General features: G+C 39.4%; 2 protein-coding genes and 1 long non-coding RNA gene across 3 annotated transcripts; 2 read left to right on the top strand and 1 right to left on the bottom strand.

The window, feature by feature from the left end:
• Window positions 1-45,867: 45,867 nt before the first annotated feature.
• Window positions 45,868-46,206, bottom strand: LOC132624164 (uncharacterized). Its single transcript, XM_060338985.1, has one exon. The coding sequence runs from the start codon at window positions 46,204-46,206 to the stop codon at window positions 45,868-45,870; it is 339 nt and encodes a 112-aa protein (XP_060194968.1).
• A 6,568-nt stretch (window positions 46,207-52,774) lies between these two features.
• On the top strand, window positions 52,775-65,047 carry LOC132624044 (protein root UVB sensitive 6). The gene is made up of 13 exons (XM_060338866.1): window positions 52,775-53,254; window positions 54,732-54,830; window positions 54,935-55,048; window positions 56,132-56,203; window positions 56,393-56,503; window positions 56,594-56,713; window positions 61,079-61,180; window positions 61,297-61,369; window positions 61,860-61,943; window positions 62,033-62,097; window positions 62,249-62,350; window positions 62,453-62,635; window positions 64,421-65,047. Exons 1-13 carry the CDS (start codon window positions 52,922-52,924, stop codon window positions 64,484-64,486), a joined length of 1,524 nt encoding a protein of 507 aa, XP_060194849.1. The 5' UTR covers window positions 52,775-52,921; the 3' UTR covers window positions 64,487-65,047.
• Window positions 56,720-60,645, top strand: LOC132624045 (uncharacterized). Its single transcript, XR_009576515.1, has 2 exons — window positions 56,720-59,690; window positions 59,780-60,645. It is a non-coding gene; the product is annotated as an uncharacterized LOC132624045 (long non-coding RNA).
• Window positions 65,048-72,089: the final 7,042 nt, after the last annotated feature.

Genomic DNA, 72,089 nt, shown 5'->3' with positions numbered 1-72,089 from the left:
ACGCGGGCGGAGAGATGATGATGATGACGATAGGCGTGACAGCCTGAGGGTTCGAGAGTTCCTATCATGTGGCCCTCCAGAGTTTTTCGGGTCTAAGCCCGATGAGGACCCCCATGACTTTATTCGGGGGATGCGGCGCTCACTAGACTTGGTCAGGGCTTCAAAGACTGAGTCTGTTGAGCTGGCTTCGCATAGACTACGGGATGTTGCTGCCCACTGGTATGAGTCCTGGTAGCTATCCAGGGGTGAGGGTGCTCCCCCAGCTACTTGGGACGAGTTCGTGACTGCTTTCACTCGCCACTTGTTGCCCCAGAGTTACGGCGGGCGCGAGTTGACCGATTTTTGCATCTACAGCAGAGGGGTCGGAGCGTCCGTGAGTATAATATGGAGTTTGATTCTTTGGCCCGGTATGCACCTGCCATAGTAGCAGATATGGCCGATCGGATGCACAGATACGTGATGGGGTTAGACCGCTATTTGATTGATGGCTGTATGGCGGTGGCATTGCAGACAGATATGGATATTGCCCGACTACAGGCTTATGCCCTGGGTATGGAGGACCGACATAGAGCTGATTATTCTAGCAGAGATCGGGACAGGAGGCCGCCCAAGAGGGCCAGATCCGCAGGTTATTCTGGAGATTCTCGAGGCGGACAGCCTCAGCAGCAGCAGTCAGGCAGACATCCTCCTCCGTCAGGCCGGGGTACATAACCGGCCGGTAGGAGATTTGACAGTGCAGGATCGTCTGGGGCCGGTCAGAGTTCCAGAGCGTCAGGTTCACAGGTATCCAGAGGTCCCAGTCAGCCCAGACCACCCAGGCCCCGTTGTTCCCATTGCGGGAAGTCGCACCTGGGAGAGTGTTATCGACTTACTGGAGCCTGTTTTTCATGCGGCGGTCAGGGCTATATTATGTGAGATTGTCCGTTGGCGAGCGGTTCTGGTAGTGTAGCTCAGCCGACGGGATCAGCCGCTGGTTCATCATCTACTCCATCAGTTGCACGCCCTGCGGGGCGAGGTATGCCTGCACCGGCGGGACGCGGTCGAGGTCGTGGCAGTGCTTCAGGTTCTAGCGGTCCCTCGAACCGCATATACGCATTGGCCAGCCGCCAGGATCAGGAGGCTTCGCCGAATGTCGTCACAGGTACATTATTGGTTTTCTCCAGATCTGTATATGCACTGATTGATCCTGGTTCTACTTTGTCATATATTTCCCCGCTCGTTGCTAGTAAAATTGGGATAGTGTCTGAGCCTATAGAGCCATTTGAGGTAGCTACACCGTTCGGGGACTGTATTATAGCCAGGCAGGTATATAGGGATTGTTCTGTGACTATATGTGATCGTTGCACTAAGGCTGATTTGATAGAATTAGATATGCTGGAATTCGATGTTATTAAGGGTATGGACTGGTTAGCTTCCTGTTATGCCAATGTTGACTGCCAGAAAAAGGTAGTCCGTTTTCAGTTTCCAGGGGAACCATTTATAGAGTGGTTCGGGTCTACAGCATCGCCGAGGGGTAGGTTTATTTCGTACCTCAAGGCTAAGAAGATGATTCAGAAAGGCTATATCTATCACTTGGTTCGTGTGCATGACACTACCGCTGAGACACCTACTATTCAGTCTGTTCCGGTCGTAAATCAATTCCCAGATGTATTTCCTGATGAGCTTCCGGGTCTCCCGCCCGAGCGGGAGATAGATTTTACTATAGACTTGTTGCCGGATACGCAGCCTATATCTATTCCTCCGTACAGAATGGCACCGGCTGAATTGAAGGAATTGAAAGAGCAGCTGAAAGATCTGTTAGATAAAGGCTTTATCAGACCCAGCGCATCACCCTGGGGAGCGCCGATATTATTTGTAAGAAAGAAAGACGGGTCGCTGCGCATGTGTATTGATTATCGACAATTAAATAAGGTGACTATAAAGAATAAATATCCCCTCCCCCGGATTGATGATTTGTTTGATCAGTTGCAGGGTGCTAAATATTTTTCAAAGGTGGATCTGCGCTCAGGTTATCATCAGGTGCGAGTGCGAGAATCTGATATCCCAAAGACTGCTTTCAGGACCCGGTACGGGCATTATGAATTCAGAGTTATGTCTTTCGGGTTGACTAATGCTCCAGCAGTATTTATGGATCTGATGAATCGGGTATTTAGGCCTTTCCTGGACATGTTCGTGATTGTGTTTATCGATGATATTTTGATTTATTCACGATCAGCAGAAGAGCATTCGGATCATTTGAGGACAGTACTGGGCACTCTCCGTCAACAAAAATTATATGCTAAATTTTCCAAATGTGAATTCTGGTTAACTTCTGTGGCATTCTTGGGGCATATTGTCGGAGCAGACGGTATTCGGGTCGATACACAGAAAATTGAAGTTGTACAGAATTGGCCCAGGCCTACTACACCGACAGAGGTGCGCAGTTTTCTGGGGTTAGCTGGATATTATCGGAGGTTCGTGGAGAATTTTTCTTCTATTGCAGCACCACTGACGAAGCTTACTCAGAAAACCGTGAGATTTCAGTGGACCGATGCCTGCGAGCGCAGCTTTCAGATGTTGAAAGAAAAATTAATTTCAGCTCCAGTTTTAGCTCTTCCAGAAGGATCAGATGGGTATGTTGTCTACTGTGATGCCTCTGGTATTGGGCTAGGTTGTGTGTTGATGCAGCACGGTCGAGTCATAGCCTATGCTTCTCGGCAGCTCAGACCGCACGAGAAGAATTATCCCACTCATGATCTTGAGTTAGCCGCGGTGATTCATGCTTTGAAGATTTGGCGGCATTATTTATATGGGGTCCATGTTGATATTTATACGGACCATAAGAGTCTCCAGTATATTTTTAAGCAGAAGGAACTGAATTTGCGGCAGAGGAGATGGCTTGAGTTACTGAAAGATTATGACGTTGATATTCTGTACCATCCTGGGAAAGCCAATGTGGTAGCGGATGCACTTAGCCGCAAGTCCATGGGCAGCTTGGCTGATGTACCACCTGGTAAGAAAGACTTGGTTCGTGAAATTCATCAGTTAGCCAGCCTTGGAGTTCGTTTGGCAGATTCTGGAAATACTGGGATTTCTGTTCGTGCAGTTGCTGAATCATCTATTATAGAAGAGGTAAAGCAGCGTCAGTTTGAAGATCCTATTCTGGTTCAGTACAGGGATGTGGCTCTTAATAAAGAAAAGACTCCGTTTGAAATTTCACCTGAAGGGGTATTGTTATATGAAGGCAGATTCTGTGTACCGGACGTTGCAGGCCTACGGCGACAGATTATGGGCGAGGCGCATCATGCACGGTATTCTGTTCATCTTGGTTCCACTAAAATGTATCATGATCTCAGATGTTTATATTGGTGGGACGGTATGAAGAAAGATATTGCGAAATTCGTTGGTCAGTGCCCAAATTGCCAGCAAGTTAAAATTGAACATCAGAAGCCCGGTGGATTATTGCAGGAGATGGAAATACCCGCCTGGAAATGGGAGATGATTAATATGGACTTCGTTGTTGGGTTACCGCGCATCCACGCAGGTATGATTCTATTTGGGTTATTGTTGACAGATTGACGAAATCAGCCCATTTTCTTCCGGTCCGGACCACTTATTCGGCTGAGGATTATGCTAGATTATATATCAGAGAGATAGTCAGACTTCACGGAGTCCCGGTATCTATTATTACTGACCGAGGTGCCCAGTTTACGGCAAATTTCTGGAGGTCATTTCAGGAGGGATTAGGGACCCAGGTGAGCCTCAGTACAGCTTTTCATCCTCAGTCCGACGGGCAGGCCGAGCGCACTATTCAGACGCTGGAAGATATGTTGCGGGCCTGCGTCATTGATTTCAGAGGCAGCTGGGATGATCACTTGCCGCTTATTGAATTTGCTTACAATAACAGTTATCACTCCAGCATTCAGGTGGCACCGTATGAAGCCCTTTATGGCAGGAAATGCAGATCTCCTATTGGTTGGTTCGACGTGGGCGAGACTAAGTTAATTGGGCCAGATGTGATCCAGGAAGCGGTGGATAAAGTAAAACTTATTCGGGAACGATTATTAGCTGCTCAGAGTCGGCAGAAAGCTTATGCAGATAGACGACGTCGGCCGTTAGAGTTCCAGATTGGCGACTGGGTATTCCTGAAGGTGTCGCCTATGAAGGGTGTTATGAGATTCGGTAAAAAGGGTAAGTTGAGCCCGCGGTATATCGGGCCATATCAGGTCATTCGGAAGATAGGCGAGGTCGCCTATGAGCTAGACTTACCATCCGATTTGGAGGCAATACACCCGGTATTTCATGTGTCCATGCTGCGAAAATGTATTGGTGATCCTTCCAGAATATTCCCAGTAAATGATATTCAGGTAACGGAGCATTTGTCTTATGAAGAGCAGCCTATAACTATTCTGGATCGACAGGTAAGGAGACTGCGCACTAAAGAAGTGTCTTCTGTTAAAGTCCTGTGGCGCAACAACAACCGGGAAGAAATGACCTGGGAGTCGGAGGATGAGATGAAGAAGAAATACCCCCACTTGTTCCCTGCGGCCACAGGTAATTTAAACCTTCAAACTTGTTATATTGATTGACGAATGAACTAGGTGTGCTAATTATAAAAGAGGCTTCCCCGTTATGTTATAAGACTAATTTAACATTCGGGGACGAATGTTCTTAAGGGGGGGAGAATGTTATATCCCGTGTTTTCGCATAATCGGAAATCGTGAAAATAATTAAGACTTGCATGTTATGAGGAAATAATTGATTTTTGTTAAAATGTCTATGTTGTTTATGATAATATTGGTGTGGGAATGTGAATGAAGTTCAAGGGCAAAATTGGAATTTCAGAAATTAGTTTCGGGAATTACAAAACGAAATTTCAACGAGTTGGGCTCAATAAAATTTGGAGAAATTTGAGGCCCAAACCTCATAGGTGGCCGGCCAACTATGCTTGGCCCAAGCCCATGTCACATGACTAACATGTGACCATTTATTTAATTAAGAGAGCATATATATATATTTGCTCATCCTTAGAAACTTCAAGAAAGACCAAGAAATCAAGAGCAAAAATTAAAAGGCCCTTCGGCCGAAACCTAGTGAAAAAGGAAAAAATAATTTTCCTAGCCTTTGATTGTGATCATAAAATCTTGTTCTTCTTGTATTTATAGAGTATGCAAGACGCTCTCCGACGTGATACAATTAGTTAAGCGAGAGAGAGCGACGTTTGCGGCGAGTCGGAATTTCAAGAATAAGGTATGATTTCTATGTTTTTATGTTATGAAATGGGTTTATATGTTATAGTGATTGATGTTGCATGAAGATTATGGAATGGTGTTGTGTTTGTGCATGGCGTGTGTGTGTGAGAAGGGTGTGTTTGGCCGTGAGCCATAATGTGGTGGAGGGGAGGTGAATTGATTTTGTTTAGTTTGTTAGTTGTGTCGTTGTGGCATTTATGATGTAAATGAATGTTAAACGAGTTGAATTGGCATTGAAGTTGGTCTTATGTCGATATGGGAGATTATGTAATTTTCATGTGATTTTTATATAAGTATAGAAGTAAGGTTTCAAATGTGAATTATGGTCGTTGTTAATGAATTTGGATGAAAACAATGCGAGTTGATAGTTTGTCGCATTTGTTGAAGTTCTGGATAGAATATGGAAAGTGGCGGCATACTTGAATTCATGTATATCGCTTGGAATATTATTGGAATGTGTTTGAATAACTTTGAATGAGTAAAGGAATATGATAATGTGGATGTTAGTTTGATGTTGTGAAGTTTGGATGAAAGTTGTTGAATTATGTAGAAAGAAAGAATATTGACGTTAGACTTATTTTGTTGCGACATATGATGTTTGTGATATTGTGGGCTGTTGTGTTGTTGTATATGGAGCCGAGCTAAGTCTCGGGGTGTTATATATATAGGGGAAATGCTGCCGAAATTTCGGTAGGCAAATATGGGATTAAGTGCATTCTTAAGTATTGAAATTCCTAATTAGGTAACTCTGACCATTTGCAGATTCTGAGCGAAACGGGACTTGAGTTTTGGGCGAGCATAAGTCGTATATAAGGTATGTAAGGCTACCCACTCCTTCTTTTGGTATGTCTTAGGTATGTTAGGTTGATATCGGAACCCCGGGAGCAATCCCGCTCCTCGAAATCCGAATTATAAAATGTCTACTATTCATTCAGTTGAATTGAAGCTTAAAGACCTTATTTTGGCTAGAAAGGAACCAAATGTCTGAAACTTATGCAAACGTCGTCGGATCCCTTCGAAACCTTTATGTATGATCCCATAGACCCCAAATGTCCGTGATTCTCGTCCGCCACCTCGACTTGACCCGAGGTGGGCCCGCTAGTCCCGAGATGCCTTGTTTGTTCTATCAGGCTCTCTCTTTGTAAAGGTTTGACAAGGGACCTTTAACTGTGAAATCGTCTATTATAAAATAATGTCTTGATTAACGTAATATGCTAAACTATGTTTTGGGTTATAAATACCATTTCGGGAGCACTTTTGTAAAATGAACTCCGTACTAACTAATTGTTCGACTATTTTTACTAAAGACTTGACTTATGATTTTATCAAGTTTTGAAAGGCTATTTTGATATACAAATTGCATTGTTTGCTCACGACTCCGCTCGTGCCCTTATTATGATTCGTTCACCGGTTCCCGGGCCGGTTATGACTCGTGCGCATTATGATAAATTCGGCCGTATGTTGTGTTACGGTTCCCGAGACCTCGCCATAGGGCCGGGTTCCGTTTGGTGTTATGCTGTGATATGGCTGGTGATATGATATGCTGATATGTGTGTGCTCGGGGATGTACGGAGATTTGAACCTTCTGGTGTTATGCTGTGTGTGGCACCAGCGTCGGAGTGGTGACCACGTTCCTGAGCTTTGCATGATTTCGTTTGCATTATGTATATATTATTTTGATACACATTTTGATATACTGTTCGGCATTTCTCTCTTTTGTATCCTGTTCGCTTTTAGTTGTGGCCTATATTTCTGTACTCCATGCTTTACATACTCAGTACATCTTTCGTACTGACCCCCTTTCTTCGGGGGCTGCGTTTCATGCCCGCAGGTACAGACGCCGGTGATCCACCTTTGTAGGCTCCACTTCTGCTTTTTCGGAGTACTCCCTTTGATTCGGAGTCCACTTTTGGTATATATATCTTTTGCCATGTATATATTTCTGTACATCTGACTATTTCGGTACGGCGAGGCCCTGTCCCGTCATATGGTTCTGTCGGTCAGTTTAGAGGTCTGTGGACATGTCTGTGGGTTAGGGTCTTTCTGTATGGTTATGTGTATTTGTTGTTTGGGCGATCCCATACGCCGAGGCGGCCGGTCCGCATATGTTTATACGTTGCTTTGTTAGCCCTATGTGGCCTTTGTTGGTTTTTGCTGTGTACAGGATTATTTTGGATAGTCTGTAAAACAAAGGAAACTTTGTCGAAATTTTTTCTGGAAATTATCTAAATTTGGAATACAGCCTTGTCGGCTTCCGCTATTTACTGGAATGTATTTGATAGATGGGTTCGGGTGTCCAGATAGGGTGCCAGTCGCGGCCCACGGGGTTGGGTCATGACAGATACCAAGTTCCTTCATTGTGCGAATAGGAATAATGTTAACTCCAGATCCATCATCTATCAATATTCTGTTTATCCTGCTCTTGAGGGCATAACCCACTATGTACAAAGAACGATTGTGTAGTGTTTCACCAAGTAGAAGATCTCCATCCGTGAATGTGATTCTTGTATCACATGCGTGTACCTCTTGAAAAGAAGATTCAACAGGCTTTTCAGATGACAATAGAGACAACATTGATAGGCTTTCATCCTTTGCTTGTTCTTTATCAGTATTAAAGCATGATGCCTCAATTCTGTCTCGAGCAATCTCAATGTGGAACCAACTTGGTAAGAATTCCTCCAAAGTCACGGAACGTTGTGGTTCTTGGTGGTAGTTCACCTCCACTTTTGCTTTCTTCGGATGCTCAACTGATGTTTGCTTCCTTAGTCTTCTAACCATCCTCTTCCTAGTTGGCTGTTTAGATGATTCTTTTTGTGGACTTGTTGTACAGCATCTTCGCCTAGTTACTAAAATCCAACCTTCATCACCGGCTTCATCAACTTGGGTTTTATCTTCCTGCAATGGTTTTTCCTCATGTTCTTCAAAGCTGCGTATCTAGACCGGATCGAGAGAACAGAAGGTGATAGAGACATGATTTGAACTTGCCTTCTCATTATCAAGCAGAATCTTGTTTTCATTAGCCAATTGCATAACTTTATCCTTGAAGACAAAACACTTCTCAAGAGGGTGACCCACAAGCCGATGATACTTGCAATAGTTCGGGTCGTTTGTTCTTCCTGCTTCATTGGGCCGCTTCATCTCTAGTAACTCAATGAGCTTCAGCTCAAGTAACTCAATGAGCTTCAGCTCAAGTAGTTCGTCAAAAATTTCAGGGACATCAGAATCTAGAAAGGGGTATTCTCTTTCTTGCATCTCTTTCAAGGACGACTTTCGGCTTGTGTTGTCTTGAAAAGAAGTTGCTTTCATACTATGCTTCTTGCTCACCTTCGTAGTAAAATTTACAGGCGAGATATACATTCATGGATTCTTTTTTGTCACTCTTAGGAGCGAACTTGCTCCATCTCTTGGGTTCCTTCTTGTACTTTCCTTTGTGAGAGTCATAGACAGGCATTACTTCATTTTCAGTGGAAGATATGCTCAACTCCATGTCATGAGCAGGAGTAGCTAGTTCTTCAAAGGACTTTGGCTTAATTCCCTGCAAGATATAGTGAAGCCCCCAGTGCATTCCTTGGATACACATCTCTATCACAGAAGCTTTGCTGAGCCAATCTTTGCAGTTTAGTCTTGCATTTCTCCATCGATTGATGAAATTGATAACTGGTTCGTCCTTCCTCTGGTGAGTGCTTGTAAGTTCCACCATGCCCACGGTATGCCTTGTGCTATAAAAACAATTAAGGAACTCCTGCTCTAGTTGCTCCCAACTATCGACATAATTAGGCTCAAGATCAGTGTACCAGTCAAAGGCATTCTCCTTGAGGAAGCTGACGAACAGCTTGACAAGATAGTCTCCATAAGTCCCAACGTTGTTACATGTTTCAACAAAATGTGCAACATGTTGCTTTGGATTTCCCTTGCCTTCAAATTGTTGAAACTTGGGAGGTTGTAACACGCGGGCATCTAGAAGCTATCAATTCTTGTAGTGTACAGCTTTCTGTAAGTAAAAGAAGACTTGGCAGCAACTTCATACTTATCCTTGATAGTCCCTTCAAGGAACTCCTTTAGTCAGTCAAGGAATCACCCCTTCAGAAGAAACTGGAATTTCCTTGGTAGGCAGTGCTTTTTTTGCACGAGGTCCAGTCTCTTGTGCTTCTGGACTCTTCCCAGGTGCGTGGCTAGGTTCTCCTTCCATTAGTCCATCCATTTTGTCCATCAACTTCTCAATCGAGCGTCTTGATTTTGCACATGCTTGGCCAAGCCATCAATCACCTTTTTCAAGTTTTCTAGTGTCTCCTCCATTGATGAAGCGTTAGTTACCATTGCTTGCATGATTGTTGGGGATGTTGGAGACTAGCATGGATTGTCGCATAAATTGATCTTTGATTCGCTTACTTCATGTGGTGTGAGTGGACAGGATCCATCGCTTGAAGTATCATCATCTTCCTTCATGGCAGAGTTCTTGGATCCAGAGAGATCAAGTAGAGCTAGAGGCTTCTTAATCTTTTCAGCAATGCTGCCTCCTTCCTCCGATGCATTGTTAGAGTATCGTGCTCCTTTTGGGGATGAATATCCGAAAACAAGAGTTGATGCGGACGACACTTAGAGTGCTTGTTGTCCCAACATGCTTGCTTTGTTCCTCGTGACTGGTCCAATGCTACCGAAGGTAGTGTAGAGGATGCTTTCCACAACAACAGAGAACTTGGAGTCAGCAACCTTGGAGGAAATTGATTTGGAGTTGATCTTCTTTGAGTCCATTTCGATGTTATTAAACTTTGATAATCAAAAAGTTGAGATGAGAGGTAGAGATTGTCCCACTAGGTGTGCCAGAATTTGTAGACAATAAAATTCGCATCGAGTAAATAATAGTCAAGACAAGAAAATATCGCAACAATTGTTATATTTGATTTCTAATATGAGTGTTACAATCTCTATGATTCCTCTGATTTGTCTTTTCAACAATAAATTCAAGGGCTTTTAAGCTTGATTTTGAACTAGATGGATTTGATCTTGACTTGTACTTGAATTCAAGGGCTTTTGAGCTTGATCTTGAATTTATGCTGGATTTGATTTTGATTTAAAGTGTTCGGCCACCAAGAACAAGTGAATTTGATCTTGAACGCCTTGATATTTGATTTTCCTTCGTTCTTGATCTTCGGATAGTTGAAACTTGTTGAGAAATGCTTGCAGCTTGTAGAAAACTTATAGTGTTTAATTATGAGGCCCCTATTTATAGTTGTAGGATGGAGGAGTTGTGATAAGGACGGACTCCTTTCGGCCAATCAGATTTTAGTTGACATGGCGATATTTGATTGGTCGGAACATGTCACTTGTACACGTGGCGCATCCTCATTGGCCTTTGACTTGACTAGGCATGCTGAAACATTTTGACATGTGGTGTAATCCTATTGGCTCCTTCGCTTGACTTGGCATGCCACGTCATTTGACATGTGGCACTGATTTGGCCTCCAGGATAAAATGACATATTGGGCTTAGAAAAGTGGGCTCACCATTTGTAGCCCAATTAATTGGGCTAGCCCAGTGGATTGAATTTTGGACTAAGATAACCAATTCTTGTAAATTTAAATTTAAAAAATATCATTGTCCACACACTCATTTTGCAATTTTGAAATTTTCATCTTTGCAGGATTCTTGAGATTTCGTTAATATCTAGAGACTTTCCACGAATTCTAATATTAGGAATAGCGTATAAGGATTATAATCAACCAAAATATGTCATACAACTTATTTGGAACTAAAAATCATCACTTCTGGCCGAGCCATTACTCCTTTCTTTCGTTTTGCCAAGTTTGTCCTGACACTATGTATCTTTAGAAACAGGCAGGCCACAATGACGGTGCGACACAATCAGGATTGCGCCAAATCAGCCCTCAGTGACTGGCGCGCTGGCAAGCGCAACACGCTGTCATTGTGCCCATTCTTTTCCTCTGCAACCAATTCCTCGATGGTGTTGCGTGCCTCTTGTGGTGCTAGTGCTGTGTTCTCCTCAGTTATTGGTTTGTATTTTTTTCTTCGACGCTTTCCACGTGAACCTTTTCAAATTGGTTTGTTGGGTACGTTCACATATACCAAACTTCAAATCTAACTCAATTACTTCTCTTAAGTTCGTTTATAGCCCGAATTAATTAAGAAGATTCACAGGTGTTTACAAGAACACATAGAAAATTAATGACGGAATACATAAACCCCCTAAGTTAGTCACATTTTGTAACTTTTATATTTAAATTGTGGGGTGTTGCTTTTATTCCTAAACTATAACATTCCGTATTTAAAACCCTCTTGAAGTGTCAAGTGGCATTCAGAGTTGCTTCACTCTCGTTGTGTTCTGTGAGAGCTAAAAATTAGTAGCCATATAACTTTTTTCTTTGTTGTATTAATTAATTTATCTTATTTCTCATTAGTTCTTTTTTATTATTTATTTCTACCATTCTTATTCACGTTTCTTTATTTTCTTTTCTTCTTCAAAACTCTACAACTTTTACTATAACAATAAAACTAGTTGACATCATAATATTAAATAACAACATTAAAAAGAAATTATTCAAACAAATAAATTTAGTTGTAGATCCTGACATAATCTATACTATATTAAAAGCACGAAGGGCCTTAAAAATGTTGATTGAACTTTTTGTCCTTCATTAAAAGACTCTATAATAGACAAAATTGTCATTTACTATTTTCCACAAATTATTATTAATTATCTTTACAATATTTCACCTATTTTATTTTATTTTAAAAATATACTCTCCGTTATTTTGGAGTCCTTTTTTAGTTTGGCAAATATTTTAATAGTCATTCAATAAAACTCCTAATATTCAGATTTTGAAATCAATTAAAAATTAGGTTATTACATCTTTCCGGATTTGAATTATTTAATATAGTATATTTGTGAAAAAGAAGAAATAACAAAGGAAATTACATTAAAGGGAGTATTTTTTGTGTGGAAAAAACAATAAACTGTCGTGTGTAGATATGCTTTACGTTTAGGATTCTTTCAATTTTTCTTTGTTTGGGATTCTTGCTACCAATTGGGTTTCATTATAGGTTTAGAGTTCTATTGACAATTTTTTTTTTTTTTGGTAACTAATGATTTATATTACCAAGGTAAATATTTACACAGTTCATGATCAGGACCCTCGAGAGTTGGACAGTGAGCCCCAACTTCTAGTGCATCAAACCACATAAACAAGTAATAAACTCAAACCATTACATGCTCCAATCAACTACTGTTTATGGATAGAAATTCAGTTCTCTTAATCTTTTTGCAAGTCTTTGCTTCTTCTCTCCTTTGGAGTGTATGTCTTGTATAATTTGCTTAATCATTGCTGCTTCAGTCCTTTTTGTCTGCTGGAACACTCTCATATTTCTTTCCTGCCATGTGTAACAGATGCATCCTGATAGAGCCATCCTGTATACTTCAGCCTTTTCATTGCTCCCATATGCATGTTGGTTTGCCCAGCTTTTCTCTTGTTCCCAACTATATTGCCTGTGGATTCCCTTCCATGTAAGTAGTTTTTTCCACACCACATGTGCCACAGGGCACTGAAAGAATAGATGATTATTGCTTCTAGGCTATTCTCACACAGTGGGCAGATTGGATTGCAGTTAATGGACAATTTGATAGTCTATCTTTAGTTGCTAGCCTGCCATATATAGCTAAGTAGTGAATAAAGATCCACCTTGGACAGCCTTGGTTGTTGCATAACATTTTCCTCTATTGCACCTTTGGATAGTCACCTCTCAGCTGGTTATATATTTTCCTGATGGAGAATGTTGACTCTTGAAGAAACTCAGTTTGATTGATGCCAGCACCCTCTAAATACTTGTGTGCTTTCATGATTTTCCTTATGACCCAAGACGCATGTTTTGCTTCTGTGCTCTAGATGTCTCCAACTTTAATATAGTGATCATGTATCCATTGTATCCATAGCTTATCTTTCTTCTTGCACAAGTTCCAGAGATGTTTAAGAATTGCATCTTTGTTCCATATAAGTATGTCAGTGATATTTAATCCTCGTGATGTCTTTTCTCTTGATATCTTTGTCAAGAGAAACTTTCTACAGATAAGTTTGGTAAAGAAACTTTAAAACTCGAATGAAGGACTAGAAAAGCGTAGAAGAACGAGAACAAGACAACTGAATGATTTGGGCCCAAGGCCGTAAGAAGCTAAACTTTTCTTCCCCTTCTTGTAGTATAGTTTTACATTATTTTTTGTGTGAACATGCAAAATACATTTGTATAGATATCATATTGAAACCCCTACAGGTTAGAACCTCGGATTTGGGTAGACGATGTTTCAAAACTGTATCCAAATGGTAAAAGAGTTATATTCCACTTGATTAAAATAAATAAAAGTGAAAGTATATTTTTCTTGCAAAAAGTTGACTATTTCTGAATACCTCTTCAAAAGTATTTTGATTTGAGAAATCTGAGAAAAGAAAGTAAAAGAAACATTTGGGCTAGACCCAACTTAATGAATTCATATAAGTGGAATTTCCTTCAAAACCTGAGTTTGGGAAAATAGTTCTGAGGATATGGTTGACTGAAGAGATAAAATGTGGATAATGTATGAATTAAATAAAGGTTGTACATATACATATACATATATATTATTTCTTACATACAAACACATGGCATTAGTTTTAGATGGGATATACCCAGCATACTATCCTTATAAGTAAAAGGACAAACTATTTTTATTCGGATATTTTAAATCTGAACTCGAAGTAACATTACTTAAAGGGAATTTGTTTAACTCTTTTAAAACCAAAATGACATGCCATGACAGTATTTTTATACGGGAAACTAAACAAAACATAAGCAATTTATACATAATCACACCTTGAAGCTTGAAGGTCAACCGTATTCTACGGATCCTTAATACTGGGGTGCCTAACACTTTTCCTAGGGGATCACCAGAACTCTTACTTAGAACTCTGGATTACGAAGGATTTTTCACTGTATTTGAATAAACCCTTCACCACCGGTTTTCCTAATTTCCTAAAACTTAGGTGGAGACTCTTTTAAAACAAAGTTTGAAAGGGCAACAACAAATTCGTAGTAGCTCTCCGAGCGCTAACCCCGCCCGCGAAATGCGAACCGTAACACCTCCCAACAGGGAGATGGACTTTGGAACTGATCTACTTCCCGGTACTGTGTCGATATCTATTCCGCCATACAGAATGGATCCAGCAGAGTTGAAGGAGTTAAAAGCTGAGTTGAAAGATCTTCTTGACAAGGGATTTATTAGCCCAAGAATCTCACCTTGGGGCGCACCACTCTTGTTTGTCCGAAAGAAAGATGGATCTTTACGCATGTGTATTGACTACTGTCAGTTGAACAAAGTCACCATTAAGAACAAGCATCCTCTCCCCAGAATAGATGATTTATTTGACCAACTTTAAGGTGCCCAGTGTTATTCCAAGATTGATCTCAGATCAAGATACCATCAGTTAAAGGTTAAGGAAGCTGATATTCCAAAGACCGCTTTCAGGACCCGTTATAGTCACTTCGAATTTATTGTCATGCCATTTGGGTTGGAAAATGCACCAGCTGCTTTCATGGACCTTATGAACAGGGTCTTCAAGCCTTATCTTTATTATCCATCATTGTGTTTATTGATAATATTTTGGTGTATGTAGTGAGACTGAATATACAGAACATCTCAGAATATTGTTGTAGACACTTCAGGATCGGGAGTTATATGCAAAAAAATTTAATTGTGAATTTTGGCTGTGGCGTTTCTCGGCCATGTGATTTCAGGGGATGGTGTGAAAGTTGACTCTCGAAAAATTGATGCAGTGAAGAATTGGCTCAGACCTACCTCAGTATCGGATATAAGGAGTTTCTTGGGTCTGGCAGGCTATTATTGATGTTTTGTAGAGGGAATTTCCTGTATCTCAGCTCCATTGACTAAGTTGACTCAGGAAAAGGTCAAATTTCAATGGTCAGATGCGTGTGAGCAAAGTTTTTAAGAATTGAAGAAGAGGTTGACTTCTGCCCCAACTTTGATGCTACCTGAAGGAACTGAAGGGTTCATAGTATGTTGTGATGCTTCAGGAATTGGTCTCAAATTTGTTCTTGTTACACCTCGGAAGTTTTCCCGTACTGGTATGATGAGTGTATGGTGTTTCACTAAGTCGGGAATGGCTAATTATGAAATCTCGGAAAAATAATAAAGTTGCAGAGAAATTCACTGCCAGTGGTTGGATATGGCACTATACGGACCGTATAGTGGTTTACGGACCGTATAGTGCATTCGTCCTTCAACCTGCCAAAAATCTCAACTTTCTGGAAATTGTTGAATAGGGTTAAATACGACCCAGTTTACGGCCCGTAAACCAGGTCGTAAACTGCCCTGTCCACCAGCCAAACTCTCTGCTTTTGAGAGAATGCTTAAATACGTTCACTGGGACGGACCGTAAATCAAAATACGGTCCGTAAACTGCACTTTACGGTCACTGTTCATCCCGACAGAAATTCATTAAACATATCTTTTGAGTTATTAAAAGGAACGTTTGGCCTTATTTCATTTCATTCTTCATTCATACAACTCAGGAAACCTCTAGAACTTTCCAAACACTCCATCCACAAGAACCCAAGAGAATCAAAGGGGATATCAAGTCCAACAACACAAAATCTATGAAACCAAGTGCAAGAACACATCAAGGCATCATCTAAGTCAAGAAATTCCCAAGAAGGTGGAACTAGGGTTTTGGCTAAGTGAAGAATTTCAAATCAAGGGTTGTTCAACCACTATCCAAGGTAAGTTTCATGATTATTCCGTGTTGTTTGAGGTATTGGAAAGCATAGACACTTGAAATGTAGAAGGACATAGAAATGGACCATTACTGAGTGAATAGTGCCATAAATGAATGATAGTGGGATTGAATTATGAATGTTGAAGTGTTGTGAATACAAATACATTATGAATGATGTTTACATCATGAAACAAGCGTTAAACGCATGAAAACGCAATGACGAGTCATAAGGCTAAAAATGGGGAAATTGGAGGAAAATGGTGGATTTGCTAAATGTACGTAAATGACGATGGTCGATTGTGATATTATGAGTAATGTTAGGAATGTTAAGAGTGGAGATAAAACATGAGAAAAATAGTATAAACAAGTGAAGCGCTGTCCGACTTCTCCTAGAATTAGCGACGCATTCTTGTAGTTAGTATGCTAATGTTGATATGAATTCTTATGAAGGTAACGACGCGATATTGAAGGAGAACGAGTGAGCGATATCTTAGCTAAACGACCAAGGTATGTGAGGCTAATCTTTATTTCTAATGGCATGAATCGTTTGATGTAATTTCCTATTCCCTTCATGAGTTCTCACTTCCTAAGAAGTTAAAATCCTATACCTATGAATGTCCATATGAGATAAGCTATATGATACGATGACACTAGAATGATGATGATGTTATTTCTTGCCTGCACTCACCTCATGTACTAGTCCTTTCAAGGTGAGTCATAATGTCTATGATGACTTCATAATGTAATCAGGGGATCACGACCTCACGTCACCCCGATAGAGTAAAGTTGATCAGGAGTCATGTACACGCATTATGATAAGATAAGTATGTTATGATAAGCATATTACTAGGAGCATTACATTGAGCATGTCATGAGCATTTCACACCATGCCTAGTTGGCCGGGCAGTCACCGCCAAGGCGGGCAGCTATACGCATACACCATGACCTTCGGGCATGGGCAGACACCACTAGTGGGCGGCATGAGATGGTACCCCGGACGCGGGAGGCCTAGACGCGGGCTAATGATATTGATGATTACACCGTTCCGACACGGACGGGCAGCTTGCATATGATGCATACAGGTTATGGTGATGAGTATGAGTACGATAGCATGCAATACTGCATTTATGATTAACAGTCAGATCCATATGTTTTATGTTGATGTTTTCCTTCTTTATGTATGCCTCTCATACTCGGTACAATATTCGTACTGACGTCCTTTCTTCGGACGCTGTGTTCATGCCCACAGGTAGACAGGAAGGAGAGCTTGGCCCAGGTCATCAGTAGCTGTCAGCTAGAAGATAGCACTCCTTTGTTCGGAGGTGCTTGTGATTACTCTCTTTTGATGTACACTCCTATATGTATATTCTGGGCATGACGGAGTCTTGTTCCGTCTATGTATTCCTTATGTTAGTAGTGGCTCGTAGATACTCAGTGTGGGTTAGATGGTCCCATAAAACGATTTCCTATGTATGTATATTATTTTGACGGCCAATAGGCCAATGTATATGAAGTATGTATGTTTTAAATAAAATATGATTTTCTCACAATTAGTGTGCAAAATGTATAAGAGAGTATTAAGTGAGCAGAATAAGCAGTAGAAAGAGCGGTGCCCGGTAAATTCTCCGGGTACCCGTCGCGGCCCCTAGTCGGGTCGTGACAGTTCTGATGCAGCATGGTAAGTTTGTAGCTTATGCATCCCGACAGCTTAAGGCTCATGAAAAGAATTATCCGACTTATGACTTGGAATTGGCAGCTGTGATTTTTGCACTTAAGATATGACGTCATTATTTGTATGGAGTGCATGTTGATATTTTCACAAATCACAAGAGCCTTCAGTATATTTTCAAGGAAGGAGACATATGAGGTGACTCGAATTACTTAAAGATTATGATGTGGATATTCCCTATCATCCAGGGAAAGCGAACGTAGTAGCCGATACTATTAGTTGGCGATCCATGGGAAGTTTAGTTCACGTTAAGGCAGATAAGAGAATTATGACCAAGGAAGTTCACCGCTTAGCTAACCTAGGGTTTCGAATCTTGGACTCTGAAGATGGTGGAGTTGTTGTTTAGAATAAGGCGTATTCCTACCTAGTGGCTGAAGTGAGGGAGAAGCAGTTTAGTGATCCCTTTTTATTACAGCTGAAAGAGGGGATTCACAAACATAAGACAACAACTTTCGAACAATGGGGAGATGATGGTACCTTGAGGTACCGAGACAGATTATGCGTTCTAGATGTAGATGGGCTTAGAGAGCGAATTATGTTAGAAGCTCACAATTCCAGGTATGCCATGCATCCAGGTACCACGAAGATGTACCATGACCTCAAGGAAATTTATTGGTGGAATGATATGAAAAAGAATGTAGCAGATTTTGTGGCCAAGTGTCCAAATTGTCAGCAAGAGAAAGCCGAGCACCAAAGGCCTGGTGGGTTTGCTTAAAATATTGATATTTCTGTTTGGAAATAGGAGATGATAAACATGGAATTTATAACAGGTCTACCTCTCTCATCCCGAAGACATGACTCGCTTTGGGTGATTGTGGACCGACTTAATAAGTCAGCGCACTTTTTGCTAGTTAAGACCACAGATTCAGTAGAAGACTATGTCAAGTTGTACATTCATGAGATTGTCAGATTGCATGGGACCCCAGTGTACATTATTTCAGATCGTAATGCTCAGTTCATGGCGAACTTTTTGGAAATCCTTTCAGAAGGGATTGGGTACCAAGGTAAACCTCAGCGCAACTTTTCATCTGCAGATAGATGGCCAGGCGGAGCGTACTATTAAGACCCTTGAGGTGGCCAGGCGGAGCGTACTATTAAGACCCTTGAGGACATATTGAGAGCATGTGTCTTAGAGTTTAAAGGTAATTGGGATGATCATTTGCCTCTCATTGAATTTTCATATAATAATAGCTATCATGCTTGCATCAAGATGGCCCCGTTTGAAGCTCTGTATGGGAAAAGGTGTAGATCACCCATTAGTTGGTTTGAAGTTGGTAAAGCAGAGTTGTTGGGACCAGATTTGGTCTATCAGGCTATGGAGAAAATCAAGTTGATTCAAGAGCATTTGAGAACGGCTCAGAGTCTCCAAAAGTCCTACAAAGACGTGCGGCGTAGAGACCTAGAATTTCAAGTTGATGATTGGGTGATATTAAAGATTTCACCTATGAAATGTGTGATTAGATTTGGCAAGAAAGAGAAACTTATTCCCAGATATATTGGACCTTACAAAATCCCGCGAAGGGTTGGTCAAGTAGCTTATGAGCTTGAGTTGGCATGAGAGTTGGCTGTTGTACACCTAGTGTTTCATGTATCCATGTTGAGGAAGTGTGTGGGAGACCCGTCGTTGGTTGTTCCTGCTGACACTATAACGATTGAGGATGGCCTAACCTATAAGGAGATCCTTGTGGTTATTCTTGATCATCAGGTTCGCAAGTTGAGAACTAAGGAAGTAGCCTCAGTAAAAGTGCTATGGAGGAGTCAGAAAGTTGAAGAGGCTACATGGGAAGCCAAAGAGGACATGAAATCCATATACCCTCACTTGTTTGAAAACAAGCAGAGAGCGTTCAAGGTAAATACCTTCAGCATCCATGTCATGTCCCTTACTTATTCATGCATCACGTCTCACGTTCATGTATTCTCTACTCATGTCATATGTCCCAGCGTTCATGTTTCCATGAAAACCATGTCATGTTATTTTAGTCTCCATGTTCCGTGTCATGTTTCCTCATATTCACATACTCAAGCCATGTCCAGTCGCATTCTTAAGCATGACCCATCACTCGAGGACGAATGATCCTAAGGGGAAGATATTGTAACACTTCGTACCTTTAAACTGAACCTTGTGCATGAGTCAAGGACTTAGAAACCAAGACGGGAAGTGTTAGAGACTAAAAATTCGCTTCAGTTCAGCGAGCTAAGTTTTACACCGGGTTTTACGGACTGTAAATTATTTTACAGCCCGTAAAACAGACCGTAGATGAACCCCAGAAGACCCAGCTCACTGTAACAGATTTACGGTGGGTTTTATGGGCCGTATAATTTTTACGGACTGTACTTTGTACCGTAAATGTGGAGGAGAAATATTGAACCACTGTAACCGATTTACTGTCACTTTTATGGACTATAAATCATTTTACAGATCGTAAAAGGGAGCATAGAATGGCTCGACGGCTGAACACTATATAAACTGTTATGTCCCGTATTTTCATATGTCGGGACGTTTTAAAAATAAGCGCGACAAGTTAAAGGCAAGACTATCTTAAGATATGAAGTAGAGATTTTAACTTCCGGTTTCGTGTCGAGTCACAATTTATCCACAATTTTCGTGTGGCATTAAACTATTAATGGAAAATTGGGATTAAACTAACCATAATTGGATTAATAAGTGGGATTGGAAAGACCAAAAATCAGTCCACTTTTGGACCATGTTTGGCCGTGCCTTTCAAGGTTGTGGTCAAGGAATCTTGACTCAATTTAGTGTGATCCACATGTCCAAGTCAAGGAGGGGGGACATATAGACACAAAATTCTGATTCACTCCACTTTAGCAATTCATTTCAACACCCAAAGTTAGAGAAAGAAGAGTGTAGAGAGAGGTGCTCTCGGCTAAGAGCTAGCCGAGAGAGTGAGGTGAAATTGTGCCCAAAAATTCCAGTTTTTCTCCATCAAATTTACTCCTCATCTAGTGTATAAGAAGGTGTGTTAGTTGTTGAAGAGAAACAAGAAAGTGAAGCACCCAAATAGATTGAAGTTTCGGCCAAGTGAAGCACAAGATTGAAAGGTAAGAATGTTTGTTGTTTCTTGTGTTGCATGATGATTTGAATGTATAGTTCATGCAAGTTGTTGTTGGATTGTGGTTGTAGTTGAAGTAGGGAGTGAGCCGTGTGTGAGGTGAGTTCATGACTGATTTCATTGTGCATGTATTGTTGGTGAATTGAATATGTATCAACATATGTAAATGAACAAAGATTGTAGGAGTTTGGTTGTGATGTTGCATGTTGGATATTGGACTGTTTTTGCTCGAATTTAAAATGAATCGTGTGTTGAAGATTCTAATGAAGTCATGCTTAATCTTGTTGCACATGTATTGGAAATGGATTGAATGCATTGTAGTTGGATAAACGGATGAAAATCATGAAATGGTGGAAGGGTGTTGTAGCCGTGTAGTAGGGACTGTTTTAGGGAGAATTAGGGACTGTTTTGGGTCACATTTCGATTGTTGTTGTTATGGACATTGTGGTGTATGGTATGCATGTTGAATATGTGAATTGAGGTGTTAAAGAAATGAATTATGTTGAGGGGTAAAGGAAGTCCAAAACCGTGGACAGTTTTTGAGGTTAGAAGTAAATTTGTGTGTGTTGAACGTTGATTCTTGTTGCAAACGTTTAGTGAATGTAAAGTGCCATGACTCAAGTTAAAACTGAAATGATTGTGGGCTGTTGTAAGAGTGAAAATGATGCTAAAACAGTTCCAAGAATCATGAAAGTAATGTCATTAAACGTGTTGTGTTGTTGCAAGTTAAAACTGGAAATTTGCTAAGTAAGAATGGAAATGCTATGTGTGTTGATTAGCCGTGTGTATGAAACAGTTTTGGATGGTGTATGGACTGCCCAAGTTCCCTAAGTCATGTTTAAACAAGTCTTGATTAATATATGAAACAACGATTAGCAATGTTAGCTTGTAACGCTAGTTGGTTTGAATGCGAACGAAACGTCGTTAAATTGTTAGAAAGGAATTGTGAGTGTCACAATACGTATTGAATGCCCTTGTAGACTAATTGTAGTTCTTCACATCTTGATATAGGATAAGTGTTTTTGGGCAGCAAGTACAAGTTAGAATACAACTAAACGCAAAAGGTATGTAAAGCCTATTCCTTCTTTCTTTTGGCATGTCCTAGACGTAAGTGTGAAACGATATGAACCTTGGGGTAAATTCTATTCTCTAGTTCATGTATGACTTATGATTCTATATTTCCTTAAGGTTATTGTCATGTGCCTACAATATGATTGACTAATGAATAATGCATGAAAGTTCCTATACTTAAAGAGTTGCACAACTAGAGACATACTTGACTTTCAAAAGCTATACCATGTTGAAGCGATATACGTACATGAAATCTGAAACGTTTCTTGTGATAGGTTGTTATGAGACTTGAAATGAACTGAAAATGAATATTATTTTAACACTTTAGAGCTGGTCATTTGCTTATCCATTGAGTCTCAAAAGATGAATTGCATATATGTGGTTGCTTATTATTCTGCTCGTGCTTATCGCTATACCCTTCACTGAGTCCCGGGCCAGGATACGTTTTCGTGCGCATGTTTACTATATTATTACCGAGTCCCTCATTAAAGGGCCGGGACACGTTATATATATATATATGATGATGATGTGATGATATGATGATATGATGATGTGATGATATGATGATATGGAGATGATGGTGGCCAGGAGGACATATTCCTTATTACCGAGTCCCTCAGGAAAGGGCCGGGACACGTCTATGTTTATGTTATGATGCTATGATTTTAGATTACCGAGTCCCTCATTAAAGGGCCGGGACACGTTATATACGTTATATACAGAATGATTATGCAGCTTTGATTACAAAACTCTATAATGATAATGATATGAGAATGATACAGATGAATTATGCTCATAGGCAAGTTTTAAGAAATTCTGGTTGTTGCACTGAGTCCTACATACTTTGTCTCCTTATGAGTCTATTACTACATTTCATGCTTTACATGCTCAGTACATATTCCGTACTGACCCCCTTTCTTCGGGGGGCTGCGTTCATGCCCGCAGGTACAGACGCTCGTTTCGGAGATCCGCCAGCTTAGGATACCTATTCAGCTATTTTAGACTGCTCCCTTGTTCCGGAGCCTAGCTTGTGGTATAACTCCCTTATGTTGTATTCATGTGTGTTAGTTTGGGTACGGCGGGGCCCTGTCCAGCCATATGATACGGTCATTACTCTTAGAGGTCTGTGGACATCGGTGTGGGTCTGGTTGTAGTTGTTGATGCGTTTTATGTCTATGACTTATGTTTGGGGCGTACCCATTCGTAATGGCAGCCTTGTCGGCTTGCATATATATGTATGTTTGGTATTTTGTGTATCGTGGCAGCCTTGTCGGCTTGCGTAGTAATATATATATCCATGTGGTTATTTAAAAGTGCAACTCCTTAGAAGACAGGTGCCTAAGACACACAAAACTTTGACAGATTTAAAATACTCCCTATCTTTTTATATACAAACGAGATCATGACGTGCTAATTGTAAATGACTATAGTTAACAGACAATATGAGTGTCCAACTCGGGCACTAGTCACGGCCTACGGGGTTGGGTCGTGACAAAAGTTGTATCAGAGCGGTTAAATCCTCGGAGTGTCCACAGACCGTGTCGAGTAGAGTCTTGTTTATCGATGTGTTGTGCACCACATTTATAAACAGGAAGCTACAGGACATTTAGGATGTCATCTTTCCTTCTCATTCTAGATCGTGCGATAGAGCCCGAACCTAGGAAAGATTGTTCTGACCTCTTTTCCTATATGTAGGTGCAGAATTGCGAGAGATGAAGAGGCCAGCTGCAGATAGTGGGGGTGCTAAGAAGGCCCCTAGGGTAAATTCGGGACCCCAGCCTTCAGGACCGAGTAGGAGGAGCCTCAGTTATTCTATCGATACTGACCCCTCGGAGGACCCAGCGACAATTCCTCCAGAGTTTTTGATATCTAGGGAGGCGGTCCCTGAACCCATACTAGTTGTCCCTATGGCAGGGCACCACGTCAGACCGGCTACCCCGGTAAGTGTTACAGCTTATTCTAGCCCCCTGTCCTGGTCATCGGTAAACCAGGAGTTGCCCGGTTATCTACATTCGCCGGATTTAGATGGAGAAGATGATGAAGGTCAGACGAGTAAACGGCGGGCAGACGATGACGAGGAGCACACTTCACCTTCTAGATCACCGGATCAGACTAGAGACTGATCGACTACAGGTATATGAGACCTTATTGAAATTTCCTATGTATGTGCATTGGTTATAGATTGTTACCTAATCGCGGCAAGCGGAAATCGAAGGAGTCAACAACCAAGTATTTACGATTAACAGTGACCAAGGCGTTCCCACCCGTGGGAATTTCGGAATCTAGAATGGAAAATAGTTGCACGTACAGGTGAAAGTTGGATAGCAAGGGTACGTAATGAGAATTTATATATACGGAATGGCAAATTGGCCATCATTATGGTGAATTATGGTAAGTATAGTAAGGAAACGGGTTGAATGGATACATTGCAGATAAGTCCAGTTAGAAAGTGTGCGCAGAAGAAGCTAAAGGAACCAGTAACTGTAAACATAATATATATTAGACATACTACGAATGCTGCAGGTACGTTTGAAACCTGCAGTTAAATATGGAAAAGGAAAATAAACAAGAAAGGGTGACAGATACAGTTTGTGTTGGGTATACGAGGCAAATTCGTCATTTTTATCTTGCGATTGATATAGGAAGCCCTGTGCGGCTACAATACGATATATATATGTATGTGTTGGCCCTGTGAGGCATTGATGATATTTCTTGTGTGCAGGTTTTGAGGTAGTAAGAAATACAGGGGAAGCCCTGCCAAAAAAAAAAAATTTAAAAAAAGAGAATGACATATAAGTTCGTAATATTTTTGAAAGGTTGTGCCAACAGTAACGATAAGATTTGGCTAAGTCGCAAGTACGTCGGACTTCGAGAAATAAAGTTAATGGTTGAATTGGTAATAATAGTAAATACGAGGTCGACATTGATGTGGTAATTTATCATGTTGGAGTAAGGCTTTAAGGGATACCCTCCATGTCAACCGTAAGGGGCATCATTCTTATTTGGGAAATTTGATTTCGAAGGAGCAAATATGAGCAGCAAAGTTTGGAATTCATTTGAACGGACCAGATACTTTTCAGCCGTATTTTACCTTAGAAAAAGCTCGTATTGAAGAACCAAAACGTCTAGCGGTTAAGTTTCACTCTTATCCGAAGAGTATGAGGCATACAGTAAGTAGTTTATGGACAAAAATGTTCGCTCACGACCTAAGTACAAATCAAGAGGCGAATTATGTAAATCAAGCATTAGGAGCCCCGTGATGCTGGTCGGACTCTAGTTCCCCTCCTGATCATTGTTTGGAGGATATTTATAGGAATGAGTAAAGTCCGGCAAGGAATTGACTAAAAGATAAGACGTGATCTACGCGACTAAGGTATAAACGAAATTATGAAATGGAAAGGTGGGGTACAGAACAAAGAAGAAAGACCTACAAGTCCTACAGGGAAAGTTCGGAATAGAGATCAAGTGGTAACGAAACTGAAAGCGAGCACAGGAAGAGAAGGAATTAATAGAAGAAAGAAGGATGGGTCGCTGCGGATGTGTATTGATTATAGGCAGCTGAGCAAGGTAACAATAAGGGACAGATATCCCCTCCCCAGGATTGATGATTTATTTGACCAGTTGCAGGGTGCGAAGTGTTTTTCAAAGATAGACTTGTGGTCAGGTTATCACCAGGTGCGGGTAAAGGAAGCAGACATTCCAAAGACTGCATTCAGGACCCGATACGGGCATTACGAGTTTAAAGTGATGTCTTTTGGGCTGACCAATGCTCCAGCCGTGTTTATGGACTTGATGAACAGAGTGTTCAAGCCATTTCTTGATCTGTTTGTGATTGTATTTATTGATGATATCCTGGTCTATTCACGATCGAGAGAAGAGCATGCAGATCACTTGAGGACAGTACTTAAGGTCCTCCAGCATCAGAAACTATATGCTAAATTCTCTAAATGTGAATTCTGGTTGACTTCAGTAGCATTTCTGGGGCATATTGTTGGAGCAGATGGTATTCGGATAGACTCGTAGAAATTGAGGCCGTCAAGACTTGGCCTAGACCTACGACGCCTACTGAGGTACGTAGCTTTCTGGGGCTGGCAGGGTATTACAGGAGATTTGTAGAAAAGTTCGCTTCTATTTCAGCGCCTTTAACAAGGCTAACACAGAAGGCGGCTAAATTTCAGTGGACCAATGCTTGTGAACGGAGTTTCCAATTATTGAAAGATAAGTTGACTACAGCTCCAGTTCTAACTCTTCCTGAAGGGCCAGATGGTTATGTTGTTTATTGTGATGCCTCCGGTGTTGGGTTGGGTTGGGTTGCGTGTTGATGCAGCACGGCAGAGTGATAGCCTATGCCTCCCGACAGCTCAGGAAGCATGAAAGAAATTATCCTACACATGACCTGGAGTTGGCAGCGGTGATACATGCTTTTAAGATATGGAGACATTATCTATATGGCGTGCATGTTGATATTTATACAGATCATAAAAGTCTTCAGTATATCTTTAAGCAGAATGAGCTGAATTTGCGGCAAAGGAGATGGCTAGAGTTGCTGAAAGATTATGATGTCGATATTCTATATCACCCAGGGAAGGCTAATGTTGTAGCAGATGCACTCAGCCGTAAATCTATGGCTAGTTTAGCAAGCGTACAGCCAGGAAAGAAAGGGGTAGTCCGTGAGGTTCATCAGCTAGCTAGTCTTGGAGTTCGTTTGGCTGATTCTGATAATGGTAGCGTTTTGGTGCGAGGTGTTGCTGAGCCCTCTATTGTAGAAGAGCTAAATAAGCTTCAATATGAGGACCCTGTTCTGGTACATTATAGAGATACAGCACTTCAGAAGGAGGAGACCCCATTTAAGATGTCAGCCGATGGAGTACTACGATACAGAGACAGATTATGTGTACCTGAGGTTGCAGGGTTACGGCAGCAGGTAATGAGGGAAGCACACTGTGCTCGTTATTCTATTCACCCGGGATCGACAAAAATGTATCATGATCTTAGGTGTTTGTACTGGTGGGATGGTATGAAAAAGGACATAGCAAAATTCGTGGCTCAGTGTCCGAATTTCCAACAGGTCAAGATAGAGCACCAGAAACCTGGAGGGCTATTGCAGGAGATGGAAATTCCAACCTGGAAATGGGAGGTAATTAGTATGGATTTCATCACAGGTTTCCCTCGCACCCCGCGGAAGTATGACTCTATCTGGGTTATTGTTGATAGATTGACAAAATCAGCCCACTTTCTTCCAGTCAGGACTACGTACTCAGCTGAGGATTATGCCCGATTGTATCTTAAGGAGATAGTGAGACTTCATGGAGTTCCCACAGCTATTATCTCGGATAGAGGGGCCCAGTTTACAGCTAACTTCTGGAGATCCTTCCAGGAGGGATTGGGGACGCAGGTGAGTCTCAGCACCGCATTTCATCCTCAGACTGACGGGCAGGCTGAGCGTACGATCCAGACGCTACAAGATATGTTGAGAGCCTGTGTTATTGATTTCAAAAGGCAGCTGGGAGGATCACCTGCCGCTTATCGAGTTTGCTTACAATAACAGTTACCACTCTAGCATTCAGATGGCACTGTACGAAGCCCTGTATGGCAGGAAATGCAGATCCCCTATAGGCTGGTTTGATGTTGGCGAGACCAAGCTGATAGGACCAGATATGGTTCAGCAGGCTGTCGATAAGGTGAAACTTATTCAGGAAAGATTACTGGCAGCTCAGAGTCGACAGAAGGCGTATGCGGATAATCGACGTCGACACTTGGAATTTCAGGTTGGCGATTGGGTGTTCTTGAGAGTGTCACCCATGAAGGGTGTTATGAGATTCGGCAAGAAAGGGAAGTTGAGCCCAAGGTACATTGGTCCTTATCAGGTTATTCGTAAAGTAGGAAAAGTTGCCTATGAGTTGGATCTACCAGCGGATTTAGAAGCAGTACATCCGGTCTTCCATGTGTCAATGCTTCGGAAGTATATAGGCGATCCTTCCAGGGTGTTCCCTACAGATGATATTAAAGTAACAGGGGAGCTATCATACGAAAAGCAGCCTATTGCCATACTTGATTGACAAATCAGGAGGTTACGAACAAAAGATGTGGCGTCGGTTAAAGTGTTGTGGCAGGACAATAATAGGGAGGAGATGACTTGGGAGGCTGAAGAGGAGATGAAAAAGAAATATCCTCACTTGTTTTCCACATCTACAGGTAATTTAAACTCCTTTACTTGATTGTGTTAATTGTCTGCTCAATTTATATGTTAGCAATAAGGAAAACCCTTATAGAACCTAACGGGGAAAAACAAAACATCGACATTCGAGGACGAATGTTCTAAAGGGGGGGGGGGGGGGGGGGGAGGATGTTATGTCCCGTATTTTCATACGTCGGGACGTTTTAAAAATAAGCGCGACAAGTTAAAGGCAAGACTATCTTAAGATATGAAGTAGAGATTTTAACTTCCGGTTTCGTGTCGAGTCACAATTTATCCACAATTTTCATGTGGCATTAAACTATTAATGGAAAATTGGGATTAAACTAACCATAATTGGATTAATAAGTGGGATTGGAAAGACCAAAAATCAGTCCACTTTTGGACCATGTTTGGCCGTGCCTTTCAAGGTTGTGGTCAAGGAATCTTGACTCAATTTAGTGTGATCCACATGTCCAAGTCAAGGAGGGGGGACATATAGACACAAAATTCTGATTCACTCCACTTTAGCAATTCATTTCAACACCCAAAGTTAGAGAAAGAAGAGTGTAGAGAGAGGTGCTCTCGGCTAAGAGCTAGCCGAGAGAGTGAGGTGAAATTGTGCCCAAAAATTCCAGTTTTTCTCCATCAAATTTACTCCTCATCTAGTGTATAAGAAGGTGTGTTAGTTGTTGAAGAGAAACAAGAAAGTGAAGCACCCAAATAGATTGAAGTTTCGGCCAAGTGAAGCACAAGATTGAAAGGTAAGAATGTTTGTTGTTTCTTGTGTTGCATGATGATTTGAATGTATAGTTCATGCAAGTTGTTGTTGGATTGTGGTTGTAGTTGAAGTAGGGAGTGAGCCGTGTGTGAGGTGAGTTCATGACTGATTTCATTGTGCATGTATTGTTGGTGAATTGAATATGTATCAACATATGTAAATGAACAAAGATTGTAGGAGTTTGGTTGTGATGTTGCATGTTGGATATTGGACTGTTTTTGCTCGAATTTAAAATGAATCGTGTGTTGAAGATTCTAATGAAGTCATGCTTAATCTTGTTGAACATGTATTGGAAATGGATTGAATGCATTGTAGTTGGATAAACGGATGAAAATCATGAAATGGTGGAAGGGTGTTGTAGCCGTGTAGTAGGGACTGTTTTAGGGAGAATTAGGGACTGTTTTGGGTCACATTTCGATTGTTGTTGTTATGGACATTGTGGTGTATGGTATGCATGTTGAATATGTGAATTGAGGTGTTAAAGAAATGAATTATGTTGAGGGGTAAAGGAAGTCCAAAACCGTGGACAGTTTTTGAGGTTAGAAGTAAATTTGTGTGTGTTGAACGTTGATTCTTGTTGCAAACGTTTAGTGAATGTAAAGTGCCATGACTCAAGTTAAAACTGAAATGATTGTGGGCTGTTGTAAGAGTGAAAATGATGCTAAAACAGTTCCAAGAATCATGAAAGTAATGTCATTAAACGTGTTGTGTTGTTGCAAGTTAAAACTGGAAATTTGCTAAGTAAGAATGGAAATGCTATGTGTGTTGATTAGCCGTGTGTATGAAACAGTTTTGGATGGTGTATGGACTGCCCAAGTTCCCTAAGTCATGTTTAAACAAGTCTTGATTAATATATGAAAGAACGATTAGCAATGTTAGCTTGTAACGCTAGTTGGTTTGAATGCGAACGAAACGTCGTTAAATTGTTAGAAAGGAATTGTGAGTGTCACAATACGTATTGAATGCCCTTGTAGACTAATTGTAGTTCTTCACATCTTGATATAGGATAAGTGTTTTTGGGCAGCAAGTACAAGTTAGAATACAACTAAACGCAAAAGGTATGTAAAGCCTATTCCTTCTTTCTTTTGGCATGTCCTAGACGTAAGTGTGAAACGATATGAACCTTGGGGTAAATTCTATTCTCTAGTTCATGTATGACTTATGATTCTATATTTCCTTAAGGTTATTGTCATGTGCCTACAATATGATTGACTAATGAATAATGCATGAAAGTTCCTATACTTAAAGAGTTGCACAACTAGAGACATACTTGACTTTCAAAAGCTATACCATGTTGAAGCGATATACGTACATGAAATCTGAAACGTTTCTTGTGATAGGTTGTTATGAGACTTGAAATGAACTGAAAATGAATATTATTTTAACACTTTAGAGCTGGTCAGTTGCTTATCCATTGAGTCTCAAAAGATGAATTGCATATATGTGGTTGCTTATTATTCTGCTCGTGCTTATCGCTAAACCCTTCACTGAGTCCCGGGCCAGGATACGTTTTCGTGCGCATGTTTACTATATTATTACCGAGTCCCTCATTAAAGGGCCGGGACACGTTATATATATATATGATGATGATATGATGATATGATGATATGATGATGTGATGATATGATGATATGATGATATGGAGATGATGGTGGCCAGGAGGGCATATTCCTTATTACCGAGTCCCTCAGGAAAGGGCCGGGACACGTCTATGTTTATGTTATGATGCTATGATTTTAGATTACCGAGTCCCTCATTAAAAGGCCGGGACACGTTATATACGTTATATACAGAATGATTATGCAGCTTTGATTACAAAACTCTATAATGATAATGATATGAGAATGATACAGATGAATTATGCTCATAGGCAAGTTTTAAGAAATTCTGGTTGTTGCACTGAGTCCTACATACTTTGTCTCCTTATGAGTCTATTACTACATTTCATGCTTTACATGCTCAGTACATATTCCGTACTGACCCCCTTTCTTCGGGGGGCTGCGTTCATGCCCGCAGGTACAGACGCTCGTTTCGGAGATCCGCCAGCTTAGGATACCTATTCAGCTATTTTAGACTGCTCCCTTGTTCCGGAGCCTAGCTTGTGGTATAACTCCCTTATGTTGTATTCATGTGTGTTAGTTTGGGTACGGCGGAGCCCTGTCCCGCCATATGATACGGTCATTACTCTTAGAGGTCTGTGGACATCGGTGTGGGTCTGGTTGTAGTTGTTGATGCGTTTTATGTCTATGACTTATGTTTGGGGCGTACCCATTCGTAATGGCAGCCTTGTCGGCTTGCATATATATGTATGTTTGGTATTTTGTGTATCGTGGCAGCCTTGTCGGCTTGCGTAGTAATATATATATCCATGTGGTTATTTAAAAGTGCAACTCCTTAGAAGACAGGTGCCTAAGACACACAAAACTTTGACAGATTTAAAATACTCCCTATCTTTTTATATACAAACGAGATCATGACATGCTAATTGTAAATGACTATAGTTAACAGACAATATGAGTGTCCAACTCGGGCACTAGTCACGGCCTACGGGGTTGGGTCGTGACATAAACGCGTTTCAACTCTTTTTCCATATTTTTCATACTCTCCAAGCCCTAAATGAAGTTTTTCTCCTCTCCTCATCCTACTACGTCATGGTAAGCCCATTCTATGTAATTTCAAGTATTTCTTACATACATGAATTCTAAGCCAAATCCATTGTTTCTAACCTAGGGTTTTCAAGAAAACCCATCTCAAGGTTCAAGCTTTTGGATTTCTTCTTCAAGATACAAACTTTGTTACAAGTCTTGGAGAATTGAAGGAGATGACAAAGAAAAATAAATTTCTTTACCCAGAATGATTAAACAAAGGCTGTGAAGACTAAAACGCGTGAAATTTAATCCGAATTTGGTATATTACCAGTTGGGTTTACGTTGGGTACGTTAGGGTTCGTTTGGTTCGCTGTTAGAGAGGAAAATGGAGAAAAACATGATATTGAGGGATTTAGGTGTTAAAAGCTCAGGTGCGCCGGGTCATTTAGTGAATTTGGGCTGGATCAAATTTTTAGAACTTGGGCTATTAATCCGAAAATCAAAATAGAAACTATGGGCAAATTTGGGAGTTAAAAGAATGGCCACAATTGGTCTTAAAGAATAACCTGTCATTTCAATTGTAACTACATTTTTGTAGACATATTGAAATCAATTCTTTTAAATCAAAGCCTATCTGTTAACCATCCAACCAAATTGAAATAAGATTGAGATAAAATAATCATCCAATTAATTAATTAAGCTTCTTGATTTAACAAAGTAAAATATTTAATTGCAAAAGAGATTGATTATAATAATTGAGTCATGAATGACTTAAAACTAACAATCAAGATGCATACTTAATTAAAATACCTATTTTTCTTTATTTTTTTTTATATATAAACTGATTTTAAATTGATAAAATAGACATGATAAACACCAAAAATTATACGTAAAAACATAATAATGTATATTACGATATTTTGCCAAATGAAATGGTAAAATAGCACCAAAAACTGTTTCGGAAGTATTTTTTGATTCTCTGAGTAAATATTCTACTCTGTTTGATATTCAAGAAGCTTGATTAATTAATTTGAATTTTTGGAGGTCAAAAATTGGGTGTCAACAGGAGGAACTGTGGGAAGATCTTATGGGAAGACTTTCGGAAACTCATTAACGACTGGTACGGACTGGAGAGTCGGGGTCTGGGTATTTGTATTCCTAACTCGGACTAAGTGATATATATATCCATTGGAAATCATATTTCTAGCTGTTACATCCGGCATTTTTGCATATTCGAAAAATTCGAAATAATTTGACTTGTAATGAATAAGGCCATAATTGGACCTTACTTGGTATGAGTGTGTTGGCTATGAATACATTGGCGTGGAATTACGCAAGGAGGCCAAGGGCAAAATTAGAATTTTGGAAACTTTCTTCATGAATTATAAAATGTAGCCATCAATTTGGGGCACAAAATAATAAGAAAGTGAGGCCCAAATTCAATAGGCCCAACCGGCCATGTTAAGCCCAAAACCATGGTTTAAAATTGTCATGTGCCAATTAATTATAAAAGGATCATTAGCCTAGAAACTTCAAGAAAAATTTAGAGAAACCAAGAACAAAAAAAAAAAAAAGGCAATTCGGCCTAGGAGAAAAAGAGAAAGGAAAAAGAAGAAAAATTTCTTGGAGCTTGATTCTTGGTTCAAAAATCCATCCCTTTTGGAATTTCTACTTAGCTCAAGATTCTCTTCAAGGTGATACAATTATTTTGGCAAGAAACTACCAATTGTGGCAAGTGGAAGAGTTGAGAAAAGGTAAGAATTTTATCATTTTCAAGCCATGGAATATATGTATATATGTTGTAGTGTGTGGGAATGAATGAAAAGCATGAAAATTTTATGTGTTGTGAATGTGTGTGTATGGCCGTGTGTGTGTGAATGATGGTGTAGTTGAGATGTGTTGAATTTTGTATTGTATCCTAGTTGTGGTTATGGTGGAATTTATATTAGAAATGAAAGTTGAATGAATTAATGGAAGTTGGAGAATATAGTATGTGGCCGTGTGGTGTGTGTTGATGTTGGAAGGAGAACTAAATTTTGTTAGTATGTTAATTGTGTTAGTTGTGAAGTGAATGAAAGAGTAATGGTTTTTGTTGTCATGGAAAAATGGTTATCAAGTTGTTGTAGGAAAACATGCAACTTTGTTATGATTTATGTAAAAATGGAAATGCAAGTATCAAGAGGCAAATCATGATTATTGTTGATGAATTTGGAAGATGGAAATATATAATGAACTTGTAGGTTGAAGGTTAGGAAAAATTGGAAAAGTAGTGGCTTAATGGAAAGTTTGAATGTTTACATATCTTATGAATATTGTGTGAAAATGGTATGGATGCCTCCGATGTATGTTGTAATGATTTTGATGGATGATGAATATGAAAATAACAAGTTTGGTTTGGAAATGTAAGTTGGAAACGAAAGATGTTTCGTTATGTCGAAAGATGGCTAGTGATGCCATAGTGTATGTTTTAATGTCTGTTATTGTTTTGATGTTGTCTCTGGGTTGATGTGTTGATGAATTGAGCCGAGCTAAGTCTCGGGGATGTCCTATATACAGAGGAAATGCTGCCGAAATTTCGGTAGGCAAGTATGTGTTAAGTTGAATTATTGAAAAGTTTGAAACTAACAAATGGTAAACTTGACCATTTCTAGATTTTGGACGAAATTGAAGTCGACGCCAAGCGAGCGTAAGGCGCTATCGAGGTATGTGAAGCATTTCCCTTTGTTCCTAGGCATGTTCTGGATGTGATAGGCTCAGCCGCGAGCCTTAAGTGCGACTCCGTTCCCTGGAACTCGAGACGGAAAACCGCTCCAATTCCTTCAATCCAATTGAAGCTATTTTCTTACAATTGCCTTTAAAATGAATTTTTGTATGAAACTTCCCTAAACGGAGTCGGAACACTTCCAAACGATTACGGATGACCTCATAAGGTCTATTGTCGGTAAATTACATATGTTGCCTCGAGTTGGTCCGAGGCGGGCCCACAAGGCCCGATATCTTCTGTAATACTTTAAATACTTCCATTTTGTCCGATTTTCTCAGAAAGCAATTGAACTATTATTTTGATTATGATACAGCTATTTTTATGAAATTCTTACAAAATGACTTCTGAACATCTGAGGATTCGATTCTGATAATGATCTGTCGTGCCTTCCCAAGTAGGATGTAGGCGCGTACTATGCATACTATCTGGATACTCTGATTTTGGCTCGCCATTTGGCACCCTTCAGTTTGATTGAGTCGGTATGTGAGTCTGTATGTATGTGGTTTCTCATGGATTCTGTTCGTGGCTGTCTCAATGCATTCCTTCACTGCGTCCCGGGCCAGGTTCTGTTATCGTGCATATTCCTCTGCATTGTTCACCGCGTCCCTCGGTGTGCGGGTCGGGATCTGTTATATCTGTATGATTATGATATATTGATCTGTGTATGGGGATGGCGGCCAGGATGGCATCTGATATGATCTGATCTGATCTGATTCTGTCTGTCCACCGCGTCCCGTACTAAGAGGGCCGGGTTCTGTTACCGCGCCCCCAGACAGGGCCGGAATTTGTATGTCTGTATGCATGTGCCATCAGTATTTATATAAGCACATGCCTCTGTATGATTCTGTACGATTCTGTATGGTTCAGTATGACTCCGCACTACTCTGCATGCATAATTCTGTCTATCCGTCTGAATTACGACTATGTCTGTATGTCCGTATGGCTTCTGATTTTGTATGTCCGTATGGATTCTGATTTTGCTCGTCTGTCCGGATTATGATTCTGTCGGTCTGTCCGAACCATGATTCTGTTTATCTGTATGGACCACGATTCTGTATGTCTTTCTGGATCATGACTCTGCCCGTCTGTCTGATGTATGGTTCTGTCCGTTATATTTCTGTGACTCCGGTTCGGACTATGATTGTATCTGTTATGTTTCTGCTTTACATACTCGGTACATTTTTCGTACTGACCCCCGTTCTTCGGGGGCTGCGCTACATGCCCGCAGGTACAGACGCACCAGGGGATACGCCGCCAGCGTAGGTTTCTGACTCTGCTGTTCGAAGAGCTCCTTTGATCCGGAGTGTACACTTTTGGTATATATCTTCTGTTTTCCGTATGTTCTGTATGTGTGGAAATTCTGGGTACGGCGGGGCCCTGTCCCGTCATCTGATTCTGTATGTCTGTAGAGGCCTGTAGATAGATGTGTGGGTTACGGGTTTCGTCTATATGTTAGCCTTATCGGCTTATCTGTAAATGTCTGCATGTTCAGGTATATACATATATATGTTTGCGCGCGTGCCGTATCTGTATCGGCTTACTTCTGTAACATCTGTTTTAAAAAAAAATATATATGTATGATACGAAATTCGGTCAGGTAGGTATGTACGGGTACCCAGTTAGGGTACCAGTCGCGGCCCACGGGGTTGGGTCGTGACAGAAGTGGTATCAGAGCGGTTAGTCCTCGGTATGTCTACAGGCCGTGTCTAGTAGAGTCTTGTTTATCGGTGTGTTGTGCACCACATCTATAAACAGGAGGCTACCGGGCATCTAGGATGTTACCCTTCTTTGAATCTTAGGTCGTGCGATAGAACTGTATTAGTAGGATGATCCCCTCCTGACTATTTGTTATGTTTTCAGCGATGCCTCCGAAGAAGGCAACAGCTGCCCAGAAGGGCAAAGCGGGGGTCGAGGTAGGAGAAACCAGTCGGGCCCAGAGAGTTACCAGGGCCAGTGCGCGGTTAGCGCTTGAGGATGAGCCCCTGTCAGCCGGCTCTGTTACACCGCCCTTATCAGAGGAGATTGGAGCAGCAGCAGCTGCTGATCAGAGGGCGGCTCCACCGCGAGCTCCCGGAGTTCCAGTGCCCGAGCCTCCAGCTCCACAGCCAGGGGCGGAGGACAGGGCCATGCGAGATGCGGTTCAGTTATTGACCACACTAATGACAGAGCAGGTTCGCAGGCATGGATTTGGGAGTGGTCGTGCGGACAGATATGAAAGCTCCAGGGCTCGTGAGTTTTTGACATGTAATCCTCCAGAATTCTCCGGGACAAAACCCGAAGAGGACCCCCAGGAGTTCATTAGAAAGATGGAGAGTACGATACGGTTGATTAAGGCTTCGCCGACTGAGTCCGTCGAGTTGGATTATCGGTTATATGAGGTAGCGTCGAACTGGTATGAGTCCTGGCAGCTATCCAGGGGTGACGATGCTCCCCCAGCAGTATGGGCCGAGTTTACTAAGGCCTTTCTTGATCATTTTCTACCTCCAGAGCTGCGGAGAGCTAGGGTTGATCGATTCTTGAACTTGAGACAGAACGGTAGAAGTGTTCGAGAGTATAGCCTAGAGTTTGACTCACTGGCTAGGTATGCACCCGCTATAGTAGCTGAGATGGCCGACAGGGTGCACCGGTACGTGATGGGGCTGGACCCTTATTTGATTGATAGTTGTTTGGCGGTGGCTTCTCAGCCAGGGATGCATATTGCCCGGGTACAGGCGCACGCCCAGGGTGTGGAGGACCGACGTAGGGAACGTCGGCCTGATAGGGGTCACGACAGGAGCCGGCCTAAGAGAGCCAGATCGGCCGGGTATTCAGGGGGATTTCAGAGCGAGTTCTCTCAGCGGCAGGGTAACAGGTATTCGTCCCAGCCAGCACGCAGTATGCCCCCACAGTTCTCAGGACAGAGCTCCAGAGTTCCAGGCTCACAGGTGAGCAGAGGTCCCGGTCAATCGAGGCCACCCATACCCCCATGTTCCTACTGTGGGAGACCCCACCCGGGGGAGTGTTATCGCGCTACGGGCGCTTGTTATTTTTGTGGTAGCCCAGATCATCGTGTCAGAGAGTGCCCGCATAAGGGTGGTTCAGGTTCAGTCCAGCCTACTGGGTCAGTTGCTGGCTCATCTTCTCCTTCGGCAGCCATACGCCCCACGGGGCGAGGAGCACCAGCACCAGCGCCAGCGAGTCGTGGCAGAGGTCGTGGTGCATCTTCTGGTTACAGCGGTCCTTCGAACCGCGTATTTGCATTGACCGGCCGGCAGGACCCAGGAGCGTCTTCAAGCGCACACCCAGGTATGTTAGTGATCTTTTCTTGAGGGATATGTGTATGAATGGGCCTATACTTTATCATATTATGTGATTTCCTTCTTCTGGGTATTAATAAGAGCAAGGTAATTGTTAACCTGATAGACATTGAGAATTCGGAAGGGCGATATGGAAATTGTATGGTTTAGCCCGGGGTGGGACCCACTATGAGAATTTCCCGAAAATTTATTAAGACCCCGATCTGCCCTAAAATTACGTGACAAAGGTCGTGCGGGGCAATCGACGAAATTATATTAGCCCTAACGCGTCAAAATGCATGAAAGTTTCGGAGTTAAGCGTGCTCAAGCCAGAGCAATTCTGGGATGGGTGACCCCCTGGGAAGTAATGCAAAGTTTTGCACAAGTGTAAGTATGATAGATATAAATGGAAATTTGGGGTAACCAAAAGGAAAATAGAATGTGTGGAGTAATTAGTGCCCTTACAGGGGTCGTGCAGAACGAGGCGGACTAAATGGGCAAAAAGAAAAAGGTACAACACCGCTCGGGAAATTGAGTGAATTCGAATAACAGTCAGAGACGCTAGCCAGTAAGATATTAGTAAATATATATGTATGTGTGTATGTGTATGTGTATGATTTCGTTTGGTGCCCATATGGGTCAAGAGCCGAGTTCCGGCAACTAACGTTATGATAGACGAAAGGTTTTACTAAACCGAATACATGAAACGAAGTGGGGGTGAGGACACAAATGCTGTCAAGGACTAGAAAAACCCCTATTCCATTATAACTCAGTCTGGTATGACGATGTCTGAAAAAGAAAATGAGTATGGATGGTAGGAAAGATGAAGGATAAGAAGCGTGAATAAGCGGAATCTCTGAAAGAGTCGATAAGCGACACGCGAAATGATTTGTATGACAACTTGGCTAACAAGTTTACCAATAAGGGAATTTTTTCATAAATCACTGGAGCCTTACTAAGAGTGATCTGATTCGGATTCAGATTCTATCTGTTATACTTCTGCACTCCCGATTCTGATAAGGCTCTGCCTATTACGCCTCTGTATTTCTGAACTCGACTATGTTTTCGTCTGATAAATCTTTGTATGTCCGATTCTGAATACGTTTCTGGTTGGCATACCTCTGTACGATTGACTCTGATTACGAATCTGTCTGACACACCTCTGTATGTCTGACTCTGGATATGAATCCGTCTGATATGCCTCTGTACGTCTGATTTTGATCACGCGTCTGTCTGATACATCTCCGTATGACTGATTCTAATTACGACTCTGTCTGACACATTTCTGTCTGTCTGACTTTGATCACGACTCTGTATGATACATTTCTGTACGTCTGCTTCTGATTTCGAACCTGTCTGATACCTCTCTGTATGTCTGACTCCGATCTCAGATTTGTCTGACATACTTCCGTACCTCTGATTGGTGATCCAATAAAGAAACCTTTTAAATTTTTGAAATTTTGGGTGAAAAATGAAAGTTTCTTAGACACTATTAGGGAGAAATGGCATGCAGATTTCATGGCAATCCTTTCATATTGTTTCATCATATGCTCAAGAAAGTCAAGGCTACCTTGGTAAAGTGGAGCAAAACCACTTTTGGCAATATTTTTCCAGAAATTAAGAATTTGGAGGATGTTATAAAAGTGCAGGAAGTGCAATTTGAATTGCAACCTACCCCTCACAATAGGGAAAAGTTGCATAAAGTACAAGCTGTTTTGAATAGATATTTTCTTTTAGAGGAGCAATTTTGGAAGCAAAAGGCTTCTATGCAGTGGTTCCAAGATGGGGATAGGAACACAAAATATTTTCATGCTTATGTGCAAGGCAGAAGAAAGAGGCTGTAGTTGAGAAGAATTCAGAATCAAGAAGGGGATTGAATAGAGGAGAGTGAAGGAATAGCAGCAGAAGCAATACGATTTTTTCAAGCACAATTCACTAAAGACTCAGATCCTACTAGTTTTGAAATTCAAGATCCCGTGCCAAAGATGATCTCAGAAGAACAAAATAGTAGTTTCACAGAGATTCCTACCCAAGAAGAGGTAAGGAAGATTGTCTTCAGTTTAAATAGGGAGAGTGCTGCAGGTCCTGATGGATTCACTGGTTTGATTTCCAATATTGTTGGGATATCATTGGGACTGATGTTACAGATATGGTAAGAAGTTTTTTCTGTGGTGGAGAGTTACCTAAGTTTATAACTCATACAAATTTAGTCTTATTACCAAAAAAGGAATTTATTAATACCTTTTCTGATATGAGACCAATAATTTAAGTAAGTTTGTGAATAAGATCTTTTCAAGGTTGATTCATGAGAGACTAGTAGGGCTTTATCTGAAATCATCTCTCTTAATCAGGCTGGTTTTTTAAGGGATGAAGTATTGTAGAGAATGTGTTGCTTACATATGAAATTGTGTCAAATATAAGGTTGAGGACCAAGACTGCCAATGTGGTCATGAAATTGGACATGGTTAAGACTTATGATAGGGTCTCTTGGATCTTTTTGACTAAGGTTCTGAGGAAAATAGGCTTTGCAGAATTGGTGATAGACCTAATCTTCAAAATTATAAGCAATAACTGGTATTCTGTTCTCATCAATGGACAACAGCAGGGTTGTTTCCAATCATCTAGGGTGTGAAGCAAGGGGATCCTCTATCTCCTACTTTATTATCCTTACTGCAGAAGTTTTAACTAGAAATCTGAATCATCTACATCAAGTTCCACAATTTAGGGTATTTGGGATGCCTAAGTGGAGTCCAAAGGTGAATCATTTGGCATATGCAGATGATATGATTATCTTTTCATTTGCTGAGATAATGTCATTACAATCGATCATAGAAGTGCTTAGGAAATATGAGGAAGCTTCAGGTCAAAAAGTTAACAAAGAGAAGAGTGCAATTTGTTTACATCACAGTGTTCCAGCTGATATCAAGATCATAGTAGAAGTGATAACAGGGATAGGAAGAAAGGATTTCCCTTTCACTTATCTGGGGTGTCCCATTTTCTATAGTAGAAGAAGAAAGGATTATTACAATTATATCTTGGTTAAAATCATGAATGGGCTGCAGTCTTGTAAAGAAAAGATGATTTCCTTTGGGGGTAGGGCTATCTTGATAAAACATGTTTTACAGGGCATGCCAATACACCTATTATAAGCACTAAACCCACCAGATTGTGTTATTAAGCAAATGCACAAATTATTTGCTCAATTTTTCTGGAATAATATTGCGGGAGGTAAGAGCAGACATTGGGCAGCTTGGATTCATTTATGTATACCAGAAAAGGAAGGGGGTTTAGGTTTTAGATCATTACATGATGTTTCCATGGCTTTATATTGTAAGATTTGGTGGAATTTCATATCTAAACCATCACTTTGGAGTACTTTTCTCAGCAACAAGTACTGCAAGAAAGAAAATGCAGTAATTGTGCAATGGAAGTATGGGTCTCAGAATTGGAAAAAGATGTTGTAGGCAGGAGATCTTATAGAACAACACATGTGGTGGCAAACTAGAGTGGGCATTCTCAATTTTGGTATGATAATTGGAGAGGGCTAGGGGCTTTATACTATGCTGCTGAGAATGATTTTTTGATGACGATATTCAAAATGTACATGAAATGGTGGAGAATGGGGGATGGAACAGGAACAGATTGGAAGACGTACTACCAGGGGACATAGTGGATCACATTATCAGTACTATTAAGCCACCTAATAGGGATAGATATGTAGATACACCATGGTGGTTGATTGCATGGGATTATTTAAGAATAAGGGGGCAGGAGAATGAGATATATAAATATATGTGGATTAAAGGCTTGCCATTCAAGATCTCTTTTTTCACGTGGAGATGTTGGAAATTCAAAGTGCATTGGATGATATTTTGAAGAAGATGCACATTAACTTAGCATCTAGGTGTTGGTTTTGTCCTCATCCTAAGGAGGAAATATGCAGCATCTATTTGCTAAATCATATTCTGCTAACAGCATGGTCCTATTTTTCTTCCTTTGCAGGTTTTAATGTAAATAGATTACAACTATAGCAGATTATAGTGAAATGGTGGACACAACTTGTTGCTGATAGGTTGAAACTAGTGTTTCAAGCTATACCTGCCATAGTTGTTTGGGAACTATGGAAGAGAAGAAATGTCGTTAAGCATGGAGAGAAGAAATCAATTGGAAGATGCATTTTCAAGTATTTGCCACTATCAGAATCTAGTTAGAACCAGGAATCCTTCATTGAAGCATATTCCTAACAGGTGGAAGGATTTACTACAGTTATTGGAGGGATATAAGTCAAAGGTGAGGATTAGAACATTCATATGGCAGCCTCTACCTATGAATTGGATCCTATGTAATATAGATGGGGCATCTAGGGGAAATCCAGGAAGGGGAGCATATGGTTTTTATGTAAGGAATAGAGAAGGCAATTTGATTCATGCTCAGGCATCAGAGATAGGATATGCAACAAACAATGAAGCTGAGACAATTGCAATACTTGAAGCAGTCAAATGGTGTATCACCAAGCAAATGGACAAGATTATAATTCAAACTGATATACTAACTGAAGGATGGAAATCTCCACGGAGTCTAGCAGAATGGATAGAGGAAAATTAAGCACTTGGGAGAAAGGAAGCAGATTCTATACTCTCATATTCTTAGGGAAGGTAATCAATTGGCTGATGCACTAGCCAATCATGCATTAGATAGAGGAGCAGTTATCTATGAGCCTTTCCAAGATATGGAGGTGAATCTTAGAAAATTGTTAAACAATGAAAAATCCTAGGTCCCATATCTAGTGCAGATTCAGTAATGCAGAAGCAAGGGACATTATCACTACAATGGACCAGGACAAGAGTTAAGAAGAGAAGGATTTTTCTAGAGGGGGATGGAGGAAAAGGAGATCCTTACTTTCAAATCCTGTTGGAGGAGAAATTGAAGGATTTTTCTACTAATTGTTTGTTCATGTTTGTAGGTTTTGAAGGCAGCATAAGGCAACAACATCACAATCTCAGTCACAGAAGTAGCAAAACAACTAAGAAAGCCAGGCATTTCAAGACACAACATGGAAAAGGGAATCAAAACAGCTCAATTTGCAAAATTAATTTACCTTTTAATCATGTGCATAGATTAATGGTAATTATTTCAAGATTGGAACATCAAGATAACAGTTTGTGCTTCAATTCAGGTATGTAAATTAGGTGAATGTCTTATTTGTGTTATTAGGATCAATTGATGCTCATTCCAATGGACAAACACCAAATTTATACACTTGGAATTAAGTAATGCAGGAAGGGAACAGTAACAAGATGGGGCAAGAGTTTCAGATAAAGGGTTGTAATTCAAATGAACAAACATCAAGTTCATACAGATTACAACAAAATACAATAGATTTCAATAACAATCAACAAGGTCAAGGAATGAATTTAGTCAAGCTTTTCAACACAAGCAAAGAAATTGGTCCAAAAGAGATCTGAATTTATAGAGACAGGATCAGCATACCTGTTTGACCAAATCTTCCAAGAAGAGATTGTACAAAGCTCGATTGAGGAGTGAAGAAGCACCGCATGGCATATCCAAGCTCAGATCCATCACATGCATAACAGATGACAATAAAAAAGCAATGATAATCAAGAAACAAGGAAATCGAGAGCAGAAACATAAAGAAGAAGAGTTTTACCAGGGTTTTCTTCACAACCTATGAACATATGCCGACGATGCACCTCATAACGGAGATGACGCAGCTCAGTTTCATCATCAGAGAGTCGCCGGCGATGATAAGCTAGAAAGAGAAGCTCCCAAGAGGAGAGAGAAGGGCACGCATGAGTTTAGGGAAGCAAAGTGCAGATTTGGCAATTTCTATTTTTAGTATAGGCTTTTTTTCCTTTTTTTGCATTTTGTTTTAATTTCGGACCTTATTTGTTTTCCTTTGATTAAATAAAAAGTCCGGTTGGGCATAATTTTTCTTTATAAAAAAATAAAATGGAAACCCTAGGTTTATGGAACTTCATGTTTTCATATATGAATGTGGTGTGGGGAAGAAGAATGATGTTCCCACACGTGAATAGAAACCCTACATACCTTAATCGTTCCAAAACTTGCAACAAAGTTTTTATCTTGAAGAAGAAATCCAAAAGCTTGAACCTTGAACCTTGAACCTTGAGATAGGTTTTCTTGAAAACCCTAGCTTAGAAACAATGGATTTGGCTTAGAATTCATGTATGTATGTTAGAAATACTTGAAATTGCTTGGAATAGGCTTACCTTGACTGTCACGACCCGACTAGGGGCCATGACGGGTACCTGGGGCTAACCACCGAGCACCACTCATTCTGTTACTCATCATACTTATTATACACTTCTTTACTATTCATGTGCTCATAATCATAGGACAACCATTTTTCATTTGGAAACATAATTACTTTTATATATATAAGCCCTTCGGCTATCAAAATAATAATATATATACAATAGTAACATCGTGAGACCATACTACCCACACATGCATATCTACGAGCCTCTACTAGAGTACTAGACATATGGAAGGGACAAGACCCCGTCGTGCCCAAAATACATATATGTACACAAAAGAACAAACCAAATAGCACCTCCGGAATAATAGAGTGCTCCTGTAAATCTGCTGATAACTCCTATAGGTCTGCACCGTCTCCCTGTCTACCTGTGGGCATGAACACAACGTCCAAAAAAAACGAAACGTCAGTACGAACATTGTACTGAGTAAGTAAGGTATGAATGAAATGAGCATGATAGAGAAATCATAAGTCATAAGGTGAAGATACAACCTGCATAACTTTTAAGGGTGGGTACGTTTCATACACATACCATATACATAATCATAGTACATGTATCATCATAGCGCATACATCATCGTATCATATAAATCATCATCATTAACCCGCGTTTGGGTAACCATCATATGCCGCCCACTAGTGGTGATCATGTTCGGCCCTCTAGGCTCGGTGTAAACATAGCAGCCCGCCTTAGCGGTGACATGCCCGGCCATTTAGGCACGGTGGAATCGTATACAACCCGCCTTCGCGGTGACATGCCCGGCCAACTAGGCACGGTGGAATCGTATCGTCATATAATCAATCATAAACTCATCATTATTACACATCTCATAGGCATATCATAATCTTATCATAACTTAACATTATTATACATTCATCATTAATCCTACATTAGAACTGGGAGGTAACCATGGCTATGTCGAGCTGACATAAGGTCGTGAACCCCCGACTACATTATGGAGTGATCATACTCGTCATGTCTCACCTTGGAGGAACTAGCATTATAAGGTGAGTGTACACAAGGAAAATCATCAATGAAACTATACTTAGGATCATTAGTTTCATGGACATCTTATATTACTCTAGGATTCTTCATACTTATATTCATCATCATCATTATCATGCTCGTATCATGTCTCCTTTCTTTATCATGTGCGAAGGTGGCTTCTTATAGTCATGGACGAGTACCCTGACACTGAGTAGCCTGCCCACTTTGTCTAAGTCTGGGGTAATAACTCTTGATATACCCTATCTCACCACACTCGAAGCAAGCACGGTGCAGCGTAGGCCGCTGAACAGAAGCTGATGAAGCAGTGTAGCCTCCATGCTGACCGGAAGCCTGATAATTTGCCCCTGATGGGCCCCAGCCGACACCTGCATCGCGGACTGTACCGGACGCCCTGAGTATACTTGTGAACTCTTACCCGTCGAGAAGAAGTTGCTGAACATTCCACCCCTACGGGCCTTCTTTTCTACCTGTTTCGTATGACTCTCTTGCTTAATACCCTCAATAATAGAGACATGCTCCACTATCTCCTGAAATGAAACCCCAGTGGCTACAAGTTGAAGAGCTGATTACTGAAGCCCAGTGTCCAACCCCTTCACGAACCGCCGTATCCTCTCCCCCTCAGTGGGCAGCAACTAAATAGCATAACGGGAAAATAGTGGAAATGGGACTCTTACACAGCAACCGACGAGTTCCCTGATCAATAATAGCGAACTCATCCTTCCTTCAGTCCCTCAGAGTACGCGGAACGTACTTATCCAGAAACACAGAGTAAAACTGAACCCAAGTCAATAGAGGAGACCCAGCTGGCCTACACTCCACATAAGCCCTCCACCAAAGCTTGGCATCACCCTAGAACTGGAAGGTCACAAACTTTACCCCGTACTTATCCCCGCCCCCATCTTATGGAGCCTCTCGTGATAGTTAATGATGAACTCTTATGCGTCCTCTGACTCAGTACCATAGAACACAGGAGGCTTCATTTTAGTAAACCTCCAAAACAGATCATGTTCCTCGCCAGTCATCACCGGCCCTGCAACTGGCCTCGGAAAGGCCTCAAAACCCGAAACTTCCTCCAAGCGAGGTGCCACTGCTGCTACATGCTAAACCCCCGGAGACTGTGCTCTGTCCGGACCTGGGGATGCTACCCCTGCACCCTTACCTGCTGGACCAGCTGGTATAGCTCCGGCCTGTGCTAACCCATGTAACCAATTCAGCACCTGTGCCATAGCGTCTGGTATACCCTGAGTAGCCGCAGCTCCTGGTGGAACTGGCACTGCTGCTGGTTGGGCTGGTGCGGCTGCATCTCCCGCTGCCTCGTTGGGAAACACTGGAGGTACGGGGTCAACCACTGGGATGCCTCCCCCAGCTGGGGCTGTCCCTCTGCCAGCTCCTCTGCCTCCACCTCTACCTCTAGCTGCTGTCGCTCGTGTTCTCGCCATCTGCGAGAGAATGAAGGATAGTCATATACCAATTTGAATCAGCAGATACTAATTGGAATCAAGTAGCACGAAAGAAAGAAAGAAAAGGGAGTTTTCCTAGTGTCCGACAACCTCTCGAAGATAACTACAGACGTCTCCGTACCGATCCGCAAGACTCTGCTAGACATGTCCTTATACGATGAGATCGACGAACCTAAAGCTCTGATACCAACTTTGTCATGACCCAACCCGCCATGACTAGCAGCCAACTCAATCATAGTGGGCGAACCAACACACAAGACATCTATTCATTTATATCCGATTTTATATTAGCCAAGTCAAATGATTATACTCATTCATGCATCAAATAAACAAAATATGTCATGCCATAAAATATTGAAATAAGTGCGGAAGTTCTAACTATTACAAATCCCCAAAATTCGAAAATCATCGTTCATGACTCTAATCTAAAACATGTCTAAGGAATGAAATCTAACTAATAAATATCCATAATGTCCATAATAAGAAAATACATCATAAGAAGAATATCTTCGGGCGGCCTGGCATGGGAAGAAGCTCACCCTATATCCATCAGCAAACGTCCTCCACGCTAGATGTGAGGGCATGTAGCAGTCTCCGTATCACAATCTGCACTCAAAAGAATGCTTCAAGGTAGTATCAGTACAAACACTATGTACCGGTAGATATCATAGGCCGACTAAGATTAGTATCATGCATATTTCATAAAATCAATAGAATAAACAAGCCAGTCAACAGACATGAATATCAATAAGCCACAGCAAGTCAACCAAGGATAATTACAATCAAATCACCAAGATGTCAAGAATCACAATCACGTAAGCCACAGCGGAAATAAGTTTACCACAATGACCATACTTACTATACACATATGCTAACTGATGACATTGCTCAGTAGTCATGACCTGCAGGGGATCTGTGGTGTCCATGTACCACTCGTTTCAGAATACTCCTCGAACCCGAGCACAAACCTCTGCTCCGGAACGAACCTCGGACGCAGGACATATCAACGTACCTCTTGTTTCCAAAACTAACCTCGGACCACGAGCCCATAATCTAGGTCACATATGTGCCTTTCCATACCTCTTACAGAACAGTGTTCTTACCTCCTCAATATCAATACTCAAATCATCATTCCATGTCACAATACCGTCGAGAAGATCATATTAGCTTCTTATCACAAAACATTCACTGCAGAATCAACACACAGGAATAGTGGCACGAAGCCTACACAATCACTCAATCACAATCACATAGGAGTTCAGCCACACAATATCATGCATGAAAACTAGACATGTTTTCCCCTAAAGAATTCACAAACATACAATCAACTAATCAAAGTCTAACTCAAGTAGACCGTAACCTACCTCAAAGTAGAGCTGGAACAACGCAAGTTACTCTGCTACAACCTTTCCTTTCCTCAAAGGCTCAGAACACTCAAAGTCTAGAAATAGAAGGCTCAATGAGTCATAATACTCAAACCACAAGTACCAAAGCAAGAATACCCTTTCCTTACTCCATTCCAAGGGATGGATGATTTTCTAGGTGATAAATAACCTATCAAGGCCCTTAGTACTCATTAATCATCAATTTATAACAATATTCTATCAACATGCCCATTACAAGCAGTTTTTATGGTAAAGATACCATTTTTATAGAACCCTAGGTCTCCAATCACTTAGTTTATGTCTCTAAATGTTCAATTAATGATCAAGAGCAACTAACCAATGCATTTGGATGATAACTAAGCGATAATAACCATAAACCATCAAGTTTAGAAGTTTTATTAACATTCTAGGGTTTCTATTTCAATTTCACCATTAAAGATCCATGAAGAGGATTACAATAAAGAAGGAGAATGGAAATCAAGGGAACTTACCTCTCAAAGTATCTTGCCCTAGCTTGAAAATTCACGCTAGGTGCTTGTTGGGAAGTGTGTTGGTGTTTTTTGAAAAGAGAAAATAAAACTGAGTATACAAAATTCGGGCTACTGTTTTACGTCGACCGCTACAGCGGTCATCACGCCGCTGCAGCGGTACCACTATAGCGGTCAAGTGACCGCTATAGCGGCCCACCACGAAATCGCTGTGACCGCTATGGCGGTCCATCCACCGCTATAGCGGTGCCGCCATAGCGGTACCCTGCCCGCCACAACGGCCACCAAGGAAAATGCATGGCCGCTGGCAGCGGTCCAAGTACCGCTATAGCGGTACCGCCGTAGCGGTACATTTTGGGCAGTGAGCTCGATTTTTATCCAGTTTTTCCCCCTATCACCCCACATTTCATCCAAGGCCTCAAAAACACAAAACAAACATGCACATATACAAAAAGACGCCCTACGAAACCAATCGCGGCCTTGGAATTCCCAATGGAGTTCTAACTCCCCATAACGACCGAAAGGGTCGTTACATGTCCTTACACTTATTCAATTGTTTTTCATCTAAATATCTACGATTGGATGAAAGGTTGTAGTATTGTTAGTGTCCAAAATAAAGATTAAAGATAGCAGTATTAAAAGAAGAACTTCTATAGCTATTGAGTGTCTGTGACCAAAATGGTCTCTTATGGGGGGTTTTATATTAGTTTTACATAATATTAAAAGTTTGAGCGGGCCTTTTTTTTTCTATGATTTTATGAAGAGAAACAAAAATATTGTTAAAGACTTAAAATATCACTGTTTAGAAAATTTTACAAAGGAGAAAGCATAAAATAAAAAGGAAAATATTGTGATTTGAGTTTTGATCTTATGGTAATTAGTTTGCCTATTTCACCATTCACGAGCAAATCGCAGACCCAATAAAAAATACACTAATGTCATTAGATCAAAGTATATAAAAAGCACGAAGCCGCAAAATAAAATGCTGAGAGGTAGGGAAAAAAAATAAAAAGATGTTAAAAAGGATAAAATCAAAAGAGTCAAACTAAGAAAGTTCGTATAGAATTTTTATGGAATTAAATCATAATTACAAGTAAATACTTAAAATTCGGAATGAAGTAATATCAAGAATTTGAATTAAGAAAAAATAAATTATTTTCTTTGATGTTGCAAAAAATAAGTAAAATTTTGAATTAATTATTTAATAAAAAATCCAATTTTTTTTTTCAAATTCCTCACATTAATTAAATTCATTTTTGAGGTCGATAAGACTCTAAAGTTAATAAATTTGTTAAATAGAAAAATTATTAGTGGTGAATGAAATTAGAAATAAAGCAATTGATTATAGTATAACATTAAATGTCAAATTGGTAAAATGCAAATTTAAAGTACAAGGATGAAATAGTAGAAAATAAAATATTTTCTAAATAAATTGTCATTTTTTTGTTACACTTATTCTAATTAATGAAAACTCTCAATGTTCTTTTATATATTAAGTTATTTCACTATTAAATAAACATGAATTATCGAGGAAAAGTTAAATAGTAAAATTTGATGCCAATCCTATTTAGTGACGGATTAGTAACGAATTATCAAAAAAAGTTCTTAGCTATGAGCAATTTAGCGACGAATTAACGACTAAGTTCATAGCTAAGTCCAATTGTTTTCTATAGTATTTGTTGTCAAATGAGGTACACACTTTGATCACGCACAAAACGCGTATACTGAAACTAGTATTATTGATAATGGTAACTAGGTTAAAAAGGCATCATCCTAAAATATCAGTAACATCAAAATTAATCAACAAAGGATAAAATAAAAAATTAAAGATGGGGGTTTTTATAATAGTTTTACAAAATATTAAAAGTTTGAGCGGACCCTTTTTTTCTATGATTTTATGAAGAGAAACAAAAATATTGTTAAAGACTTAAAATATCAATGTTTAGAAAATTTTACAAAGGAGAAAGCATAAAATAAAAAATAAAATATTGTGATTTGAGTTTTGATCTTATGGTAATTAGTTGGCCTATTTCACCATTCACGAGCAAATCGCAAACCCAATAAAAAATACACTTATGTCATTAGATGAAAGTATATAAAAAGCACGAAGCTGCAAAATAAAATGTTGAGAGGTAGGGAAACAAAATAAAAAGTTGTTAAAAAGGATAAAATCAAAAGAGTCAAACTAAGAAAGTTTGTATAGAATTCTTATGGAATTAAATACTTAAAATTTGGAATGAAATAATATCAAGAATTTGAATTAAGAAAACATAAATTATTTTCTTTGATGTTGCAAAAAATAAGTAAAATTTTGAATTAATTATTTAGTAAAATATCCAAATTTTTTTTTCAAATTCCTCACATTAAGTAAATTCATTTTTCAAGTCGATAAGACTCTAAAGTTAATAAATTTGTTAAATAAAAAAATTATTATTGGTGAATGAAATTAGAAATAAAGCAATTGATTATAATATAACGTTAAATGTCAAATTGGTAAAATGCAAATTTAAAGTCCAAGAATGAAATAGTAAAAAATAAAATATTTTCTAAATAAATTGTCATTTTTTTTGTTACACTTATTCTAATAAATGAAAACTCTCAATGTTCTTGAATATATTAAGTTATTTCACTATTAAATAAACATGAATTATCGAGGGAAAGTTAAACAGTAAAATTTGATGCCAATCCTACTTAGTGACGGATTAGTAACGAATTACCAAAAAAAAGTCTTAGTTACGAGTAATTTAGTGTCGAATTAACGACGAAGTTCATAGCTAAGTCCAATCTTTTCCTATAGTAGTTGTTGTCAAACGAGGTATACACTTTGGTCACGCACAAAAGCGCGTATACTGAAACCAGTTTTATTAATAATGGTAACTCGGTTAAAAAGGCATCATCCTAAAATAACAGTGACATCAAAATTAATCAACAAAGGATAAAATAAAAAATTAAAAATTAAAATGTAGAACAAAATTTCCTATTTATTCTCTTATGCAATTTTTTTGATTTCTCTATCTGTTCTTTCAAATTCAATATCTTTTCGTTGATATCCGTAAATTCAATTTAAAATCCATATTCCTAAAATAACAAAAACCAAAAATAAATAAATTAATAATATTAAATTCAATGGCAAATTACGACATAATTTAATTAGTTATAGTAAAATTCAATTGAAAATTCAATACCCTAAAACAACATTAATACCAAAAAAATAAAAAAATAGAACCAAATAATAATTTTAGACAAGCTCTAATTTGTTAAAAGATCCAAATTTTTTATAAGCCCTAATTTATCAAAAATAATTAAAAAAAAAAAAAAACTAAGTTCTAAAAAACCACCCCTTTAACCAATCCAATAACAACAACATATTCAGTTTAATCCCTCAAGTGGTGTTTAGGGAGGGTAGAGAGTACGCAGACTATATTCCTACCTTGTGGAGGTAGAGGAACGGCTTCTAAAATGCCTTTCACTCAAATAGCGCATATCGAAGCAGTTTGAAAAGAAGAATACTGAAGTAAATAAAACGTAGCAAATAATAGGAAAAGCATACCTTCAACCAATTGGATTCTAGAAATTTGATTAGCATATAAAACTAGTTCTCTTTTGTTTAATTTAATTTTTAAGGACTTCATCTGGGAGTTAATAAATAGAAAAAAATTAAAAGGTCTAGTTGTTTAGAAGTTTTATTTTGAATTGAATGTCACGTGCCATGTGACGTTGTTTAAACTGCACATGTATAATATCTAAAATACAAGCAGGAACTCAATTTCGTTCAATAGATTTTAACTATAAATATAGTATAATTATAATTGAGGAGTAATCGCAAATATCCCATAATTTAAGTATGAATACTGCAAGATGGGATAATTTAGGAGTTTTACCGGCATATAGAAGTAATAAAAAATTACAGTCAATCTATTTATTGTACAGAAGATAACCGAAATAACGTGAGAATATTTTATATTATTAATTAAGATCATCAGCAACATACTTGGTTAATTATGGTTAAATATTATATTTATAATTAAATAATATGACAAGTGCCATTTATTTACTAGTTGGGTGTAAACACTCGGTACAGGTAAGTTTTTACCCGAAAAAAATAAATTCTTTAATATTGATACAATAAATTACTACTAATGTATTGCCATTCATAAGGTTTGAGCACATTTGTTACATATGTGAAGCTAGAAAGAGCGATACTGTTATGCAGACTATCCCCACCTTGTACTTGTACCGTATACAAAGCCCAATAAAAATTAAAATAAATAGTTATAAAGACTACTAATACTAGAATAAACAGGGTTAAACTTATAAAAATAAAAAATTTAGGGTAAACTTTGAAAAAGGAAAAACAAAAGCAAGGGTCAAAATCAGAAAGTGAAAATAGTCAAAAACAAGATTTTGATTATTTTTCAAATTTCAAATATAACTCCAAATTATATTTGGAACATGGCCAAACACTAGTTTTAAAACAAAGTGAATAATTTCCGTGGTCAAACGGGTCTTTAATAAAACAGGTGAGTAGAGTATGGGAAGCAGGGCGTAATTTGGAACATGGCCAAACACTAGTTTTAAAACAAAGTGAATAATTTCCGTGGCCAAACGGGTCTTTAATAAAACAGGTAAGTAGTGTATGGGAAACAGGCCGTAACTCTCTAAAACCTCTGTCAGCCCACGTGTTGATGGGGCTCCACATGAGCTTTCCTCTAAACCTCCGTCACCTCAATTTCACAACGACATTTCCAAAGCTCCAATTTTATTTCCTCCATAAAATGCTTTTCTTCTCATCATCATCTGATTCTACAATACAATAGAGCAATGAAGCTGAAACATCCTCCAAGCTCCTCTTCTACGACCCTAACAACAGCAACGGTGTCTTCGTCTCATGATGCTACGTTGCTTGTCCGTGAAACCCTCCGTATTAGTGCCGACCTTGCCTCCTCCTCGTCTTCTCCTCCTCCTCTCTCATCAGAGGCTAGCTTCGGAGGTCAATTTGTGGATTCGAGCTTGAGATTGCTCTGCTCTGAGGAGATCGATGGTCACCGATGGAACTACTTCGCTGATGACTCTCTCAAATGTGGTGGTCCTGACCACTTCAAGAAGAACTCTATTCGTGCTGTTAGTTTGCACTCTCCACAAGCTCCTGCCCAGGTTTCTGCCTTTTGCTTGTGATTTCTTTTCTTTAATATCTGTAGTAAAATAGGATATACTCGATGCTTTCTATAGCTCTTCCAATTCTTTTTTGTTTCTTTTAGTACGTTTCTTAGAAAATCTACTAGTTGCATAAGCAATGCTCCCTCCGTCTCAAATTATCTGTCACGTTGTCTCAAATTATTTGTGTTTCAGAAGTTCAGGGCACAATTAATTATATTTCCTTATTTTACCCTGAATAAAATTTTGTCATTAATGGAGAATAGAGAGAATATAACTTAGACATAAATAAGAGGGTGCTTGGATTGACTTTTTAAAAATAGCTTATAAGCTGAAAGATAAAAGTCATAATAAGTTGGGAATACTCAACTTTTGGTTTTTTAAAAATAGCTTATAAGCTAAAAGCTAAAAGTCATAAGTTGGGAATACTCAACTTTTGGCTTTTAACTTATTTTTGCATTTTTTGGGTCTAAAAGTAAGTGCTTAAAAGCACCTTTTATCTTTTCCAAACACCATAAAATAGAAAAAGAGCTTAAAAGCTATTTTCGCCCAAAAACACTTAAAATAAGTCAATCCAAACACCCTCTTAAGGGCAAAGTAGTCAAATATCCCTTCTAATTAATATTTCTTAAGGGGCGCCTAAAACAAAAAAGCGACAAATAATTTGAGAGAAAGGGAGTATTAATTCTTTTTTCGAAATGATGGTGGTGTCTGGCCAGCTTGTGGCACCTTGACTAATCGATAAGAGAGCCTGCTTCTGTACCACAATCCACAAGAACAAGGTGCCGGGCGTATCTATTCACCAAGGTAGAAGCACCTGTCTCTTATCCTGGCACCCGAAATTTTCTTAGAAGTAAAAGTTAAAAAAGGAAAATGAGACTTGTTTAAGATTCTTCAATATGGAAGATTGCAGTATCATGGCTTTCAAATAAATTTATTACGGTGGTATGAGTTTGTTGGCGGCATAGGTTGCTATTAGTTTCAAAATTTTGGTGAAGAATATACTCTTATCTAGAAGAGTTCAAATAGACGGAGAAATAAGTTGGAAAAGATTCTCCATTGACCTTAAGGAATCAAGCGGAGAACTGATGAGTGAGCTAAAAAGCAAATTGCTATAGCAGAAACATAATTCTCTAAATTGTTTCATGAGCATTTTGTTAAAATTCGAATTGTAGAATGTTGAAAGGCTTAACATTAAGCGTATTTTCAGCAAAGTGGAAAGATTTTTCTCTAATGTGAATCAACAGACACTATGTCCTGTTTTATTACTGTGTCCTGTTTTATTACTTCACTAAGCTACTAAAGTACGTCTCTATGATAATGCCCGTTAGTATGTTGTAAGATGGCCATTTGAGTAAGACATTGTGCACAAACTTTTATGGTTATGTGAGTAAGACACTGTGCACAAATCTTAATGGACAAGAAATTCTTTATTCAGAATGTATTTTTCTATGTTCCTATCGTACATGTGGTGCAGGAGTTCATGGCGTTCATAAGATCCTACGTGGTTCCAGAAGGTTTTCCTGACAGCGTTACACCTTCTTATGTACCATACATGACATGGAGGGCACTGAAGGTATACAACTACTAAATAAATGCTTTCTTGAGTGCTTTTTTGGCTAATGTTTCATAACATGCTGCTGTGGTTATTAACAACTACCTCTTGTTTGCCACTTGTAGCACTTCTTTGGTGGTGCAATGGGTGTTTTCACAACGCAAACACTCTTAAATTCAGTAGGAGTCTCCAAACATAGAGCTACCCCTGGTGCTGTAGCCATTAACTGGATTCTCAAGGTACAGATGGAATCTTCAGCATTGTTTCAGCAAGTACTTGATACGAAAAACTCTTAGCTACATGCTCTCTCCTGAAATGTTACCTAGAGTTGGGAATTGATATAAGAATGTGAAAATGATTATGCAAAAAAATAGAACAGGTTTTGTGAGATTAGGTTGTTGGTTCGGCATTTGAGTCTGCATATCAAATATATGTGTATTTGAAGCTATTTACTTGCTAACAAAGTCCAATATTTTCCTAAAGGTCCTAATAACATGTGCGATTTTGTTACAGACTTAAAAATAAACAAATGTATTCCATCTTGAGCTTGAGCTTTTAGATGAGGTGGTTCACACAATTTGACAATGTTACATGATCTGGCAAAGGTTTTGGGTTCGAGTCTTACCGTTACTCATCTACAAAAATATCTTCACGTGCTTGACCTAAAAAAAGGCCTACACATACCGGATCGTGTTGCATAGCTATGATAAATAAATGTGTCTCTTCTCTAACAGTTTGAACTTTGCTTTTAGATGAGGTGGTTCACACCATTCAACAGTTCTCTTTCACCATTTCTCCCAGCAGCCAGCACTCTATTTTAATAATCGTTTTTACAGTCCCATAATTTCACAAGGTTTCCCAATATCTCTATATTAGGTTGTTCACTCTTCCCTTAGTTACCATATAAGATGAAACAATATTCAAGAATCCCTGTCACGCAAAAAGCTGGTGCTTTCTTTAATTTTTTCCAACTGACAAGCAGGAACGCATTCAATCATGTGGAATTATTTTCCAGGAAAGCTTCATAACCTGAACCAAATCCATCTTGGAAATTGTGATAAGCCAATGAAAGGACAAAAACTTAGTTTTTTAAATTTTTCTGGCTTGAGGGTGGGGGTCTTCATTTATAAAGAAGTCTACTAAGTTTAAGACTGTTCTGTTGCTTCTGATTTTCTCAGCCTTGAATAACCAAAGTCAGATATGTGCTCGTTTTTGAACTGTTACGTGTTTTTTTATGATATTCTGAGAGCTCAAAATGGATTTTAGAAGCAGCTCCTTTTGTGTTCCATGAATACAAACTGGAAGGTATATGCAATTTGCAGGATGGCGCTGGCCGCGTGGGGAAGATGCTTTATGCACGGCAGGGAAAGAAATTTGATTATGATCTAAAACAGGTATTCTCCATTGTTTCCTCTCTAATTTTCTGTTGGTTTGTTTTGCGTTTTTCTGTTGTTTATATTTGTTTTCTTGGTTTGGGTTGTGGGATGGGTAAGGGTTGAAATTTAGCTAATTTTCAATTTGAAATTTTTGTTGGACTAGTTCAAATTTCCTTACAGTTCTTGTTTCCTTGTGATGCCCTTCAGCTAAGGTTCACGGGTGATCTTCTGATGGAGTTGGGAGCTGGTGTTGAACTGGTAACTGCTGTTGTGCCGCAGTTTTTTCTTCCTTTAGCCTGTGCTGCGAATGTCGCCAAGGTTTGTCGCCATCTTCTTTTCCATATCTTTTCCTGGTGCATGCACATACAGTTAGCTAAGCACTTAAGATTTATTTTGAATTGCTTACAGAATGTAGGTGCTGTCACTTCTACTTCAACTCGTACTCCTATATATAAGGCCTTCGCTAAAGGGGAAAACATTGGGGATGTCACTGCTAAGGGGGAATGCGTTGGCAATGTTGCTGATTTAGTAAGCTTTTCTAATCTTTCTTTCCTTCTTTTCTCTTTTTGTGGTGATGAAGATATTTATTTGATTATACTGAATTTGGCAATATAGAGTATTCTGATTTCAATTGCATGGCCTCATGCGACCACTTGTCAAAACAAATTTTATCCTGGTCTATCCACGGTAGTGTAATAAACTATACATTGCATTATTGGTTCAACTGTCATTGCCACAAGAAAAAGCAGTTCTGTTATTTCATTCTTTTGAAAGGGAAAATTGGCAGAAGAAGTCACTATACTTTATGGCAATTGTTGATGGTTTTCTAAAGTGATGCTGTTGTTTAACTACTCATTTGCTCACTAAGTTTTCACTCAAAATTTCCCCCTTACGAGGACTTTGGTGGAAGACTAACTGAAACAAAGGCCATCATCCTCTATGATGGCCAGTTAAGTTTTACGTATTAGTGAAGCTGCAATCGACTTTGTGATCTACTGTTATGTTAAATCTTCATACTGTCTAAAGAATTCCGCAGAAACTATTCACTTTCTTATTGGTGGAAGTGACCCTTGTGAGGAAGACGAGAAGGAAGAGAGAACACTGCTTGATTATTTCCTGAAGCTATTGGAACTTAAATACTACTTTTACATGTTGTCCTAGAAAGGAAAGAAAATCAATATACAATTACAACATAATTACAAGGGAGTAAACTAAGCTATATACTATATTTGTGATATTCTAGAATATTCATACAAATCCTAAAACACCCCCTTAAGCTGGTGCTTACAGATCATATGCACCAAGCTTGCTGCATATATAACTTGTTCTTGTACCGGCAAGGGACTTGGTGAATATATCTGCAAGTTGTTCATTTGACCTTATGAACTTTGAGACAATTTCTCTTGAGAGTATCTTTTGCCTGACGAAATGACAATCAATTTCTATGTGTTGGTGCTCTCATGAAACACTGGATTTGATGCAATGTTAAGTTCAGCCTCATTAACAGACACAAGTTCCTTTTTACCAATCTCTCCAAATTTTAATTCTTTTAGTAGTTACTTGATCAACAAGGACCAAGCAGCGTGGAACCCTGTACTCGACAAAGTTGAGTCTTGATTGGTAGGATGACAAAAAGATTATTTTGTCCAAAGAATGAACGAAAGGCTTATTAAGAGCACATTATCAAGTATACCCACTTACTCCATGTCCTTGTTTCAGGCTATGTTGCTTGGACTCTTCGAAAATATCGATGGGTGCGTATAGGATACTCTAAAAGTGGGCCATTTTTGGAGGATCTGACACGGGTACGACAACTTTTTTGCGGAGTCCGAGCAACATAGGTTTCAGGTACCCGTCATTGTTGTAGAAATGATGGAAAACTTCAAAGAAATTTCTTATTGTACTTGACAGATAAGGCGAGAAATTTTCACTGTGTAAGGTGGGAGATTGTTAGGACTCCCAAGTGTTGGGGTGGGCTTGGCGTTAAAAAATTGAGTCTTTAATAACACCTTTTATGAAAATGGCAATGGAGATTTGGGATGGAGTAGCATGCTTTTTAAAGAGGTAATAGCAGAAAAGTATGAGGTATTGGAAGGGGCTTGGAGGACAAAGTGTTTTCTTGCTATATAATTGTAGTTTGTGGAGGAATGTCATGAAGGGGTGGGAAGATTTCAGCGAATTGGTGATTTTTCGGGTTGGGGATGGGAAGAGGGTCAATTCTTAGGACCACAGGTGGTGTGGGTACAATACTTTGAGGTTTGCGTTTCAAAACATTTACAGGATTTCACGCTAAAAGGAGATGATAGTCCAATAAATCCGAAAATTACAAGATGAAGAGGGTTTTTGGGACTTGAGTTTTATGAGATACTTTGAAGATTGGGAAATGACATAGTTCCGAACTCTTGGATTTGCTTCACAAACAAGCAACTTTACACGATATCCAAGATTTTTTGTGTGTGTGGGGGGGGGGGGGGGGGGTTGGTGTTTGGACAATGGCGTATTTTCTGTGAAATCATTTTATGAGAAGCTTCTAGTTAGAGAAGAGGTGGTTTCCCTACATAGATCGATATGGATTCCAAATATACCTAAGAAAGCGTGCTTTGTTTGGTTAGCAACTAGAGGGTTATTTTGATGGCTGAGAACTTGAGAAAGAGGAAGGTGACATACATTAGTTGGTGCTTGATGTGCAAGGGGTCGGGCAAGGATGTCGATCATCTCCTCCTACATTGCTAGGTAGCCTCAAGGCTATGACAAGTAATATTGAGTTTGTTTGGTATCTCGTGGGCGATGCCAAAAATGATGGAAGATGTTTTGTTCAGTTGGAATTGGGGTAGGCGGAGGAGTGGACGCAGGGTTTGGAATGTTGCTTCATTGGCACTTATGTATGTTCTTTGGAGAGAGAAATATAAGAGCTTTTGAGGGATAGAGATGATCTTTTTACAATTGAAAGTAGCCTCTTATACCTTTTTTCTTTCTGGTGCACCCATGAAGTTCCTCTTTGTATAGATGATTGGGTGTTATTCATAGGAAACCACATTTTTTCTTGTGAGTCTCTCCTTTTTGGCATACCTCTAGTATATGCAGGTTTTTAAGCCCAAATTTTAATATAAAATTTATTACCATATCAAAAAAATGTATTATTCCCATCGAAATACCAATTTTACTATCTTTTCATCTCAAAGCTTCTTTGGTTCATAAGGTGCACTCCTCTTTGTAGCATATCAGTTTATACTAATGAGAATCTAAGTTGCGGGGACTCGGGTGCGGGTATTCGACACGGATGCAGATCCGAGGGTCGGATTCAGTGTGGTGACCCTACTATAAGAATAATATAGATGCGTGTAGCTGGGTTCGAAGTCGAGTATGAGAAGAATAAAGGGGTAACTAACTTTCAAATGAGCGGCTCAGATTAATTCTCAATTAAGGACCGATAAGGGCCAGGATAAAGCCACGTGGCCCAGGTTGTGCTATACAGAAAGAGAGAGAGGAAGGCAACGGCTATCTGGTATTCATCACTTCTTCCTCATTTCTTTTCTACTCCTCTTCTCTTCTCTCTCTTCCTCTTTCTAATTCTCTTCTCATCTCTTTCTACAGATCATCATCGGCTATGGAGATTATTCTATCCTTGTTTTAGCTTAGTTTAATTCAGCTAGTTTTACTCTTGTATTTGAATTCCATTTTCCAGTTATATAATCAGAAAATTGTCCCAAAAAAGTGTGGATTCGATTTCAATTTTGCAATTAAACTGAGATCCATATCTGGATCTTGACATTCAGCAAAATCTAAATTTTTGAGATTCGGGGGTACGGATCCAGTTATGGATACGGGTGCTGGGATTTGGCTAAAAAAAATCAAAATTATAAAAACAGAAAGATATTCTAAATTTGTGAGATATTCTGTGGAAACCTTACATATAGTAGAATTCGCATAGCTAGGGTTTCAGAAGGGGAAGAGAAGTCCTAAGGCATGAAATGTTGCACCATTAGCAATTATGTGGGTTATTTGGAGAGCGTTGAAGGGGCTGAACAAGATGTTGTAAAGTTGCAAACTAGTCTTTTGTTTCTAGTTTCCTTTTGGTGTTCCCATGAGAACCCGACTTGTATAGAAGATTGGGTCTCTTCTTTAAAGATATTTTGATGTAGGTTCTCTCTTTTGGTATACGGCTTGTTCCCCTAATTGTTAATAAAATTATTTACCTTATAAAAAAATGTTATATAACTCAATCTTTCATTCCCCAAGATGGGCGTTAAAAAACATAAATTAAGTGTCAAGAAATCAATATGCTAATAATTAATTTAGAAGTTATCCCTCTTTTCTATGAGAAAGAAAACAATTATAAATAGCAAACTTGATCTAGAGGAAAAGCTAACAAGGATTGAAGGTATGCCATTCCTTATGTCTTAAATCTGTTTTATCTTTTATTTTGAGAAATCAAAATCTCAATTCCACCCCCCCCCCCCCCCCCCCCCCCCCACCAAAAAAAAAAAAAAAAAAAATTTGGCCAAAGTATCCTTGGATTGACCGAATCCTACCTGCACCCGGCAACCGCACCCATGTTGTGTCGAGACGAGTGCGGCAGCAAAAATTAAGAGTCTGTGCAACTTAGATGAGAATATATAATTCTATATAGTGGAAAAAAGGAAGAAGGAGAAAGATTCTACGTGAGTGAAACAACAATTATGAGGAGAAAAGCCGAAAACTATTAAAGAAGCAAAAGAATAACCAAGACAACAAGTTTGACGATCGGTAAAATGTTTCCTTTTTTCCTTTCAGGGGAATTGAAGGGCTTATTTCCTACTTGACAAGGAGTTTATATTTTATTGTTTATTCGTTTTTATCATGTATCTGATTACCAATGTATTTGAGCTGGAATAACTTCTTTTTCTTATGAAGCTCGGGACAGGATTAAGTATCTTGATTTCCAAAAGGAATCCATCCTTGGTCAAGACATTTGCGCTCCTCTCATTTGGATATGTTTTCAGCTCTTACCAAGAGGTTAAATAGCGTGCATTAATTTATAGTTCTGCACCTTATTAACGCACTTGTCTGATTTCTTTCCTTTTTCTTTTTCCCATTTGACTGAAGCATCTTATTTCTTTTGTATATCTTAGGTGAAATCTGTTGTGCTCCATACCCTGAACCGTGCAAGATTCACAGTAGCAGTAGAATCTTTCCTAAGGACAGGTTGGGAGCAGTCTTCCTCTCCTTCTCCCTCCACCCCTCCTCTTTTTCTGTTATGAATGAGCTTCCTTTCATACCATGATTTTGTTTGCCGTTAACTGACTGTCAACAACTGAATGGTTCATCTTACAAACTTGTGGTGAAACTAGGACATGCCAACATTTTCAAATCTTCCCTTTCCTGCAAGCAAAGCAGGAAAGGGAAGATAAATTAACAGACATGTATACTCCCTCTGTCCCAAAAAGATTGTCCTCCTTTGACTTGGCACAAAGTTTAAGAAATAAAGGAAGACTTTTGAAATGTGTGGTCCAAAACAAGCCTTAGATATTTGTGTGGCTGTAAATCATCTCATAAAGTTAAATTGTTTCTAAATATAGAAAGGTGACAATCTTTTTGGGACAGACTAAAAAGGAAAGGAGGACAATCTTTTTTGGGACAGACGGAGTATCTTTTTTCTCCGAGTTGATGTCTTATCGTGCTACTTGCTCTTTAGGGAGAGTTCCAACACTGCAGGATGGAAATTCAAGGGAAAACATATTCAATTTTCCATGGAAAAAGCACAGGCCTATTGTTCTTGGTAAGTACAAGGAAAATACACTTTGTTTCATTTGTCACCTAAACTTTCATCAGACGTATTCATTGCAGATTTAAACTAACTGCTTGCAGGACCCAGATTTAGAGAAGCTTTCCAAGATCCAAACTCATATCTTGCTGTCAAGCCCATCTTTGAGGTATGTTTTCAGGGGAGGATGAATGTCAAGGGGAGCTCTCCTGCACGTAGCACACTTACATCCCCTTGCTTGCTTGTTATGTGGCTAAATGTTTCTTCTATCATTTTCTCATATTCATGCTTGTGAATTGCATGTCGATCTTGATTAACAGAAAGAGCGATATATAGTGACGTACAATCCTTTCAAAGGCAATATATATGTATTGCTCAAGGATCAAGCTAAGTCTGATGATGTACTGAAAGCAGCATTTCATGTAAGAATCTGACTTACCCGTGTGATAACCGTGGAACTCTTAATAACTGAAACCGTGGAACTCTTAATAACTGAAATTTACCTAATTAACTTTAAAATACAGGGTCATGTGCTTATGCACATCATTCGTTCATCCACCAACAAACAGTCTTCCTCCAGAAAACAGCGGGAAGATGAACTTTCAGCATCCTTGCTATCAACTGCTGATCTTCAAGCTCATGTTATAGAATCTTACAAAATGGTCTCTGCTTTATATATGCCTTTCAAGAGCAAAGCTAAAGAACAGGTAAAGCGAAATTTGCCACTTCATGATACTACTTCTGACATATCCTTTTTCGTTCTAACTTTTAAACAAGCTGAAACATAGAGATGATATGTTACTTCTGAGTGCAACTGAGCCTTCTGTTTGTTATTACCTATAATCACATATAATAACACTTGTAAAAAATCACGTGAGATGAGGATATCAGGAAGGCTAAGATGAAAGAAACCAGAATTTCTGAGTCTTCAATCTCATTCCTGTAATTCCTGTTCCTCCACCTCTCCCGAGTAAGAAAGGAAACGGAGTTAAGGAAATAAAAGCTGGAATATAACATGTGTTTGGTATGATGGAAAATGTTTTCCAATTTTCTCATGTTTGGTTGGTCAAAATGTTGTGGAGAAATTTTTTTCTAGGAAAACAAGTTCCTTAAAGATTAGGAAAATGACTTCCCTATCGAAGCTAGGGAAAACAAGTTCCATAAGTGGCATCCCGTGATGAGCACTTCACCCCTTGCTCCTACCCCCCACCCCTGATCCCCGCATCCTCGGACCCCATAAGCCTTCCCAGCACCCACTCCCCCACCCCGCTCTCCTCCTTCACCCCCACGCATTCCACCTCCATCCTCATAGTGTTTGTCTAAAGTATATATAAATGATGTTGGGATAAATATTTTCTGTTTTCTTACCAAACACCATAAAATACGTTAGAAAATCACTTATTCCAGGAAAATATTTTCCTTCATACAAAACACACCCATAATAGCGTGTCTATGGTGTTAAAATCATGTTCATCACAATTGGCAAATAGGATTTGTTTCTTTGGTACTGCTGCAAGTGAACTTTTTTCTTAAGAAAGCTAGATGATAATGTTTTGCCTTGTACAAAGTTGTTAGTGGTTGACTAGATCAACTTCCCCTATCATGATTGAACTGGTTTCTTGAGGGTGGGTTATGTATGGTTATCTAGCTTACTGGAACAGACTGGTTTCTTGAGGGTGGGTTATGTATGGTTATCTAGCTAACTGGAACAAACATACAGTTGGTTATACTGGACATATGATATACCTTATTTCTCTTCAAGTCTGCATTTGTTGCAATTAACGGGTTGCCATTTATCTACTCCGTCATGTTCATCATGTATTTTTCGTTGTTGATCAGCCATCTGCTTGCCACTCTAAAAAATGCAACAATATCTAACAGTGAATGAAGAAATCTTAAACATAGAATGTTGGGCTGAAAATTTTTTCTTCTGTGGAGGTTATCCAGATTTACAATAAATTGGTAGTGTCATAGTTGTGGTCCTGATATGTGATGGAAGGCCTTGACTTGGATTTATGAGCTTCGTTTCACTTTTATTACTTGCCCCCCTGATATTTTAATACTTCGTAATCTAGATGACTCAAGTTAAAAGCCTTCTCATTCATGAATCCACATAATTAGGACCTTGTAGCAATTTCTTAGTTTCGCATCCCTTTGAGTTACTCTTTTTGTGGAAGAGAAAAATTACTGATGATTTTTAGACATGCAGTGTGACACAAACTGTCCACTGTCCTACTCATGATCATTCCGTCTTTTCATAAGGGTGAGGTCTGTTGGCTACGAGCAAACTATCCCCATTGGGTTGTAATTTATCTTTTGAGGAGCTGAAACTTTGTAATAATCAGATTGCAAAATATTAATGGAATTAACAGTGGGCCTGGCGATCGTGAATTCGTTGTCTGTCTGCCTTACCAGTTTGATTATGGCATACTTGCAAGAGGCTGCTCCTTTTATTTAATTATGTAGGTTAGTCATCATTCTATATCTTGCAGGGCTGGGTGATGTCGGAATCGCTACTTAATCCTGGCCGAGCTCGACTTTGTGAAATGGTCAAATAAGATACATAATGCAGAGGAGCTAAAAAATTTTCTTGTCGCACAATTATTTTGCATGGCCACTGCTGGCACTGCAAGGCATTCGTGCATCTAGTGGAATTTTCTGCATGGCGGCAAATGAGGTCGTAGATTTGAAGTAATTACAGATGTTTATCCTGATGCTCTGTGTAGACGCAATTTGCGACATGTGCTTTCTATTTTATAGCACGACAGTTTACCTGTACATCAGCAGCTAGCGACTGACGTAAGCAAGAAAGTGCACTTTGGGAAAGGGATTTCAGTATACTTGTTTATTCCACCAAAATCTTTTCTTTGATGTTTACTTCTTGCATACAAGTTCAGTTCAATACTCTTTTCTGTAATGCATACAAGGTTGTTTTTTTTTTTTTTTTTGGGGGGGGGGGGGGTGGTGTTTGGGGTGGGGGGTGTCCCTAGTTACGTGTTTTTCATACTTTGTTTAGGCTAGTGTAATGTAATATCTCCATCTGGTATTCCTTTTTCCTTCTGTGTCTTTTTACTCTTTCACTCATGGTAGAATAAGCAAACATGAGCTAGTTACTTTTATCTTCCTTATCCGATGGTATCGTAGTCTTTGTTGGGATTCCAAAAAGAGAGCTGAACTAATCTGGACTTCTCTAGAATTGGAACACAAATACAAGTATGGAGGGAGGCCAAGGATGCAGTAAGAATTTGTGGTCACTCCATTCTTTGCTCAATATGGCATACATCATGATTCGTGTTCAATGGTCCACAATGGTCCATCTTGATAATTGCAACTTTGCTGGCAAGTGGGCCATTATGTTTTCTACTTGTATTACAGACTTATTAAGATGAATTGGATTGTATTGTTGGACGAGATTCAAAATATGAGTCAAATACGTTTAATTTTCAGTGTGAATATCGCTAAAAATAAAGAAAAAGATACTGCAATGGCACGACGACAGATATGGTTGGCTCACAATAGGAACTCTCAATGTCTCGGACAAGATAAAGTGTGCTCCATGGCAGTGTTAATATGCCACAATTCAAATTTGAGGGCCGTGATTGCCACTTAACGAGCAACTACTCCATGCCAAGTAAATGAGTATTCATCTTGGTCGAGTACCAAATATTAATAAAAATTTCGGCAGAATTTTTCTTGTGACAGGAGAATCAATAAACCTTCTAGTAAATAAAAAACAATCCAACCAGTACAAAATATCCACGACCCTCAACAATAACAAGACAATGTCTCAAAGCTCAAAAACATCCACATCAAATTTCACCTTCCATAGACTAGTCAAGGAGCGTGTAATATAAATAAAAAATACAAGAGTCTAGGGACACATCCTGAAAATAAAAAAAGAAATAGGATGGATAAAGTAAAGATGCCACCACGATCAGAATGCAATTGACTCACCTCAACTAAACACAACTACCTCGAACCAGATCAAAGAGGACCCGCTGCAATACTAGGGCTAGGGATTTGTACACATAAAAACTGCAATACTAGAGCTAGGGATTTGTACACACAAAAACAACAAGGGTGGGCATAAAAGCCAGACCTGCCCCGCCGTCATACCTAGTAGAGCAAGTCTTAAAAACACAATGCATGAGCAACAAAGGATATACCTGTTTATATTTCTAGTTTTGTACAGAAGTAACATGTAAGACATGCAACACACAGGTGCAAGTCGTGAACATGTTCCAAACAAATCCTGCAGCAACAATGATTTGTAGAAGAATTTTGGTAAAGACTTGGCGGTCAAGTATGAAAGATTCCTTGCCATAATTGTCGAGATTAGTAAGTCTTCTACAAGGAAAAGAAGTCGATTCCACAAGGAATGAATCCAAGTACATCACAAAACATTATGCGTGTTATTGTCCAATAAGGAGAAGGTTTTAAAAACTCAACAGGTCTTACCAAGAAGAAGTTTTATGCACCCACAAAGACATAAAGAGATAATTTAGAATATTGAGCGAAGAAGTTCTTGTTACACCTCGGAAAAGTCCCCGTACATGTACAACGAATAGACCAACGAAGGGCATGAGTGTGCGATGTTTTATTAAGTAGGGAATGACTATTTATGAACTTTGGAATTAAGTAAGTTGTAGAATTTCATTTCAGCCAGTGGTTGTAAAATGAAATACGGCCCGTAAAGTGATTTACGGACCGTAAAGTGCCATCGTCCTTCAACATTTCAAAAATTTCAAATTTCTGTCAAATGCTTCAAATAGTTAAAAACGACTTGGAATACGGACCGTAAATTGATATACGGCCCGTAACCTGAGTCGTAAACTGCCATGATCTTCAACCAACCTTTCTATTTTGATATGCTTAAATACGACCACGTTATACGGCCCGTAAACTAGTATACGGTCCGTAAACTGTGGTTTACGACCACTGTACACCCCGACGACTGTTCATTAAAAATCAGATTTTGTGATTATTTTAAGTGACTTTCTCATTCATTTCATTCATACTTCATCTATAACCTTCAAGAAATCTCTAGAACACTCCAACCACTTCAACCACAAGAATACCAAGGAAATCAATGATCATCAACACCAAATCTATGAAACAAAGTGTATGAAACCTAATTGGAAGTCATCTCCTTCAAGAAATTCCAAAAGAGGTGAAGAAGGGTTTTGGTGCTAAAGAAGTGATTCCACTCTAGGCTTGTTCCACCATCATCTAAGGTAAGTTTCATGACTTTATCATGTTGTTTAAGGTATTAGAAGACTAAGAAGCTTGAATTGTAGAAAGATATGGGAAATGGGTCTTGAATGGGTGAATAGTGTCACCATTGAATGATAGTAGAATGGAATCATGAATGTTGATGTGTTGGAATTATGAATACGCTATAAATGATGTTTATATCATGAGACAAGTATTAAATGCGCGAAAACACAATAATGAGTTATAAGGATAAATGTGGGAAAATTGGAGAAAAATGGTGGAATGTGTTGAATATATATAAATGAGGGTTGTTGATTGTAATATTGTGGATGTTGTTGTTAACGTTGGGAGTTGATATAGACTATGGGAAAAGTAGTATAAATAAAGGAAGTGTTGCCCAATTTTCTCTAGAAAAAGTGACATATTTCCTTAAGTCGACTAACTAACGTTAATACGAATTCTCTCGTGAAGGTAGCGACGTGACATTAAAGGAGAGCAAGTGAACGATAGCTTAGCTAAACGACAAAGGTATGTGAGGCTAGTACTTTCTTTCTAATGGCATGAATTCTATAGCGTAAGTTCCTTTCCTCTTTTTGGGTTCCTATATTCCGGAAAGCTAAAAGCCTATATCCATAAATGTCTATATAAGATAAGAGATATGATATGATGACGCCATATTGATAATGATGTTATTTATTGCTTACACTCACCTTATGTACTAATTCCTTCAAGGTGAGGCAGGATGTCAATAATTGCTCCATAATGAAATCGGGGGATCACGACCTTATGTCACCTCGATAAAGTATAGTTGGTCTTGAGATTTATGCATGTACTATAATAATATGAGCATGTTATAATAATTTCACACAGCGCCTAGTTGGCCGGGCAGTCACCGCTAAGGCGGACAGCTATACGGATACACTATGACCATTTGGCATGGGCAGACACCACTAGTGGGCGACATGAGATGGTACCCCGGACGCGGGAGGCCTGGACGCGGGATAATGTTATTGATTATCACACCGTTCTGACATGGACGGGCAGCTTACACATTATGCATATATGATTTGATGATGAGTATGAGTAAGACAACATGCATTACTTTCCTTATGTTTGTCAGTCAGATCCAAATGCTTCATACTGATATTCTATTTATATCATTGTCTTGTTTCATTGTTTATGCCTCTCATACTCAGTACAATATTCGTACTGACGTCCGTTTCTCTTTGGACGCTGTGTTCATGCCCACAGGTAGACAGGTAGACAGGGAGGATAGCTTGATCCGGATTCTTAGTAGCGGCCAGCTGATTGAGAGCACTCCATTGTTCGGAGGTGCTTATGATTCTTCTTTTGGTATATATGTACATTTTGGGCACGACGGAGTCTTGTTCCGTCTCTATATGTCTAGCATGTCAGTAGAGGCTCGTAGATACGCAGTGTGGGTTAGATGGTCTCACGAGATGCTATTATGTATATATATTATTTTGATAGCCGAGAGGCAAATGTATATAAAGAATTTATGTTTCTGTATAAAACATGTTTTTCCTATAATTCGTGTATAAGTTGACAAAAGGGCATTAAGTGAGTAAGATGAGCGGTAGAACGAGCGGTGCGCGGTGGCTAGCCCCGGGTACCCGTCGCGGCCCTAGCTGGGTCGTGACAGTTCTATCTAAGAATATTCTAGAATCCGGGGTTGCGTCCCTAGTGCAAGAAGAGGACTGAAGAAGCTGTAGAATAGAGTTTATGTTTTATAGTTATTGAGTCTAGAAAACTTGTATTATGTTTGTGGTTATCGAGTTGTATCTAATCTGCTTAGTTAGAAGCATAAAAAGTAGATACAAAAATTGTAACTTCAAGTAGGAGTTTACTACTTGAAGAGTAGCTTGCCAGTCAGAATTTATGACCGCAACGTTGTTGTTGTTGGGATTGAATTGCAGAGTTTGCAACTTAATTTGTAGTTGGCTAAGTTGTAGTGAAGTTTGAGGGAAATCCTGCAGGTTTGTAGGTCGTGGTTTTTATCAACTTTGAGCCGGGTGGTTTCCACGTAAAATCCTGTGTCCTTTAACTTTTTGTTTGTTTTTAATCCACAAACACGTTAGGTAACGTGATTTGTCTATAGGCGAAAATTGAATATACAGTAGGAAAGACACCTATGTCGTGCAAAGCAAACAGTAACTCTTTCCAAAATTTCTGTAAAATCCCAAACTTAGTCATATTCCTAGACATGACTATCATTCTAGGAAGAATGATCCCAAGGGGTAGATAATGTAACACCTCGTACCTTCTAGCTAAAGTTTGACCCATTGAATATCACTAAACAAACTAAAATAAGGGAATATGGTAGCACACAAGAGTTAAGGTTAAATTTTCTTGTTTCATAGTGTTGCACTTGTGTGGAGTTGATAAGAAATTGAAAGTAACAATTTTGAAGGTTTCGGGTTGACATATGATATAAGGTACGACTATACATTAGACCTACGGACTGTACATGGGACAATAGATGGACTTAAGAACGAAGACTCAATGAATTTTTGACTTATGGTGGAAGGTACAACCGTACTTTTCACTTATGGGCCATACCTTGGGTGTCCGTGGAAGGCCCCAATTCATATCTCACTGACAAAACCACTAGGACCATGTATGGCACTACTTACGGTCCGTAGGTAGCATGTACGGTACATGGGCCCAGAAGTGGCCGTAAGTGGCCACCAACAACAGCTTTAAAACTTCATTTTTTTTTCATTCTATTATACACTTCTTCAAGCCCTAGAACAACTATTCTCTTCACTCCTCACCCTCCTACATCAAGGTAAATTCCTCCTAAGTATTTCTAAGTATCTCTAATCAATATACATGAATTCTAAATGAGATTCTACATTACCAACCTAGGGTTGTCAAAAAAATCCTTCTAAGAGCTTTAAGTAAAGGAATTGGAGTTTTTCTTCGAAGTTTGAGTTTTTCTTCGGGTTTTGGAAAGAGATTATGGTATATAAAGCTAACTATCCGCATGTTGAAACATTGACTTTTTCTTCCCCATGTCGAGTTCGTCATGTTCCATGTAGTTCTTCAATATGCAACTTATGCCTTTAATTATGTAATGTTAAGTGTTGTTCAAGTGTTTCACTTTAAATGTCATGAGATTCTGATGAATTCCTTGGGTTCTCATTCTCTTACATCCTTTTAATCCAATGTTCCATGATGTGATTAATACTCAATTTATTATAATTCTTCAAAAGGGCACAAATATGACGAAACTATGTTTTATGAAATTATGATATGAATCTCATGATGATGAAATATTGATATGTTTATGGGCCATCGAGCCACTCTTAGTATGTTAATGTTTTGGGAGTACGATTTCTTAACCGAGAAGGTGTGTAAATGCCCTAAACTACGTACTCCACTATAGGATAAGGGTCATACCGTTGGTTCAGCCGATTCCTTCATGTTACCCCAATGAGGGTTTATTTATGGATCCAATTGCTAGCAATAATGTTGCGTATGTCCCATAATCCGGGCAAGGTGGTGAGATGGCTTAGCCGATAGGGCTGAGATCGGACGCCATGTGCTCACATGGTGGATATGTAGGTTATTAATGAAACTCCCACAAAAAGATGTACCTTATGTTTTTATGATGTAAATGGTGAGCTCATTCAGATGTCAGAGTTACTTATATCTTCATGGCTTATACATATTGTTATTGGGTTTCCTGTCATGACCCAAAAGGGCCACGAATAAAGTACCGAGTATGTAAGGCAAAAGATAACATAAGAGAGACATGAAGATAACATAGGGATAAGAAGGTCAACCTGAATATCTGAAATGCCTCTGAGGGCCATGATACGCATAAGTACATTATATATGCGTATATGACGCTGTCGTATATATATATGGGTATATAACGCCATCAGGTCGTTATGGGCATCATCATCATAATATCATATATGTATAGATGCATGAGTATGATAAGGAAACATATAGAGCCTATCAAAGTGACGTAAGGTCGTTGCATCTCCGATTCCATTATGAAAATCACTACTATTATTATGTGCCTCAATAAGACTCAAGGATTATACATAACAATATGCTTGAAACAATACTATAAGGAAATAAACGACATGAACATCCCTAACTACTAAGAGCGGATTTCATTATGGAATAATCGTTTCGTTTACGTTCATTCGCTTTAGATCATGCCAAAGAAGAAAGGATTAGCCTTAACATAACTCAATCTCCTTTTTTTCCATAGTACTTCCGAAGAAGCCCATGATACACTTAATCTACATAATACAATAGGGCCCTTAATTAGAGTCGAGAAGGAACTAAGTTATAACTCTAAGCTAGTAGATTGTCTATGTAAATTTGGGCAGCATCCCCTTATAATATTGACTTCCTCTAACTCCACATATAAAAAAAACAACCAGAGAAACACAACAAGCATAACACCAACAACTAGGCACAATATATCAATAACAAGTCACTAATATCTCACGACGAGCGGCAAGCTCAGATTGGAACCCATATAACCCATTTCATCCCTTATGAACTTCTTACTTTAACTCAATAATATCTACAACAAGATGACAAGTACCTTCATCAAGAATTCCAGCCTTATACCATACGAAAGTAACAAGAAAACAACTCTTGAAACACAACAATCCCAAATAGCATCTCTACAACTAGTTTATACTTTCTTCAACTATTTACATTAACCAACACGAAAAATAACCTTAAGCACAAGCAAAAGGGTATTATACTTACCTTATACAGTATCCACAACTCAAAATCCAAGCTTCATTTAGCTTACAACAACCCTCAATGACAACATAACATCATAGGTGTAACGACCCGTTTGGTCGTTACCGTGATTTCCTTGAGTTTCACGTCGCAAAACGTCCTTTGATCTGTGCAACTTAGTCACGCGGGAAAATTTTCCTATTAAATTAA

Source organism: Lycium barbarum, chromosome 12, assembly GCF_019175385.1.
Source record: "Lycium barbarum isolate Lr01 chromosome 12, ASM1917538v2, whole genome shotgun sequence".
NCBI lineage: Eukaryota > Viridiplantae > Streptophyta > Magnoliopsida > Solanales > Solanaceae > Lycium > Lycium barbarum.
The sequence above is the reverse complement of the archived record's forward strand: the minus strand, read 5'-3'. Positions and strand labels throughout refer to the sequence as shown.

Excerpts from the sequence above, each read along its gene's own strand:
- LOC132624164 (XM_060338985.1), bottom strand. The coding sequence starts at position 46,206 with ATGGCGAGAACACGAGCGACAGCAGCTAGAGGTAGAGGTGGAGGCAGA.
- LOC132624044 (XM_060338866.1), top strand. The coding sequence starts at position 52,922 with ATGAAGCTGAAACATCCTCCAAGCTCCTCTTCTACGACCCTAACAACA. Across the intron at positions 56,504-56,593 it reads GTGCTGCGAATGTCGCCAAG|AATGTAGGTGCTGTCACTTC; the intron begins GTTTGTCGCCAT and ends AATTGCTTACAG. Across the intron at positions 62,636-64,420 it reads AGAGCAAAGCTAAAGAACAG|GGCTGGGTGATGTCGGAATC; the intron begins GTAAAGCGAAAT and ends TATATCTTGCAG.